Raw genomic sequence first — 52,468 nt, forward strand, 5'->3', positions numbered from 1 at the left:
ACACTTTCTGCATGTATTGTGAGATTAATACTTGATTTAGATTTTCTTTATTACACGAGAATACATCCTTACATTTTATTATTTTTTCTAAAAATATATAGAGCAAGCTTCTTTAAATCTACTGAATCATTTATGCATCCTTGGTAAATAATTCAGTCACTTATCACATATTAAATGATCATAACTAAGTGAGAAAAAATAAATCTTTTAAATAAATAATACTGATGTGTAAAATGTACAAAAACACTGATTCATACATGCTATTTCATACATTGATTCATACATACTAGTTGTCCCCATGTCTCTCTTTAATTGTTAGCCCTTGATTTTATGGAATTTATGGTGAAATTAAATATTTATTTTTAACCAGCCATGGGTCAGATCCAGAACCAGTGTCCAATTTTGGTAATAGCCATGTTTCTTTTTAAAGAAATAAAAAGGTGTTGCTCACTCTTCCCTTCTTACATGATGTAGATATGTTGTTTTGCCACAGAATGTACAGTATGTTAACCATAACATGAATTTAAGAGGAAGCACCTGTGATGCATAAATCTGTAACAAACTCCAAGACTAGTACGTTACATTTCTAATAAGCGTCACCGAACAGGGAGGGGGGTAAGTGAAAAAGAATGGCTACTGTACGGGTCTGTAATAAGAGCCAGCTGTGGCTGGTCATGTGTGCTTTGGGCTGGGAGCATGTTGCTAGAAGATTTGTGCCAGGGAGAAGTTGGCAGGCGCATCATTAATCCGGCCTGTTTGGTATGGTTGCATTTTTGGAGAGGCTCAAAACACGCAAATTGTCTTTTAATTAGTAAGACATCCCCTGAGCATTTAGCTTATAATCAGACAAATGCATTTCCCTTTAAGTCCACGAGAATGGAAAACTTGACTTACCTTAAGGCTAGTTTGGTATAACACATGTGTAACACATGATAAACACACATGCATTGTAAGATAATACATAGAAACACACCATTGAAATATTGAATTAAGTTTAATCAAAGTCTTAGCCGTGTTGTATTGATGTTCTAGTTCAACAAATTGCTGGATGTGCTTTAAAGAGCAACAGGATATAATTTAAGCTCGGTTATAATTCTGGGAGGTAGGGTGGCATATCACTGTGCTGAATTTCCCTAAAAAGAATATGACCATGTCCTCTGTTTATATAAATAAAGCAAAGAGGGTCAAAAGTAAAACATGCCATCCCAAATTTTCTTTTTTACTCTGAGCACCACATGCAAAGATGTGAAACTGTACGCAGGTATGAAAAAGAGACGTAAAAAAGAAACATTCCTGTCCGAGCAATCACTGTAAGCACTACATCATGTTTATTAACAGTACTAAATCACAGTCAGTGCCGCGGAGGGCAGCTACAGTGCTCCTTAGGGGCCTCCAGAGTGACTGCGCCTGGATGAGCACAACATTGCACGATGTCATGATGTCTGTTAATTTGGTCCTTTCAACACATTTTTCAAAGTTTGAACACTGGGCAATGGTTTGCAAAAAAAAAATTATAATAAGACATTCTTCAATTTAGAAGGTTGTGAATGATGCAGCTGATGGTCCACTATGATCAGATGAATTGTTGTACGAATTGTGAAGCATGCTCTGGCTTTACAATGGATCCATGGGGGGGGGGGGGGGGGTGAAAGGTGCAGGGGACATGGGGTGAGTCAAGGGGCTGCTTGTAAGGCCTCCAGGCCGAGGGATGCTGAGCACTCTTCACCCGGGCAAAGGTTCACTTCGATCATCTGGGCCAATCTGTTCCAGACGTGGTAAATGACACATTATTGGATCCAGACCTGACAAGGGCTTTGTGTATATTACTTTACCAGACACCCAGGCTCACTTAAGCTTCATTACCTACATCCCTCCTCCCGACCAAGACAGAGAAAAAGGCGAGTGAGAGGGGAAGAGAAAGGGCAAGGTATAGATCTCACCCCGAGCCATGCACAGAAGGGGCTTTTTTTTTTTTTTTCTGCAGGTCAGGCCGACAGTCTGCAGTCAGCTCGCCATCAACACAGCTTTCTTTTTCCTCTCTTTTCTCTCTCTCTCTGCGCTGGGAACCTGTTAAATATAACAACACCCTGGAACCCAAGACGATCCTGCCCACAGGGACTTTTGGTGAGATATTAGAAACACACAAGAGGGGTCACTCCACCCTGCTCTCTTCCCACACTGATGAAACTAATGACATGAGATAATTTAAGAATTAAAAAGAAGTTAGTATGTGGAGGATGTTTTGAGTCGGGCTTGTTGGTGATATTAAGTCAAGGCATTCTCTTTAGTAGGACACCTAAAATGAATTACTTATTTGAACAAGGCATGTTCATGACTGGTCTTTGGACAAAACCCCTAAATCCAGTTGCTTCAGTTTCCATTGTTGGCTTTTAAACTTGGACAGGTGTGTGACCTTAGAAAAAAAGGATGGGCATCTTTAGGAGTGTGTGTATAAGGCACAGCTCAGGTATACATTGCACGGTGCAGTCTGCAGGCTCGGATTTCATTTTGAAGACACAGACATCGGGCTGCTATCTAAACATGTAAACCTAAGGTAGCTTAAGGCCACACCCACTGCCTAAGTACTGATACATACATCAAAAAAGATTACCCATGATCATTCACAGACCATAGAATACCTCTCAGTAACACACAAACCACCACACCCTCTTGACCTCCGCCCGCAGTAACCATAATCACATAACAAATGGATCTATTTCCCCAACAGCAGGAATTTAAATGACAATCACCTTCCACGCTTTCTCGGTTGCATCACCTGCCAGGGTTCCAAGGACAGAGGACACTGCAACAGGAGTCAGACTAAAGATATATTGTATGTGACTCCAGGAATGATAACTGAAATGTGCACTCACAGGCGTCAGTGTAGATATATGTGCCACAAGGATTACGGTTACAGTAAGAGGCCCACAGCTGAAGCTTCCCCAGTAGCCAGCGAGAGGTCGAGAAACCACATTATATACGCTTGCCATGTGTAACATGAAATAATAACAGCTGCACCATGTAGGACCTTAAAACGAATGATGTTTTTATTATTTTTGGTGCTAACACCACTTTGGTTCACTTGTTTTTTTATGTGATAACTGGGTGGTACGCAGAACATATATAGGGCAAAGAATAGATTCCAGTCAAAGGAGACATTTATTTCTCGCCCACATATATATAAAGATGTCGTACATGCATTTTTTTGAGCATGGTATTCTTTCAGCACTGAAAAATACTTGGGAGTGCATTTATCAACATCAATTTTGTCAGTCGTCACTTTCTACGTGACCTAACGTCTTTCTGTTTCCCTCCTTTGCTCATTCATCGCCGCACTTTTTGTTTGTTTAAACTTTGTTCATTACGACCCACCGGCTTCAGGAGGCACTTTGATGAAGGAAAACATGAATGCAGAACAGTAAGTTTGAAATTTTCGTTTACATTATTGCAGAAAGATACTTGGCCGACTATTTTCTCTATACTTGAACAATGAACGGTTTTATTTCACAGAATATTTATTTTTCATTACTTCACTGTGTGATAATGTTGCTAAATAGGATACAAGTTTTATATTCATTTTTTTATTTTAATACATTTATATATATATTTTTTGTACCTCAAAAACATTATCAATGACCATGTTTTCATGTCAAAGCAGAGCGGCACTACGAGTAAAAAGTGTGTTTTACTGCACTTCACACGATGGTCCATGTCTGAGATTCTATCTGTGCTTGTGTGTGTGTGTGTGGTTTGTGTGTCTGTGTGCGAGGTTAGATGGTCATGGAAGGCAGCTCGGCTACATGGTTCCAGCTCATTAGACGTGATTAATCGGCATGCAAGCTTTCCCATGGTCCCCTTCGACTGGGGGAGACAGAGCTCACCTTGGAGGGCACGGGGAGTCCAGGCTGCTCCAGCACTGTTGTTAACACTGCCACATGTAAGGATGACTTGTATACATTCAGCTGCACTTGTCTCAGATATGTTTTTACATTTGCTTACATATTCACTGCTTCTGTTGACATGGAAGAATTTCTAAACTTTAGATATTTTATTTTTAAATTGATTATTGATAATCCATGCTCATCCATACCCGTGAAAAAAAAAATATATATGTATATATATATATATATACATATATATATATACATATATATATATATATATATATATGAAAGTGTACCTGAGGATTTTTTTTCTAAAAATTTGACCCCACAAATCATCTCCTCTGACAAAACAGATGAGCTCCAGGTTTGTTCACACACAAATATACATCCATGTAGGTCTCCTCAATTAAGACATAATAAATTCAGTCAAGCCTTTGTTTTTTTCACTTATTGAGGAAATATGCTTTGTAATCCTCTGATATAAGAACCATCTGTGTAAATCCATGCCCACATCGCTGGCTGTGGTTCACTGTATCTGTGCACAGAGTCTGTGATGGACTCACAGTTGATTGGCTCTGGACTTTCAAAGAAGGATCAGTCTCATCTGCCTCTTACACTACTCCCTAAAATAAACAAGTCTTGTTGCTATTGGATCCCTCACCCCACACACACACACACACACACACACTCACACCAACGTAACCTGGTTTATTATCACATGTGTAAGACAGGGAGTCAGATATTTTTTTCTGGTTGTCTAAATATACCAGTATAACGCACTTAATCTATAACCTATCACACTCGTGATCGTTAGCTAATCAGGCTTTCATTAAACCAGACATTATGTGCACTGTGATATTAAAATAAGTTGTATTACCCCTGAGAATAAATCTAAATATATACTAAAAGTCGTAAAAATGTAAAATCTTTTAGAAGCTCAAAAACATTTTTTTTATATCATAAACTTTAAGAAATGGACATCTCTTCCAAATAAGATCTGCACTTAATCTGAAACTTGTTAGTGAGCACACTTGCCTGGAATGAGCACATGCTGAACCTTGTTTCACTTTTGTTTAAATCCGCTGTTCCAAGATAATTCAGACACAAATATGCTTAAAGCTGCAGAGGTTTCTTAATTTCCTGTGTGGGCCACACACAACTGCACAGATCTCTTGGCTGCTGACTGCACTGTGAAACTAAGACGCGTAATCCGCTGTCATTATTTGTACTGTAAAAATAGATTTCAGTGAAGGGCTTTGTCTCCCACTTATGAAAAGTTAACAAAATAATTAACGGATTGATTTAATACTTGTTCCTCTGAGCACAGCAATTTTCTGATGGATGTAATTTTTCCCACAATCCCGGAGCAGGGGAACGCCAAAAGTAAATTTCTACACATGGATATACAAATATATAACACCTTATTAATATCGTAAGAGATTAGACATATAGTTAAAAGACACAATATTATAAGAATGAGCTAATTAAAATCCAATAAATGACTAATGTCAAATTAATCATTTTGCTCTATTGCAGTATTAACCTGTTTAAGAATATCTGATGACAAATCCCCCTCACCATAATTTCCCTTTGTTTTTATTCTATGGATGAATGAGTGACCAGTTCACTCTTTCTAAACGCCTGGCCATGTGTCAGAGGCCACAAAACTTCTGATCCCGGCCAATCAGTCAATCAATCCGTCCCCACAGTCGGCCTGCTGAAACCCATCCGGGCCCGCTGAGACCCTCTTGCCCAATACATGCAAAGAAGGTGCTGAGAAGAGAAAAGCAGAGCAGACGCAGAGAGGCCAAGAAGCTGGAGTTAAGCTGAACAGCCTGATCTGCAGCAGCAGAATCACAGCAGCCAAACAGAGCGCTCATTGTCTGCAGCAGACATCAAGAGTTGTGCTCTCTGTCGCCCCCCTCAATATTCACGTACACTTACTATTACTACTGCAGGGGCCAAGGAAGGGTAGGAGAGCTTATTTCTGTTATGATAAGGGTTAAAAAAAACAAATGAAACTAAATGTTTACTTTTTGAGAATTAAGGACACCTTTAACAAACTCAATCAATGTCTTTAAAATCACAAGTTAGGTCCATGTGAGCTTAAAAGTTAAAATAAAACACATACAAAGTTTAAAGACTTACCTCAACTGTGCCAGTACAAAGAACAGACTTCTTCTTTTAATTCACTCAGACAATTAGATGAACACACACTAGATGAAGACACAGTGACACTTATCTAAAAAGCACACACACACAAGCGCACACACACACAAACATTCATAAACACAAATATAAAGGGGGTCGGGAATCAGCAGGCAGCAGCAGTGACTGCTGAATAATTTGCAAGTGGAAATGCATGATTGATGTGGGACGTTTCATTTCCACACCTTTAAAAGGTCTCTTTTAGCCCCGGCACCAAACAGGCCAAGTGGTCTCTGCAGTTCAAAGCCTGGCATGGATCTGGCCTTCCTAGTCGGGCTCTCGGGGACAAAAGCGGCTTTATTCTGCGGTGGGGGCACTAGTGATGGTGGCTGGGATTCCACACCTGTGTTTGCTCCTTACCCAATAATTGAGCTCTGCGAGCTATTTTGAGCTCAGAGCACAAAGTGTCTCACTCATGAGAAACTTGTGCAGCAGAATCTTGGCTCCCAGTTTGATGTGGCTGGAAAAGCTGCAGATCAACCCAGCAGGGTGCGAGATACTTTCAAAACTATATGACTTAAAAGACAGAAATATTTAACATTGAACATCTACAAAGAGCTCAATTGTAACTTGTGTATCATTCTACCAGTCACATTTTGTACAAGTTATTTACAAATTTGATGGTATATTCCTTAACTTAGTCATTGTTTTGTTATGTAGTCAAAGTGTAAACAGTTCAAATTGAAGCTATAGGTCTGTATTATCACTTTTTTTACATTCAAGAAACACGGTTCAAGTTGTTGTTTACAACTAAGAATGAACTAAAAGAAAGTACAGAATTATAAGCTTTGAGAAAATAAAGTTCAAAATGCAAATTGAATCTAAATGTTTTTTTCAAAAATGAATTCTACATGCTTTGATTATTATAACTGTTTTATCTTTTTCTGAACTTTTACAACATCTATGCCTCAGAGAAATGCAAGATGGGTACTCCAACATTTTAGTTTATCATCTTAAAAAAAGGTGTCCAAGACATATTGGGTAAAAAAAAAAAAAAAAGGTTCAAATCAGTACTGCAAAGGATAAGATATCTTGAATTGGGCCCCAAATACAAGCAGCTTGTTTATATACCGGTGTGATTTTGATCAGTCTTTTTTTGTTAAATCGGTTAATGTCACCTCTGAGGCTGTCACAAATGGAATTTACACAGATTTTTTGGTATAAAATATGCACTTGGTTAATTCCTGTAGCGTTCAATCAAGTGTCATAATTTTTTCTATGAACTTCAGGTTTTTATTTAAAATCTAGTAGTAGTTATTAATAACTACAGCTGTCACAGTCACATCAATGTAGTGGAGGAAATACATCATAGTAACACATGTTGTTAACATTTGTATTTGAGTAACTTGAGTAGACGTTCATAATTGCCATTCATTCTGTCATTAAATAAGAACATTAGAGTGATAGCCCGTGTCTTCCCAACTTAATAAAGCAGAGGAGTCTGAATATTCACCGACAGGCTGAAGGAGCTGACTAAGTACAGATAGACAAAATGAAAATGAGCGAAAAGAGCAGCAAGAGTGAGCCAGCCCACTGTTAGTGAGCAAAGTCAGTATAGTGCGAGGGTCAGTCCAAGTGCAGAGAGACGTCCAAGTCAAAACAAACACTCACTTTGGCTTCTGACGGGACGGGTAGCTCACTTTTTCCCACAATCCTCCAGAACAGCTTAATTCATAGTAACACAAACTAGGTGGTCATGAAACTCATCACAACACAATGTTCCAGTAATGTAATTTAATTTTCACAAAAATCTGTCCACTTTTCCTGCCATATCCGTGATGCATGTTGTATGTTTTCACAGAGTGACAATGATAGATTCAGAGTTGTGTTTTGTGTTTCTTGACAGCTTCGCACCGCCAGGTCATAATGATATTAATCGGGAGGGTCGAACACGTCATAACATTCCTCAGTTGTCAAGCAACCTTGCCCTAGTTAAACCGTAAAGTAATGACAGAGATGTTGTTACCCACCAACAGAATCCAAATGGGACCAATTTTGATTTAAAACGTTAACTGGCTGTGTAATTTATTACCAAGAGACAGGGATTCTGACAAATCATGCAGCTCAGCAAACCTGACTGTGGCAAAGTTCAGCAATTAGGCTCCAATATAAAGAAGGTTGACTCCTCTCCATCGGGTGTGCTGGATTTATGTGCACTCGTGAGCTAGCAGGCGGGTTCAAAGCCCTGCGTAGGGGAGCTGGAGGTTGACACATGGGAAATTTCAGAAATATGGAGGAACACACACATTTTGCAGTAAATCTGACCAGAGACAAGTGGTCTTCGAGGGGGGGAAGAGGAGGCGGTCAGTGAGGGGAGAGAGGTGGAGTGTTGAGTGAAGGCAAAGCTAAATAATCAACCCAAGATAGGGGTCACATGTTTGCAAGTCATCTGTGATATTAAAGAGGCAGAAGAAAGGAAGAGGGAGAGAGAGAGAGAGCAGGATGATTTTGAGTTTTTACAGCCTGAATGCAAAATAATAGAATTTGCAAAACAGCTTGTTAAGTCTTGAAAAGTGCCTTTAAAAATCTAAACTCCAAATGTAGCTCACATGTTACACTTTGACTTCCAGTCAGCCAAGCCTGAACCCTCTGTCAATATTTAGCTTTCTTTTAATGGGCTGGTTTTAAGCTACTGTCCGACCAGGATGGCCAATGAGTAGTAAGTCTGTCTCAAAGGAGAGTACCTGAGAATAGCTGTATGTAAAACATTACACTCTGCTAGTTCACAGAGTGACAGAGATTCAGGACTCATTAAGATTATATAGATATATTAGAGAAAGATTTGAAAAAAACACACTCAAATGTTAAGTTTAAGTATAAGCAAAAATTGTTAGAAAATAATAAACTCTTATCAGGTTTCATATAGAATATTTTTGTGTTAATATTATAACAAAGAGTAAGGGCTAGACATTCTCTTTTTATCAAGTGTCTTTGTTATGAATTTGCGCTATAATTAAAGATTGATTGATTGTTCGATATTTACTGACATAAATCCTTAAAAATATAAACTAAAGAGAGTCTTCATTCCTCTTATATTGGGTGTTTAAATGTATGAAGAAAGAATAAGATGCCCTGTGATTCTTTTGCTGATTACGATGGAAGTCAAAAGGTTAAAGATTCATTCATATTTTTGCAACGCAATAGTTCTCTGGTGAATGTAATGATTCAAAGGAACAAAATAATGTCAGGGCTCAGCTCTTCTAAATATGATTTTAAGGTGCAATAAGGAATGTTTTTTAAATTGCACTGCAGAAGAAATGATCACAGCACACGGTACCTGCCGATGTTTTATAGAGTTGGGGAATCAACACAGTGAGCCATCGAGCACTTAGCCAGGTGATGATTAACTTTTCCAGCACCTGCTCAAATGTCAACTCTATGTTTCCTGATGAAGAGCAGAGCTGTTTGAACATCTGCAGGAATCGATCCGATATTTATGTCTTTTCTACTCCGTAAACAGCAGAGACATCAAATGAATGATATGTATTAACTAATGATCATTGACAGTTCTGAACATGGGTGTTTGTATCATTTCCTTTACCATTTCAGAGAGTTCTTAAGTGCAACAAGTCTTTGGATTTAAAGAGCCACATGGGAGATCTCCCTTTGTTTTTTTAATGGCTAAGTAGCAGGTAAAAAGCAGATAACAAGCGTTAAAGCCTATCAGATGATCTGTTTATTCCACCTATCCAGTACGAAGAGGTGATGGGTAGTTGACAGTAATCATTGTCCCCCTGCTGTTAAAGAATTTCATCTGTCAGCTCAATTAAAGTGGAGATGATGCCATTAGTCTCTGAAAAATGAAAGTTAAAGATAAAGGAAAGCATGAGCATCTGTAATCTTAAATAATAACACGACAACATGAATAGACTTAGAAATGGACTAACCTGAACATTTAATGCAAAAATATTAGCCTTCAATATGAAAGTGTTGCTCCATAGTGAGAGAAGCAGCACATCTTAGACTCTAAATCTGAGTTCAATTTAGAAACACTTGATCCTACTTTCAACTCTTGCACTGTCTCCAGCCCTGCCTGAAAGTCTTTAATAGTTTTCTAGTTTATGTAAAAGCTTCTGGTTGTACATGAGTGAATAACAGAATCGGTTTTGGTCTTACTCTCGAACTGTTTGAGCTGCCTTATGTTGCAGCATGTTTGTGTTCCAGTGTTTGTGTGTGTGGGAAGCCGCTTTCCCCCTGAAGTCAACTTCAGAGAGCAGCATCTTTTAAATTCAGTCATACTCAATTCAAGTTGTTCTCTTTGATAAATTATGTCTATCAACAGTGTGTCGGTTCCAGAAACTGGGATTTTGTGTATGTCTGGTGCTCGGGGTCTGGTGCGACCCATAACGCATATCGGCACTTCTTGCAAATACTCTGAGCGATAATCAAAATTCAGATAGGATGGCATCCAGATGCCATGTGCAAAAAAGAGTTCATGGGAACCTTGATGAAAAGGGAGATATTACTGGCAAATCTACTCATTATTTACATCTTTTTAAAAGAAATGCACACCCATGCAGTCTCACACACACAAATCATAACCCGGTAAGTGCTGTAATCTGTTGCTACAGAATGATGTCACATGTGTTTGTCCTGGTACTTTATCCCCTGCAGGACATGAACACAGGGGTCACTGCTACAGGACACACACACACTCATGTCTGCTTCAACTTTGAAGCCAAAGTGCAAATCATGGGAGTCGACGTCAGCCATCATTTAGTTGTCAGGGGTGGAAACAAAATAGATGAGAAATGAAGTGCTGGGACTGGCCTGACCTTGTGGATGATTGCAGCCTAAATAGCTGGAACTGAAATTGGGCATTTTACACCCTGGCAGCTGCCCAAGATGCAATTTGTCCCCGTTTTACAGGACAACATGGCCAGAGAAGCATTCCACATCAAATACCAGTTTGCTGGGAACTCTTATATCCTGACCTCTTATAGAGCTGTGAGTAGAAAAATGCAGCGTTCATAGGAAAATTGCATTTGATGAACAGTACTTAATCCATGTGGCCTATACAATCATGCTATATTATTGACATTAAAAGGTAAAGTAATCGGACACAAAAACACTAATATTTGAACTAAACATGTGAAGCACATAAAAGACAATGAATAATGTACAGTCAATGTAATGCAGAATATTTTGTCCATACTGTTTTTTTTAATAACCAAATTAACTCAAATATTAAGTATAATCCATTTGAAACCCTGTACTCCTTCCAGAAGTATGAATGATGTTATTATGTTTAACAAGGCAGCACTCATGAGTGCATGCTGTTACACAGTACAGCTTATGGTGGCACAATAATAACAGCCTACAGTAAAGAAGTCTTAATATCCCTTACAGTAAATGGTTCTGGCAAAGATGGATCGGTACAAAGGATGAAGTTAAGTGGGTGAGGTGCAGCTTTCCTCTCTGCAGCCAGTGTAGGTAACATGTCTTTATACCAGCTCATTCGTTGTGTCATAACTCTGACAACACATGACGACGGTGCACGGAAACTGGCAGAAAAAAAGTTTGTCTGGTAGCACTGCAAAAAAAAAAAAAAAAGAAGCTTTTTGAGAAGTAGTAAAAATCATGCTCATTAATTTTCTTGTCGTGACTATTTGGAGGTGAGATAGTATGCTGGGGCTGGCTCAAAAACCATAAAGCTAGCAAGAGCAGCAAGTTAGCTTAGCTGAGCATAAAGACTGGAATAAAATAACTGTTAGCTTAAAACCTACTAGCACCTCTTGAGGCTCATAGTTTTACATATTGGACAGTTTATTTCATCCAGAAACCAGAGGTAGAGCTGCATTTTAGTAGCATTAATTAATTTCTCTGTGACATGGTGATTCCACAATGAAGGCAAGACTCCAGGAAGTTATCCTTGGACTTAATAACAAACAGGAGCTCTTAAGATTCATTATCAAGGATCTCAATTTGGCAAGTTGAATTCGAGAAGTAATAGAATCTGTGAGCTGGGCCACTCGCTGCTGAGATGTCAAAGAAACATCAGAGCTATTTTCCAAATTCAGTTTTTTGGTCTTGTCACTTTTTCTCATGAAAGAATATCTAAATGTATTAAAGTGATACAGTAGCTGTTGTTAAAGGGAAAGTTAGATTGAGTGTAGTTCAATATTGGTGTCAAATGCATTCTGGGATACATGGAGGAAGTGTTTTTAATCTCTTCATCTGACTTTTAGAAAGGAAGTGACTTTACTACAGTATATTCCCACCAATCTGTTGAACTATTCCTTTACAGTATAGCTTGTAGGAGAGAAATACATCTCCTGTATGTATTCTTCACGACAGTATTTTTCTCATGTTGCCTGGTTCCAACATTCTGTATCCTTCCAGAAACGGTATCAGCCTCAGGTATTTGTGGCTGCTACTGTAAAGCATACTGTATGTGGCCCTTACCTCAGTTATTTTGTTAGTTTAGGAGCCTAATCCAGAGGTACACCTCAGCAGCATCTGCCTGGGACTGCAGGGCTTAAGTCTCTGAGCAGGGATCACTTATAATGGAATCCAATCCCTAGCTGTCTGTTTGAGAGGGCTGGAACTAATCGATTAGAGGAGAGCATCTGTGAAAGAGATGTTCAGAGACGCAGCGCTGGAGCCAGAAGGGCTACTGTCTGATGCCCTTGTTCTGGCATTACAGCGCAGCATTACAACTCGATACGCTGGTCAAGCACAGCTTTGATGCAAAATATGGTGTGATGTGAAATGATGAAGCTGGCAAAGTTCTCCCCTGACTTCTAATTTTTGTCATCGCTGCTGCCTTTGGAGTTAAGATTTATTTCTCCGCCATCTTTAATCCGCTGTCAATGTCTCTGCTTTTCGCTTTCTTTGCATATTTTTATATCAGTTTCTGTGTTAAGTCCTTCCCCTCTGAACTCAATCCCCACGTCTGGCCCTCTGCTTGAGCCCCTCAGCTGCTGGTCTGCTCTCACACTAACCCCCTTGTTTATATCGGGGACGCAATTAAGTCCAAGCCAAGAAGAGGAGTCCCAGAGAGAGCAACAAGAGTGCAAGCTCGTGAGTCAAATTTCAACTTCTGCGCTCACACACTCCTCCCTCCGCCCTGATTTCACTCATTTTCTCTCTCCGTCCATCCCGTCTCACTCTATCTACTCGCTTTACCTTCCTTCCCTTTTATAAAGCCATCTTTTCCTTGTAAAAAAAAAAAAAAAAGGAATACATGTTTTTTAATCATAAAGTGGTTGGGTCTATTTGGTGTTTCCGGTTCCCTCAAAGAGAAATATGCGGCTTCAGATAGCTGCATATATGATGTGGACTGAAAACGGCTAACGCAAGACATTACCTCACCCGTGTGTGATGTAATTTAAGTAAAAAAAATCTTCTGGGTTTTATGTGCACCAAAATATTCATTTTTCAATCGTTTATCCATATTTGTGGTTCAAAACATTTGATTTAAGCGCTTGTTTAAGTTGAATACTTAACTTGAATACTTTTTTTTTTTTTTTCCTTTTTTTTGTCTTGAAGGAACTGGTTGGACTGCTGAGTTCACGTTCTCCACATGTGTGGTCTGCCGGCCCAGGGGACCTATCCCAGAATCCCAGACACACGTGTGCAGGCAGAAGCAGTAGTGCAATGCAGAGTAGATAAACAGTGCTCTTACAGGCCACTGGGCACACTCCATGTCTAAACAATGCCGAGGTAACTACTTTGGAGAAGTATATGGCAAAAAGAAATACGCAAACACAAGGTTGTTTATAGAGAAAATCAAAAGAAAACTTTTTTTTTGCGCTCATCCAGAATATTTAAAATGAGGAATTATTTAATTTTTTAGGTGAGTCATAAATTGCAGCATACAAAGTTTCACCTGTGGTTTTGAAATATGTTTCAAAGCATCAATACTTCCTCTTGAATTTAGTGTCCAGCCTCTTGATTCAACATTCCAGCGCAGCAGTGCAAGTTTGCCTCACTTTCTCGGGGGAGACGCAGGAGAAAACTCTAGGGATGTGTGCAGTGTTGACGGACAGGGGGATAAACAGAGGGATTGTCCCTGACCTCCCAACTACGGTCTGCAGGAAGACGAATAGCCCCCCGATGGGCCCTGAGCAGATAAAATACACCCAACCGTCTTCAACACCAGGTGTGACAGCCATCAGGGGTGGCCTATCAGCAGGAGGCACCGAGGAGGGGGAGGTAAGGGTAAGGGGGCACATTAGGAACATATCAGCAATTACTCTCTGCGTTTATTTTTCTTCCTGCTTTAACGCCTGGATACCGAGTTACATTCATCCTGGGTGTTGATTGTATCTTCAGGTCTAAGTGAGAACACTTTGCAGAGTCATTTGTCGATTATCTGATAATACACTCCAGCATGTTAATGTGTGTTATAGCAACAGTTTAAAAGCCCTGCAGTTTGTTTATTTGTCCGAGTTTTTGGGTCTGTGAATTTTGTGGCCTTGGTTTTATCTAGAAGGCTTGGTTCCATCTTTGCCGTGAGTTGCAAATCAACTTCTTTATGTAATGGAATTCACAGGGTCGAGGACATGTTTACCTCTTTTTCCAGGACCATTAGGCACCAAGCGGCTATATCATATCTGACACAAGAGAACAGCCTCAATCTGTTTAAGCCATGATCTCTGACTGCACGAGCTCCACATCTTCAGCCCGGCCTCTGCACACAGAGATATGAAGAGCGATGATAGTCATTTATATGTCCTGAACTTATGACATTAAACTCATTATGGGTGCAGACATCCCACAGTCCAGACAAATAAATAGGCTCTGCTGTGTGTAGTTTGAGCTGTGGAGCAGGACAAAGGTTTTGCAGACGCTCACATGACCACAAAGAAAATAGCTGGAAAATAAGTCCACAGAGGTGAAATTGTAGTACATAAAATGACTTATTTTCTCCCCCCATGAGACTGTATATGCTAATTATGTCAAGCTGGTCTTTGTGCATTGTAAATTGTCAAACTGATGTGCAAAAATTAAAAGAAAGAGGCTGTGTGCAAGAGGAGCTCGTGTGAAAAAGGGAAGCCCAGACCTCTAATTTCCTGTGTGAGCATTTGCCGTCCAACGGGAAGGCAGGAGCGCTCTGTGGCTATCAGAAATCAGCCCAATAGTCCCTCGAGCCACCCCTGCCCTCACGATACCCTCTCCCCCCCCCTTTTCCTCTCAGCCCCCGGCCCCAGGGCCACTGTGAGTTAACCTCGCTCAGCCGTGACCAGAAAACAGAGTGATATCTTACTCATCTAATCCCCCTCTCAGTCATCATGCAATAAAGTATGACTCGCAACCCTTGACCTCACAAGTCAGAGAAACCCCCTTCACCCCCCACCCACCCATCATCCTCCAAAAGCACCATAACACTAACCCCCCCAATAAAGGACCCACGAAGAAGAGAAAAGTCATATAACACAATTAACAGTTGCAAAAGCATTGTCATTGCCAAGGTAACATCAAGTTAAATCTCAGGCTTAATGTAGGTATAACTCAGGCTTGATACTTATTAGTTTACAAGGTTTTTTTTACAACATGAAAATTACAACTTATGAACAATATAAGTAAAAATATCTTTAACCTAAACCCTAGACTTTTAATTATTTTTTGCTTATAGTTTCAGGGTTGTGTTTTTCTTTTGGTAGGCAGTTTGGTTTTGCTCTCTAAATCAACCAATGTTGTTTTGTAGGAGATACTATTCAAAATCAAAAGATCAAAGCTGTATACAACTATAAATAATTCTGTCATCCCCTTTGGAACAAATCAGCAGTCATGTCCTTGATGACTTCTTGCAAAATCCACTATAGATCCTATAAATCCTATAAAACTGTACTGAATTTCATTAGTGAATATATGAATTAAAACACAAATGATTCCCTCAAGAGTTACACAAAGGAATGGTAAGCTCAGTGACTTGATGTCTTTGCCTTGTTATCAAAGAAACATGTGGTTGCTCATCATTTGAACTGATGGTTCAAACAGGAGACCGTCATGCTCAGCTTTGGAAATGCTTCAACAGTGCTGACACGAGGAGTACAGAGGGCATGATGGGCCAGATATTAACATATCACAATTACAATAAAGACACAGACACATGTGGAGACATTTGTTGCACTTTGTCTGTGTGTAGCTGGCAACTGGTTACCTTGTGTGTGCAGATGTAGATACAAAGTCCATGTAGAAAGAGAGAGAGAGAGAGAGAGAGTCTGCTCAGAGGGGTTAGGGGCTCTCTCGCTCCGGCACATCTGGGCTTTATATCAGGCCTTTAATTAATCCTGAGTGAAGGCCAGGCAGTGACAGGCTGACTGGGCAGGCTCCAGTCCAGGACAGGGCCTGATTTATTACAAGTGAGCTCCAACCAGCATTGATTTATTTCAGACTCAGGAAAGGGGAGACCAGAGGAGGTGTGTTTAAGGGGATCGGGGAGGGCTTGGACACAGAAACAGCACTGTTACACCGGGAAGACAGACACAAGGTGAGCAACAGACTGAAAGACAACTGAGGTGTTGCCTTTGTGATGCTTTATTTTGAGGGCAGGGTTCTTCACATGGCTGGGGGCTTTTAGAGTTTGTTAGCAGTGGATGGTGGAGAAAGAGAGCAATGCATGATGGATGTGACGCAGGAAGAGGGAGAGATTCTGAAAGTTGGAAACTCTGCTCCATCAGGTGGGTTATGTTCCCTCCCAGGCATGTGCTGTCAGTCAGAGTAACTCCTCTCGCCTTATCTCCCCACAAAGGGGGGCTGTAAATCCTCCCCTGCTCATTTGACTTAATCATGACAGTCATCTGAACTCAGTCTAACACAGGAAAACATATACGACTCAGCCCGCCCCCTCCCTTACCTCCCCCAGGCCTCCTCACTGCATGGCAGGAGGAGGAGAATGTAAAGAGGATGTTGTTTTTATTATCTAACACATGCATCAAGTAGCCACAAATGGCCCAGAGAGTTGTAGAGGGTGAGAGGCTCGCATGTGTTTGTCTCTGTGTTTGTGTGAGTAAGGTTGCATTGCTGACTCAGGCAGAGTTTTTATGATCTACGGTTGCTGTGTGTCCTCAACATGCTCCGATAATGAATTTATGACAGTTAACTTTAACACAGACATAAACAGCTGACACGTTCAAGATCTCATTTAAAAGGAATATGATTTTTTACTCCCACACCTAAAGTGTACAAAACACGAATACAAAGTGGTTGTACTCATCTCTGGAAAGGAAAGGTTTAGGTTTAAAAATGTATGATTTGTGCTCTTGTGTACTGTTTCGGTGGAAGACTTTGTGTAACAATTCAGTTAAAAAGTTATTTACTAGATGATCTGGGAATAGATAAATTAAATTGCTAAATTTATGTTTGCTGATGAATGGCTGTCATACCGTTTATAGAAAAAAAAAGTCTCACTTTTTGTATCTTGTAGTTTGGATATAAAAAAATCTATTTAGTTGTGGAATCTAAAAAGTTTCCATTTTCATTTCAAAGTATAACGTTCTTGATTCACTGCGTCTCCTCATTTCCATCCACCCAGCAGTCTGCTGTGATTAATGGGCCTTTTAGTACAACTGTCTAGACGACAAATCCCAAAATACCTCAGGGCACAGGGACACCCAATTGTTGTTAAAGACCCCCCCCCCCCCACCCCCCACCCGTGTTCTTTTAAACATTTGTCTTTATAATGACTCAATAGTCTCATAAACAATATTTGTTATTGAGTTATTGATGGCTCTTTTAGCTTATTATGGTGAGCTGGTGCCTTGTTAAATCTGCATCTTAAAGAGCTGAAAATGAAAAGTGAAAGTGAAAATCTTGGATTACTAGCCTTTCCCAAAGTGCACTCACATACGAGTCAGTAATTAACAGTAGTAGTAGTAGTAGTAGGAGAAGGAGACTAATACTGTGGTCTTCTTGGGAGGAAAAAAAAACTTGCCTAACTACTACACCCAAGTTTTTTTTTTATTCTTTACAATTCATACTGTACTTATTAGATAAACCTGTTATATATGGCTCAACCAGCACTGATTCAGGGACTGCTGAATATACAGTCTGGAGAAAGTCATGAATTGATACAATACAGTCTACAGTACACAGGGTAAATAAATAGGAAATATGTATGATGTTTTTTTTTTATTTAAAACATGTTATAATCAGTGTTCATTTCCAATATAAAGTGCTTTTGAACTGTCTTGAAATGGGCAGTAGACATTATTAGAACATGCATGGAAACATCTTCAAAACACAATCTTCAAAATGAACTGACAGAATTAAGTGAATCAGTCGGGACTACATCTTCCCCATAGACAACTAACACCTATAAGCAGACTTCTTTTTCAAGGTGATGGTCTCCCTTTGTGAATGTTAAGCAGTTTAGGTGTGAAAGTTACTGGATGTCTTAAATCAGCAGCTCAGAAACTGGTTGGAGAATGAACTAAGAATTTCTGAGAAACAGGAATTAACAGAAGAGACTATAACTGCTAACATCTTTTGGTTTCTTCAGCACGATAAAGTTATTATACCTGACTAGTTAAAGATGGCCATCAGTGTCAGAATCTGGTGGGATCGATAATGAAAGAAGAAACCACCACACAGTGGATGCAACCTGAATTGCTGTGTTTAAAATTGGGTCTAGAAGCCTGCAGGGTTCATGTTGTCCCAAATCTTCCCTCCAGCACTTCACACTTGCCAAAGGGGGAAACAGAGCAACAGATTTTTAGCTCTTGCCAAAAGTGGAATGAGCACGGGCTGTTTGTGAGGTCGGGTCTGGGGCTTTTCAGTACCGCAGACTCATATCTCCCTCCCTATCCCCTTCCCTCACACTGGCCCGAGACGGCCACTTTCAGTGCACCCAAGGGAAATGGGGAATTCAGCCTGCCACCCCTGAAGAACATATTTTTAAGCAAGACTTCTTTTCATAGACATATAACAGCTAATATTGAAAGGAATGTGCTTTTATAAATAGAAATTGCCTAAAAAGAGGCAGAGTATTATTTTGCAGTTTAGTCTTTTTACTCAGATGTCCCTGTTTAGATTGTGTGGGTTTGTGACATTTAAGACTGAAGCAACACTGCAGGCCAGCAAAACTGAAACTTAAAATATCCTTTGGGGAAGTTTTAGGGATCCAATTCAAGGATTATACATACAATATACCATGACACATTGGCAGTTTTGGAGAAAACATTGAGAGTTTTAGATATTGCCTTGTTTTACTTCCCGTTCTAAAGTGATAGAACAGAATAGTATCCCTTTTTTAATGTCTGTTAGAAACAAAAATACAGACGGCGCTTTAACAGTGCAACTGTTAAACTACGGTTTTCAGCTAACTAGCTCACTCCCTTGCCTCTCAAGCCAAGTGTAACTTCTTCTAACACTTTCATACTTCATTATCTTTTAGCGCTACAGAGTAGCATAAAAGAAACACATTATTACCTTCATGTCCAATGAAGATATCTTTATGCACTAGCAGACCAGCAAAAGTCAAGCAGGATAGCTTAACATTTGCTAGTTAGTCCTTGTCTCATCTCGCAATGTATTGAAGCATAAATCCAACCTCTTGCTTGTTCAAGAATCCTTTAAAAAAAAAAGAATCGAATCATCCATGGGTTGCATGAAAAGATTTAAAATATGGATTTCTTTTTTGTTATATCAGATAATAGGCTAGACTTAACAGTTTAACCCTGCACCCGTGGACTGTGTTGATTTAGTTTGCCTACATGCCTTCTGAAATGACAAGCAAGATAAAGACTTATTCCCATGCCTCATGGGACATGTAGATTTAGCTACAATCTTTGAGCGTTGTACTTGTATTTTGCAACCATCATGGGACTCATGTTTTGTTAAACTGGAAAGATAGCTAGATTGTTTTTCATAAAGAGTCATTGCATTGGCATTAGCGTCGCCTATGCTGGCTAGCTTAGCTAATCAAATGAGATTAGAGAAAACATATTTTCTGCAGACAAGATCAACAGCTTGTAAATAATTAAATGTATGCTTTTACATTTGGGTCATGAAATCTAAGACTTATTTATAATAGACTGACTTTCAAGGAGAAAATGGGCTATTTTTGTTGTCAACTTTAAATAAGTGGTCCAATGATGTTTTTAACTAGAGGGCAAATATATTTTATATCCTACACAGATCATTTAATAAATTATCATTGCAACCACAATCATCATCAGATTCATCATCAACGCATAATCATAATCATGGGCCAGTCATCATCAAACATCATCCCTAACATCTTTATTATTATCCACAGTATCATCGCCTTTGCCATAAGCACGCTCGTAGAGTCTGCTGTTCATTTCTAACACACTACAAAAATAGTAGGTCTGTTCCATTTAAAATGACTGAGATCATATTTCTGTTTAGGTCATTTTTACATGGTCCAGGAATTGTGTAAATCACATTTAAAAGACATATACACCTCATTATACCACTGCAAGTCTAATTCAGCAAAGTGCACTGGAGAATATTCAGACCTCATTTGTGGTGTAAACATGTCTTTACTTATCCAGATTAACTCTGCAGATCAGATTACGTTTTCTTCCCCAGTGTCCCTCTACAGCACCGTTAAGGAAAACCACCGCAGTATCCCAAAGCAAGTGGTGCCCCTTCCATATTTTCTCTTAATAAGATGTATTTTAAGGCATTACAATCTGTGCTCACGTTACAGCAGTTAAGCAATTTCTTGTGTATGTTACCGTGAAGTGCGCTCAGCCTGCTTGCTGGATGTATAATGAAGCTCAAGGCCACAAGCAGTGAGACCCGTCCATCAGTGGTGGTTATTAGGGGAGACCACCGCTGAACCAGGGCCATTTGGTGGGCTTAATAACAGCATGAATGGGAGAGCTGAGGGACAGGAAGCGCAGCCAGACAGGCCGGTACTGAGCAAAGCACTTTTCGGGGAGGGAGGCCTCCATGGAAAAAACAATGACAAGGCCTATTTCAGCCTGAAACACTCTCATGGCTTACTTCCAGATGACAACCCAGTGCTTTCACTTCTTGAACAATAAATTTGGAGGGAAAAAGCCTAGAAAACAATCCTATCAAATTTTACAATGCTCACCAGAAGCAAGCATGAAAACAATTGCTATTAAAGAACTTAAGGATTCGTTTCTGTCCTGTAATCCAGGTTGCTGGGTTAGATCCATAACTACTTTGACAGTAAAGATTTGGGACCCCACGTGTTTAACTACCCATCAACATGGGAGGCTTTCACTTTATAGCCTGGGGTTTATTGTGCGACAGCTTAAACGTAGCTCAGGTTTCTCACAGGGACTATTTCACTGTTTAGCTTCTCCCCGCTCCTGACTGGAGGATAAATGGGTAAAAGAGGCAACTTGGCTCAGGGAACCAGAATTAATTTAGTGTGAAGACCACATTTAACCAAGAGTTGACCTTTAGGATGCGAAAAAAAGATGACTTCAGTGGTGAAGAAGCCAGAAGAGATGTACAACTTGGGGATCTGATTAGAAAAAGTACTGCACTACCCTACAGTAAGCCTATATGTTACTATTACAGAGCCAGATGAATGTGATTGGGGGAGCTATGTTGGAGGGTGGGGGCTGGATTGTTTGAAGCTAGGGATAAACAAAATTGTCAAAACAAATAATACAGAAAATATAACTTATAATCATATAAGTGTAAAGCACGTTGCTAAATGTGCAATGCAAGCACTATTTGGTCTGTAAAATACTATTGAACAAAAAAATGATCAAAACGTTTCAAACAACCTCAGCAATCATGATCCAAATTAGTCACCCCAAAAAGCAGGAGTGGATTCAAAAAGTAAATCAGCTGTTTGCAGTAAAACATGGTAGAAGCAGATTCATACTCTTCCATGGGAACAGCAACACACAACTCCTGCTAGCTAGTAGCAGCCTGCTACCTGTACCTCCAGCAATGGTTGGATTAGCAGTCCCATTAGCCACTATCTCTTTGTTTCTTATCGATAACGAAAAGGAACATGGTATAACATACATAACCAGCTGATTAGCAGATGCTTATTGTTTTTTTGTCAGTTGATGAAACTCCTACATTAGGATCTGTTGGTTTAACATATATGTCGTCCCACTTATGCAATAGCACTCGCAGCCTTACAAACATACTGGCAAAAGTGTAAAATCATCAAAACGTATGCATGTAGGAATGTCAGTGAAACGCAGAATGTGGCATATGGAATCACATGTGTATTGTGTTTTTTTTCTTTTTTGTATTTAAAAAAAAAAAAAAACATACAAAAATGTATTCCAGAGAAAATTAATTCTCATATGTGGAGACATATGAATTTTAGGGGTTTTGCACCTTGCACAAACTTAAGAATCTAAGCATTGAAAATACAATATTTTTCAGTCCATACCAGCCCATAAGGTACTTGGCAGGCTCAGATAACGCTTCATTTTCTGTGATTTGTCTGTGTTAAACCAGTGAGAGCCAGCAAAGTCATTAGTGGCTCTGACATCAGACTTGTGAGGCCTGGAATAACTCCTTATCTGGTTAAATGGACCAAAGGCTGAGACAGATTTACTGCTCAGTATGAGGGCAGCCCTGAAACAAGAGACATTAAACCTCGTGTTTTTCAATCACTTTGAGCACTGTAATTGCACACACAGGAACGAGCTCAGCAAAATGATACTTTAAACAACTGAGGGAGTCACACTTGAGGAACTCCAAATCTGTCATTGTGAACAAAGGTACATTCATCTCTTGTATATGTGAGACTGCAGTAAACTGTGCATTTATTGATTGTAAATATCAAATATAAGAGTGGTATTTCTATTACAGAGATTAATAAAACAAATCTGCTTGGTCAGCTTTGTGCACGCAGTAAGAAACGGGTCTGGTTTGTTATATCTGGGGAGCTCATTGGGTTGACGTGAAGCCTGATATGAGAGACTGAGGAAAGATGAAATGAAATGATGCTTGGCCAGACGAAGATCCAAACCAGCAGCATAATGCTGACCACTACAACCATCCACTATGACAGCAGACACAGGTTTTTTATTTACCATGAAACCTATGAGACAGAGACACTAAAACTAACAAAACAAAGAAGAAGAATTCCCCATATTAGTCACTGAAAAAAAAAGAGTCTTGTGCTTTAGGACCATAGTTTCTAAGCCAGGAGCAGACAACTTTACACTCAGCTATATACTGAGCTATTCATTTTTTATGGTTAATGGTTGATTTTGGCCAAACATCCATACTTGCATATTGAATTTAGTCAACATCTGTTCACACTGTAATACTTTATAAAGAACAACACAGGCAATATTCTATAGTTTTAATAATCAATCAAAAACTGATTAATCAAATCCCATCAATTTACAGTAACAAATATATGCTCTAGTCTATTTCTCTTTGTCAATACATATAAGGGGGCCCAGCCCAAAGCCAATGTGTTAATACTTAAGATTTAGATTTTAAAAACATTCCTGAATTCATATTCAAATTTTCCTTTTCATCATTTTAATCAGCAGTAGTTTGGTCTGTAGAGATTTTGGTTGGGAACCGGTTCAAGTCCTGTTGCAGATCAAATTTGAAAATCAGGCTGGCAACTGGAGAGGTACTGATTCACTTCCTGACCATGGAGCCGAACCCCAAACTGCTCGGTGCTCTTCTGTGTGCAGCCCCTCACTCTGACATCTCTCCATTAGTGCACCATCGAGTTATTACAGCAGATGGATAATGTATGTGTTATCAATTGAAGATGAAATTCATTGGCCATCTTCATCCTTGTAAAGAAACACCTCAACCATGTAGATGTTTTAATGTCATTTCTAAACATCAACATGAGGTCGATTGCAGAGATGAAAAAGTTACAGTGTATTAATTTGGCTACCTATCATTGTGTTGCCTACTTTGTCATGGGATTTGTTGACCTAATAAAATAAAGAATACCACCAGACTTTTTTATCCAAGATGATTGAGTTAAGATTAAAAAGAAAGAAATATCCATTGTTTTTTGTTGTTTTTTGTTCTTCCTGCTCCTGTTTGCTCATGGACAGTGTATTAGTATTATGAGAAAATATTTCATGTTGTGTGTTATTGTGTTGGAAGCATACACTGAAATGAGCAAATAAATCAAATATGAAATGAAATATCCATTTGAAGATTTTGCGTTCTTTATATATCACACAGCCAACCATTAATCAACACAGAAAGTAGATTTATTCCTGTCCACACTCTGTGATGTCAACCCTCCATTTTTTTCATACCATTTTTTTATGTTTCGGTGCGGCATTGCTATCTGGAACAAAAGTATGGAACAAAAGTCGGTGTTTTTGGCCCTGTTGAATTCTGGGAATTCTGAAGTTGTTGTCTGAGGGTCTCAGCAGCTCTGAACTCCCTCTTGGCAGAACTTCATAAGCGGACTCATGCAGCTCAAATATTTCAGCTTCAAATGAGCTAGAAAAACACGTTCCCACTGGGTGGTTAAAAGTGGGCGTGTGCTGTGTGCACTTGTGAAGGATGGGAGTGTGTGTCTGTGTGTGTGTATTTATGAGCTGTTCTGACTTTATTTGTCGATCACTTGTGACAGTTACTAAATGCGCTTCAGATCCAGCCGATTTCTGATACTCTTCCAAGCGACTTATCTGTGGTACTGTGATTATTTTCTTGATTAAAAGAACCCAAACAAACTTTTTCTCAGCAGACGGAAATTAAAATATTTTAGAAGGAATGAAATCATACACATTGAGATTAAAACAAGATCAAACATGAGAGAAAGTCCAGAAGCCTCATCATAAAAGTCAAATCTAAGCTTTCTTACTTTTATGATGATCACCCAGCACATTTGTATGAGGTCAGTATCAGACTGTGGGCTTCTAGCCAAAGAAAATCTGATAGAATATAAGTTTATCAACCAAAAATCTACAAAGTTAAACAAGTGTCTTTGTGAGGTGGGTGCTGGTTGCTGAGTAAATCATATCCCATATTGCTGCAGGCCTGTAAGACCACCCTGGCTCTCAAGCTCCTAAAGCCTACCCACAGGCCAGAAAACAACCACGCCGCCCGACCACTGAACTACACTATTTCTGACTGGAACAAAAATCCAAAAAGCAAAGTCCACGGTAGCCTCTAACCAGAAAAACAAGCAGGCTGATCTGCACACTCAGGTCGCTGAAACCAAGAGAGGCGTTTTACCAACAAATGTGGAGGACGAGAATCTTAAGGGAGGAGGCGACTGTGTCTGAGTTTTATGCATGAGCAATACTAGATCTATCTTTAGTCTTTTTTTAAATTATTATTTCTTTCTCTTCTCAAATATTTAACATATTTTGTACAGGGACAAGATGAAATGGACCAAACAGTTGGTTGACATATATTTGAAAAATACATTAATAAAAAATAAAATGTATATTTTCTAAACATGATTTATTAAAAATAATAAATTGTTGATATTACATCCCCCCCAAAAAAGAGGTGTGACATTATCTCTTTTGTACTTCCAAAAGGTATTATGCTGGTAAAGATTTTCTTTATCATTTCTTATTTCAGTTAGATTAGAAATACCATTGTTGTCTTCTTCACTTACTGTGTTCTGAATTTCATTTCACAAGATCAGAGCTGGAAATGTAATCAGTTGTGATAATTGAGAGGTTTTTTTTTTTTTATAATACCAAGAGTATGATAATTGTTGTATTTATGAATTGCTTATGAAACTCAGACTTTTGAATACTCACATATTATCATTAAAGTCAATGATATATGTTTAAAGCACATTTAGTATATTTAGTCTAGATGTATGTTATCTATATAATGTTTAATGTATTAAAGGGGCTAATATAGCAAATGTTTTTTTATATATTTGGCTACTTGATTCTCACACTGAAAAGGAAAAATCCTTCCCACTGCTCTTGTTAGGCATCACCAATGTATTATAAAAAATCTCAACTTTTCAGTCCCTCTTAACCTTTGTAAGGTGTTTTCTCCTCTTTCTCTTTCTTTTCAATGTGACAGTTTAATGTCCTACGCACCTACATGTACTTCATGAGATACTTTCAAACGCTACTTGATTCTCAGAAATAGATTGTTGTCTTGTTACTTGACAAAGTAAGTAAGTAAGTCAAAGCACTTGCACATTAAAATATATTTAATATTTGTCTAATGGAATAGAGACGAGTAAGTGTTTCCATACTTGTTGAAATAAAAATAACACTTCAGCTCAGAGGTTTGCCACTAAACACAAATGCTAAAATCAAGAGAAGTACTAAACGTATAATTGGTCTTAGCCTGTAGAATTATCAACATGAAAGAAAAAAGTCAAATATCATTTGCTGCTTCTACACACCCAAATCCAAAACTGAATTCAAAGTAGTCAAACAGTAGACGAACTGTAATGTTCTTTGATTTCAATCTCATTCAAACAATTGTTTTACCTCCCACAATGCCAAAACATATGTATGTACACAATACACTTATTTAAAATTATTCTTACAAGAATTTAATATGGACGAGTAATAAAAGGTTTTATGCAGAATACAACTTGAGCAATGTGTTTCAATTACAAACATACTCTTTAAATGTGCATGTTATAGGTCATTGCCAGATTCATAGACAAATGTTATAATAATTTGAATGGACAAGCAGAAATGTTGATTTTGTACCTATTCACTGAATGCAAAAAATAAGAAAACCTGTTTTTCTCCAATCCCCCCTTATATGCAACACATTTTTAGTTCCTATGGCAACCAGGTGTTGTAATAAAAATACAGGTGTATGGACCTTTGAGAGCTCATAAAAGTCCTCTGAGGTGTCCTTTAATTGGATTTAATGTCTGGAGCCGTGATTGCATGTGCTATAGCCCCCCACTGACCACCTCCCCTGGGGAAAACTTTGTAAAAGGCCCTGAGAGAAAACTGAGAGGATGAAGTCATTTCCTGCTCATGTGGAATATGAAGTCTGGTAACTGTGTGGCATTGTACCTCCTCAGCATTTTAGAGACAATGATGTCATAGCTGTTAACTCAGCCTTACAAGCTAAGTGCCGTAAAGTACCAGTGAGGCCACGAGCAGGTGACTGTCAGCATCAACTGGCCTGTAATAATATCCTGACTCTACATAAATATTTCCCCACTGGACTTTTATTTCTTAGATTGAGAAAATTATGTGCTTGGAGAAGTTAGTCTGTAAATCCTCTTGCAATGAAACATTCTGTTCAGGAAATACATTGCTCACCACATTGAAACGGAAAAACTATCTTCTTCCTGTTTTAGGTTGATTCTGGTTAAAAGTTAAAATCAACACTATACCTGATATTATGTGTGTGGATTGAAGATTGACCTGAACAGATTGACAGTGATGTACTCTTCTTGATCTTAAGGTAAAAACTACACTGTGATTCCTCGGTGTCTTGTAGTTTCAGCCTCAGTTTGATCAGAAGGGAGGGCCACTCGACAAGCCCCTCTGGGTTTATTTGGCTCCACCAGCACATTTATTTCAAAATGTTTATTTTGTTAATTAACACATTTTTAATTAACCATTTTTTTGTTTTGCTTTTTAAGTGCAATAAAATAAAAATAAAAATAAAAAAAATAAATAAATAAAATAAAGTACTCACCAACAATTAGTTAGCTTATACATGTGTTATCAGTTAAATAAATAGCTGTTATCGGTTGGTTTTTAGAGCATACATATGGGGTATTTGGGCCATACTCATGGTCTTATAATTATCACAGAAAAAAACAAGAAGGAAATCAGTTGAAGTAGTATAAAAGATAAGACAATCTAGTTTGGGTGGGTGGTAAACAGAACACAGAATCTTCACCTAGGAGAACCAGGTGTGTTAAATATGAGAGACCAAGAAATAGTTGAAATATTTTAACTGATGTTTACTTGATGTAAGATCAGTGTCTTCATTTAACTAACATGCTATGTCACAATTGAGAATTAAAAAAGATAATTAATAAAGATTTAAAGACTAAAGGCTAACGAAGAAATGCATTTTATGGTTTCCTTGAAGAGTCGTATTTAACCAAACAACATAGAGTTGGTGCTGAAACCTAACTGTGAATATTTAATAATGATGACCACATGTGAATGTTACCATGACAACACACGTGCAGTAATACTCCTTTATGCTTACTTGATAATTGATTGAAAAGAAACGCAAATTAAGTTTTCCCATTCCTAAGCTTTCTACTTGTTGTGATAACTAACCTATTAATGGCCTGTAAATATCTGATGCACATAAAAATAAAAAATAAAAAGAGAGGTTAACAGTAAAGTCATTTTACAACCATTCAAAATTAATTTACCAATTTCTTGTTAAATTTTAAGCACTCACCTTGTTTTGTATGCAGATGAGTCAGTGCAATACATAGCCATATTTTAGACTCCACATATAATGATGTTTATCAAAGCAAGCAAAAAAAAAATCTCATCATAAAATGAATCCTAAATGTCCCTGGAATAAAAATCCTTCCTTTACAGCAACCAAATGTTTAAAAATACCCCAGCTAAAAATGTCATCCCCTGGTCACCTGAGAGTTTCATATATTTGACAAACTGCATGTCTAAGTTTTGAGTTTAGAAATCTTCTCCTGTGCAACGCATGCACAGACGTGACTCTCAAAATCCGGCCATAAGTTGAGTTATCAGGCTGAACTGATTCCTGCTGGTCTGCTTTTGTCATTATTTACAGTGGCTCCACTCTGCTTGAAGGGTGCAAAGTGCTTCTAATAAACGGTTTAAGGTTTCCTCATCTGCTCGTTGCCTGCCAGACGCTTTACAAAAGACCATCAGAGTACTGACAGCAAACGGGGGGGAGTCAGACCCTTCACAGAATACAAGCGTCGCATTGGGTGAACGTTGGGGGCATAGAACAGCCCTATGAAATGTATGCATAAATATAAAGAGAGACAGACAGAGTATAAATAACAGACAAGCCACAGCATCCATGAGTGAAACAAGAGAACTATTAGGCCGTGTTGAAAGAGCACTTGCAGTAGAGACAAGCCAGGCGATAATATTTCACAGGTAAAGAGATGTCCACATGATGATAGCACCCACTATCACAGAGGATGAGTGGGAGATGAGTGAGAGGTCCCAGGCCCGAGATGGACCCCCCCCCCCCCCCCCCCCCCCCACCCCAACACTCACGGCTGAGAGGAGATACCACAGGAGCAGGGAGGCTGTTATTCTCATGGCTGCCGCGGTCATCAGCAGATTCTTATCATGCCTACAGACTACACCTTAAATCCAGTTCAGTGATACACACCCAAAAAATCCTTTAATGCTCAAACTGTGAGCAGAAATGTCACCCCAGGTCGGCTTTAATCAGTAAGGTTCTCATGGAGATGAGAGAGGTTTTGAGAAATTGTATCTCCTACATGCTCTTCACTATACAATGTACTCTTGAACATCTCGTATTGCCTTGGCCATGCATTGCCGTTATTTAGTTCATTTAGCCAACAAAGGATATGAAACCTGAGAGTCCCCTTGGTTTTATCTCCTTAAATCATCACGCAGCCCTGGATTCAGAGGTTTAATATTTGATAGGGCTGGTGTCATCTCCTTTCATGGGAACTGTGAGCTGTTGGCATTTTATTTTTTTCACAGAGCATGCCAAGAATTTGTTTTAATTTCAATCATTTCTAGCTCTCTTTGCCACTGCCCTGGCAGGCCTTTACCTGTAGCCTACCTCTTTTAGTAACGCTGTTTAAATCAAAATTTTAACTGCTCATAGAAAAAAAGAGCGAAGGTAATCTTTACAGGACAAGCTCAACAACTCAGTTGTGATATTCTCTTTTGTTCCAAGAGATAGAAAAGCTCAAACATCAAAAGATGATTGCGCTTTGCATAAAGTCATGTTGCTGGGGGAAACAGCTAGCCTGCCTGTGTTGTTCAAAGGCAACAGAAGACCACAGAGACTCGACCTAATGTAAGAAACAAAATGTGTTTGTTTAGATAAAAATAAAAATAAATAATGTGTTAATTTGTGAACTTTCTATGGCTGAAGGCAGATTGTGTTTCCTTTTGGCATGGCTACAGAAGTGCTTCCAGTCTTGAAGTTAAATATATAATATATAGAAGTTTTACACGAAATATCTAAATTAATTAATAATTTACTAAACCTATGTTAAATATTTTCTCAAGATGACTTACAATACCTCAAATATTTCCAACAGTTGTCAAAGCCTTAGAAATCCTTAATTTTATAGTTGTAATGGGATGTGTTCAAATGGCTGACAGAGCCGCCATGACAGACACCATGGCAACACAGGGTGTTTCGTCAAAGACGTCTCCATAAGGAAGTGGTTAATACTACTGAAAGCTGCCATACTATTGCTGTATGTGCTGCTGTGATAAGAAAATGTCATGTAAGTTATACTTGGATACATTAGCTCGTCTGTAAACATATTCTCCTCCGGTCTGTTTTGCACGTTGTTTGTCTTGACTACAGTTAACTCGGGGTTTGTTTACATCAGGGCTGGGGGTGGAGTAGCAGAGAGAGAATCAATCCCATGAATCCCCACCAGTTTCGACATCATCTTTTGTTATCGTTTTGATTGAGAGCCCCCTGGTGGTTGAATTAACATACTGTGCGTTGAAGCTAAGACAGTTTGCTGCTAGCAATAGCCAGATATTTATTGTAGAACAAGCAGTCTCAATTTTCTCATACAATGTCAAACTCTTCCCAACTAAAAATCTTTATCTTCTCAAGCCCTCTGCTTCTTGATATTTTACTTCACATATTTTCAGTTTCAAAGTCGCAGCTAAAGGATCAGACAGGAATTTATTTCTCACTGCTGCATTGACGCTAATGATCCTTTGACTCATAATTCTTTCAAATCTAATGCAACCTGAAACACAATACAAGAGACCATGCATGTTTTATCTTTGAGTCCTAGCACAGATAAATAGTCTAGAGATGGGGCGGCAATGTGTGGGCTGGAGGTTCACTTAAATTGAGTGAGGATGAGATGTCCATCCTTCCTCCCTCCTGTCCTCAGAGAAATGGATTGGAGCAGCGACGCCTATCTGACTCTGAATTAATCAGCCGCATCTCCCTGGTCAGTGAACTCTATGGTTCATTAGACTAGTGGGAGGTAAAGCACAAGAGCACACACACAGAGGGAAAGAGAGACAGAGCCAGAGAGATTTAGTTCATACATAGTGTATCTTGTATAATATCAGTCTTCATACTCTTGCGCAAACAAATAGACAAACTGAATCCCCAGCATTCTGTTTAAATGCTTGAGACACAATCGGTAACACTTTACAATAAGGGTACATTAATTTTTTTTAATTTTTTTTTACCGTTTATTTGAATCAGGGACAGTGTACAAAAAAAATATTAGTCTCAGAAGAGAAGAGATGCTTTGTACCAGATTTAGCTAGCTAGCTAATTTCCATCTGTTGTCCCTGGGCAGATGATGGCAACAGCAAAATACAAATCAACCAGTCAGTCTCATACACACACACACACACACACACACACACACACACACATTCATAAGAGAGAAGAAAGACATAGAACAATTTACAGATATTAAAACATTATGTATATATATGTTGTATATGTGTATGTTTATAATTAACATTAGTTAAGGCATTATTAAGTCTTAACTAATGGTTACTAACAGTTGACTAATGTGTCTAGTAATCATTTATTAAGGGTGTTCATGTTAACTACCGGATTAATTAATACATTATTTAATCCTTATTAAGGATGCTATTAACATTAGTTAATGCAGTAATAAGCCTCAATTAACAGTAAATTCATACAATAATGAACATTAAGAAACCTTAACAGATGTGTCTTGTTAACATTAATTAAGGGTTTACATGTTAATTAAGCCTATTAACTAATATGACTGAATGCTTGATAAAGTTGTTCATTTATGCATGTCTTGAGGTTCACAGCTGAGTCATGTCATTAAGACAAAAGTGTTTGTTTTTATTCATGTTTATTTAAGGTTAATGACTGTTCACTTACTTGTCCATCCTCCAACTGGTGACTTATTTTTGGTAAAGGTTGAGATCAGTGGACCACACCATGGTCTTCATGTAGACGTTAGATTGTTCCTTTATCTTCATGTAGACGTTCTTACTGTAACTTACCAATCATTATTGTTGATGTTATATAAGCATTACTAAACCATAATTAACCAGTTATTAATGCTCGTTGTGACCCTTATTGTAAAGTCTCAAACATATATCCCTTAAGTAACACTTTATAAATGCTTAAAAGTGCTGAATAAGCATTACTTAACCATAATTAACCATTTAATAATGCATTGTGTGACCCTTATTGTAAAGTCTCAAACATATATCCCTTAAGTAACACTTTATAAATGCGAGGAGAGGAGAGGAGAGGAGAGGAGAGGAGAGGAGAGGAGAGGAGAACTTAAGCTGCTCCTTTTCATAAACCAAGCTATAAAACTGTGTCAGAAAAATGCTGCCCTCTCGTTCTTCTTCTCTCCCCTCCCTTTATGCTTTATGACTCTGTAACCGCATTTGTTACTCGTTTGATGGGCTGGGGGAGCCGTCCGGGGCCCTGGAGTACAAGATATTATTCTTCACTCGCCCCCTCGCCCCCTCGGCCTTCCCAAAATAACAGCCTCCAGCCTACTGTTTAAAGTCTCTCAGCAGAGGGAGTGGGTGGGAGGATGGGGGAGGGCAAGAGGGGCTGAAAGATGTCTCCATAGCTCTCCTTGGGAGCAGATCAAAGTGGACCATTCCTTCAACCCCATGGCACCATAATGGTTTGGTGGAGTCCAAGTGAGAGCCCTCGCTGCTCGAGATGTTGTAACATGGATGATTAGTGACAGTGTAATACTTTGAACACGCTCCGTACAAAGGGAGACCCCAGCTGAGTGAGAGGCTTTAAACTTTTCTGGAGGGAGGTGTGGAGGGGTTGGAAATATTAGGGTTCCTCGACCACCGGAGAGCATTTAGGACTGAGATGTAAAAAGATATCACATTCACTTTTGCCCTTTCTATACGCTTGGCGGGAATAAAGGACAACAAATAGAATGTGGGAGGCAGCACACATGCCTGTCATACTTTCCCTTATTAGAAGAGGGAAGACCAGGACGTGTGTTTCAATGATACATATGTACAGGAAACCAGAGGTATTTAGTCCACACTGATACCACTTTAAAGCAACATTTTTCATGCACATTTACATTTTAATGTATGTTTAAAATCATGATTTACCTTTGATGCAAATATGTAAAGTCTTTTTTTAAATAATGAAACAACTTTCAGTGTAGGAATAAATGATCTCCTTAAACTTGTGAACGAAGTTACAGCAGCATTGTACAGAGTTGCATTTTTTAATTATCCATGGCTCATTTTTTTATTTTTATTTAGGTCCTCACTTTTGTAATCTTTACATTATATTTGAAAAATTAAGAAATGAAGCATTAGCAGGGAGGCTAAAGAGAAAATAAATTATAATTATAATATGTAATATCAAACAGTTATTTAGGGCAAATTAGTAGTAGTGATATTGATTATTTATTCAATACATTTTTGTTCAAACTTCCTCATAATAACCCATCCTTTTATCAGGAAAGATTTTAAAACCAGACACATTATTTTTGTTTCTAATAATCAGTTTTGTGTTTTAACAGGAGAAAATGATTTGTTGTAAAGCAGAGATCATTTTGATTTCTACAGAATTGTTTAACAAACATCCTAAAAAAGAAAATCTATGGAAAGGATCTCATGTGTTTCCTAATGTAATGTAATGTATGTTACACATCCATACAAGTTAAATCATTTCAAAAACAAGGTTCTGAAGTGCATTTTACAGACCTCTCAATAATCTGACTGATTCAAAAATGTCTAATGACTAAACTAATAGAATAAATAAGTAGTATGTCCACGCATGTGTCAGTCCAGCTGGGACCTGCTGGGGACTTTGTGCAGAACGTCCAAATTCCCAGGTTGTTACTAAAGAAACATGCCTTTTCAATGATGACTTGCTGGAGAGCCTTTTATAGTAAAAACAACACTTCTCCTATGTATGCAAACACTGCAGGGTTAGTATTGTCCAGTTAGTGAGGTAAATGTTGGAATTTTTGGTTAAGCGTTTACATTTGTTTTAGAAGAGAAAATTGAAAGTTATTGGCTGGAATTTGAAAATCATTTGATGATTATATTTGTTGATTTAACTTTTAAAGTGGAAGCCTTCATTCCCCTGTACTGTCTGTACATGTTTCATTTGACAACGCTTCCTTTCCTTGAGGCATCAGGGGATCACAGCCTAACTGACAGGATGAATCCAACAGTACTTTAAGAAGCCTAAAAAAGAAAAGAAAATGTACACAGATTTTTCCTAACAATTATGTAGTTTCTGATGGCAGTGAAAATGGTTATTCTGGAGAGTGAAAGTTTTTAGGAGGTCACTTACTGTACACTCTCCCAAAACAAACTTCAATAAGTTCCAAAATCTCCCATCTAAGCCTCTCTCTGGCTCTGAAAATGTATACCTCCACTCATTCTCTCCAACTCTCTCAGAAAGACAAGGGCAAGTGCAACAAGTAGGCTACCTGGAGTAATCCTTATAAAGGCCGACATGTTAGCAAACAGTTGCCTGGTAACAGCTTAAGCTGATACAGAGTCAAATTACCATTAACCAGAAGCATTGTTTAATGTGACTGGACATCTTAGTCAGTTTGATGTGTTACCAGGCAACTGCTTTCTAACATGTAGGCCTCAAGGAATAGTGGGAGACTTGTGTCGTTGAGCACAAGCTCCTAATAATCAGACAGAGACTATGGCTCGTGTATTGAGAATCTGGTTCATCTGGAACAACTGGTTCAGGCCTGTTGCTGCCCAAACTCTGTGCCTCTGTAAAGTTTTCAATCTTTTCAAACTCCCACACTTGCTGTAGTTCAATAATTATATCAATGTATAAGTGATCAACATAGTTACCAAAGCACTAAAATAACTTTGACAATGATGATAATATTCACAATAATCCTTGATTAAATTCAAAATAGAAGTCTGTAACATCTGTTGATCATTTGTTGAAATACTCTACTGGATCTTATACATTCATCTCCATGGCTTCACAATTTGACAACAAAAAAATACCTATAGTGCGTCTGTACAGCACACTGATAAGGTCACTGCAGGCTTAAGAAAGAGGCTATGTAATCCACTTATCTTAAGTGGGCTTTGCCTGCCTCACCTGCCCTCCTTTTAAGAAGAACAGGAAATACTGAGGGAAGGAAACGCTCACCTGGCCCCAGGCAGCCATGACAGAATGAGCCACAGCACATGAAGGGCACTCAGAGCTATTATCACATGTTGGATCATTACACAGGTGGAGGTGTTTTGGTGCTCGCTCTATGGTTGCAAAGTGCAAAGCCGGATGTTGTGATATCGTCTTTTTGCATGACACTCAAACAGTTGTAAGGTGTGTGTGTGTATGTGTGTGTGTGTGTGTGTGTGTGTGTGTGTTTAAACATCTGCACCTATTGAATCCCCCCCCCCCCCCCCCCCATTTCAAACCATGGCACTTTTTATGTATAGTCTAAAAATATTCTAAATATTCCTTTCAGAAATAAACAAGTTTAAAAAAGGACAAGAAATAATCCTTTTAAGGCTCAGAATAGATTGCGTCTCTTTCCGCGTGGCTTTCATGTTAGAGGAAGTGCAAAACAATCATATTGTTACATTGTTACATTTCCTCCTCTCGCTGTGAACGGCTCACATTGATCTTTATGAGGTCACAGACAGTCCGCTGGACTCCCTGCAGATTCTGTTAACACCACATTTATAAATATGTACACCTTGTGTGATATAAGAGTCTTTTTTATAATCCAGGAAGATATACAAGTTTATTTATAGCAAGTCAACATCCCCAATATGCTGCTTTTCACACCAAGGTTAAAAGACCAATGAGGAATGAGTTTGCTATCGATGTCAAATATGTCTATAGTGATATACCTTAATACAGATTTGTTATACGTTTGGTACAATTTACATTTTTCTGACACTGAAACTAATATTCCAATTGTTTACAAAACTACACTACAGACCTTTTTAAACATCTCTTTGGCAAAGTACACAAAGTACACAACCAAATATAATACTGTAGAATTTAAAGTATGAGCATTTATCCGTAAACCACCTGTTTATATTTGGCTGTTTCTTTAAACATGTTTAAAGTCTGCAAACTACATATGCTTTTAAATTCATTAGTTCCTACTTTGTTTGGTATGTTTTTTTTTATAAACTTGAATTATTAACAGTTTAAGCAGGACATTTGACAATTAACCTACTGATTAAAGTATTTCTTGGTTAATCATATCAGCCTGCTACTGTGAGAGACTTTTTAAAGAACTTGATGCAGTTTAAATTGTAAAAAATGTAAATGAGAGTTGTCACCTTCAAAAAACAACAATGAAAAATGTCACACTTACAGGGCCAAACCTTCAGCTAATTTGTATGGTTTTACAGCTCTTACCTTACCTACTCTGAAGGTTCAGCCTAAGATAAATTAGCTTTGTGGAGACAGAAGTGGAGCTCAAAAGAGAGTACAACTCGACTAATAACATGTCAGTGTTACACAGCCTGTTGCAATGATCCCAAGTGACAAAAGATTAATGCTGGGACAGTCTAGGGACGCTTGTGGCCATGATTCAAAGAAAGTGTCTTTTAGTTGAAAACAAGATGTGAAGAAAACCACAACAGATCCCAAGAGCCTGAACATATGGGATATTTTGACCAGTGTTTCCATTTTTCTGTTGATGTCAGTCTGCAATGAGCTATAGCGACTAAATCAGGAACCTAAAGACACACACGAGTGACCAAAGAGAACCTGCTTTCCTTTTTTATTGTCTTGTTAAAATCACTGGCCTTTAAACTGCTCTGCAGCAAGACTGTGTAAAACATATCTGAAAAGCAGAGAGTAGTGAGACACAGGCAGAAATCCATTATTCCCCTGACATGTCCACTGTTGAGTCATGTACTTACACTTGGCATGGAGAGGTGAGGTAAGAAGAAAAAAAAAGAAAGAGAAATCCTTTATTATCTCTTTACAGTCACCGGCTCACTCGGACTGTCAGGACCAATCATCCAGGGGGAGAGAAGCTGCCTTCTTCTTCTACAGCTGGAATTAATGGACTGACAGACTGTTAGAAGCAGATGATGGGGTACCAGACGGGCAAACAGAGATGAAGACACAAGAGGAATGTTTGAGGTTTTTCTGTTAGCACAATTAGGGAATACTACACAATACACAAGAAGCAGACCCAATTCCTCTCAGCAGTCTCAACCAATAAAGTATGAGGCTCTATGTAAAATATTGTGATTTCCTTATAGGTCCTCCATGTTCAATCAATAAAGAATTATTTATTCAAATAGTGCCAGTTTACTAACAAGTATCTCTGTAACTTTATATAAAGAGGAAGGTCTACATTGAACATCTACTTTTTAAATACTTTATTAATCCCAGAGGGGAAATTCTGGTCTAAACTCTGTTATGAGAGACATGCTTCTCACACACATAGGCCCGAAATACACACATGCACAAACAGGATCTATGGACATGAGTAAGGGCCTGCACATTAAAGAGTGCCCGAGCAGTTGGGGGTTCGATGCCTTCCTCAAGGGCACATCAGCAGTTCTCAAGGAGTGATGTGGCAGCTCTCCAGCAACCAGACCAATTTCAGATTTAGGTTTGCACTCCAGTTCCCGTTCCAGTTCCCAACCTAAGTCCCTGCAGACTGAACTACTGCCAACTCCAAAATATATATTATATATATTTTTTTTTTTATAGAGAACCAACATTAATCTATATGAGTAAACACTTGGCAAGAATTGGCAAAAGTGGCAAGAAAACAGTTCCACGTCATTTAAGAGGCAGAAAGCTCGAGCAGAACCAGACTCACAGCCCATCTGAGGCCACGGATCGGGACAGGGAGAGGTGCATAGAGCGAGAGACAGAAAGAGAGGGATAGATACAAACAGAAAACAGGGAGACAGACAGGTAGAATCAGGGAGAAAATCAGGGGGAGAGGGATAAAGACATTGCAGAGGGACAAGAAGGAAAACTGATGGAAACACACAGGGAGGCAGGCAGTGAAACAGAGAGAGAGACAGGACTGACTGGATGTCCAAAAAAAAAAGAGACACACAACAAAGTGAGGCAGAAAGACAGGGAAACTGGCGATGAGACAGGGAGATGTACACAACAACAATTACAACTGATGGAAGAGAATTCCAGCAACAATACCAAAGATAATAGAAATGTTACTTATAATAGTGATACAATTAGTAACATTAGTGATTATACTCTCAGATTCTTTTCCTACCCCTGTGGTGGGAGTATCCAGCTGTTGCTGCTGTCGGCCCATTTGGTGGTAATCAGGTAGCGCCAGAAGGCCCACATCCTCTCTCTGATTAACACTTCTCAAATTCTAACACAGCCCTCGACTCCTCCTCTTCTTGAATATTCGACCAAAGCCCAAATTTGCTCACCTTGGAGAGAAATAGCTTTGGTGTCGACATGGAAAAGAGTGACACCATTTTTGTCTTTTTTTTTGCCTTTGAAGAGATAAAAAGCTCCAAGCTTCAGCTTCTTTTCAAACTGATGAGTGTCATGCCACATTTGTTTATTTGACTGAGCCGATGGTGGGAGTGTTCGCCTTCTTGTAATCAGCTGAGTCTCTGAAAGGTTCCTGGCCTCAGGTTTTCTACCTGTAGAGGAGTATGGATCATTCATATGCTTCATTAGCTGAGCTGCCAGGCCTGACTAACTAAATGTACAACACACAGATTCATCCATGACTGCCCTTACAGGACGTTTTGGCCTGTAACACACATTTCAAGTCAGAACAATTGAAAAGTCTGAAGAAAGAAGGAGAAAACGCAGTCCAATTATGTTTTCCCTTCATTATTCCCTTCATGAGGAGCAACGTGTTGATGAGCGTTATGATCTTCGTGCTCTGAGCCAAACATGTTCACAGCCAGAGTTTCAGTTTGTGGTTTGTTGATTTTTCACTGACTGACAGTTTGTGGTGGTGGACTGTGCGCATCACATACGTACGTGCCAGCTGATGTAAACGAAGAAGTAAACAATGCAAATTTGAAAATATTTTGTGGCTTGGGAACACAACTTTCGGGCCTCAGGGCACAAACTCTGATTTTGAAAACAACTCTGAATTCAGTGTTTTTGTACGAGGAAACATTTGGAGGAAATCATGTCAAGTACTGATGAGTGTTTGCATATTTTGGAATTGTAGTAAGTTGAGAAAAAAATCTGCCAGACACCCAAAAATCTCTTTTCACGCTACCCTGAAGCAGTAAACGGTCAGACACCAGTGAAAAAAAATAAACTGACAGAGTGCAAAGGAAACAGACCTCACAAATAAGTCATGACATACAAAATGCTAAGACTTCAAAAATCTTTAGACTCGTCCCCGCTGGGGGAAAAAAAAGATGGATGAATCAGACATTTTTAAAGTGGAAACCACAATGTTTTTCACCTGTCATGGTCTGACGGGCTCTCTGACTGCGTCATCTCTGAAATGACTTCACAATTAGAAGCCATTTATTTCCACAATGTTTGCATAACATAATTTTGTAGAACGACGACCACATTATTATGCTTTTCTTTTGCCATTTTTCTGGAAATTGGTTTCTGTATAAATCTGTGCCACATTAAATATTAAGATTTAAAAAATAAAAACTTTGCTGCAAAGCCATTTGCAGTAGTGACAGAGTACTGACATTAGCATATGGAGACAAAAAGTACTAAAACAAAAGTGTTAAAACATGTTAAACACAATTGTCAATGTAGTCAGTAGAAATTAATCTCTGTATGTAAACTGAAAGTTTATCATGGTTATTCTAAAATGGAAGTAAAAATTGCAATGTCATCATAATTTTTTATCATGTAAGAAATAACCATAGACTATATAACCTTACATAAATAACCCAACATTTTTTTTAATAACCACAGATTTAACATTCTCTGCTTTTTTTTTAATCACAAGCAGCTACAATGATTAAACCTTGATTGACAATGATAAGTACTTTTTACATTGCAATTTTCAAAAAAAAGAAATTGGTGGAAATTTCATAATGTTAAAATAGATGTCACTTTTAAGGTTTTTTTGTCCACTTTTAGGTCAATTCCCACCTTGTAATACTGCAGATATTTAATAGATAATTGACTTAATTTAAGGAATAAATATGACTTTTAAAAAGTTTGAATCTTTAAAAATGTTCATCTTTTCTGTTTTAGTTAATTCTTCATTATACACATTGCTCTTATACATTCAACTTTTTTTTAATTACTCAACTAAAAGTTAATGTTTTGTGTTAACTAAGTTTAAGATGTTTACTCAACGGTCATATGTAAGGTTTTTAAATTTACTATCACTACTGAGATCAACTCATATACTTTTATACTTTATAAAAAAGTTTAAACTATTACATTTGATCAGCTGTAAGTGTGTTATTATAGGCTGAAAACGTATATCAGTACTTGAGGATTTTTTAGAAAACATGACTATTAATGTGGAATATTTCTTCAACTCAAAAAGGATTTGCAACTCGTTGCTTTACTTGTTCACCTTTCCATATAACTTTACTTCGTTTACAGTGTTCCTTTAAGATATTTATATGTTAAATAGATGGTCGAGTCATTAAAGGAATCTTCAAAACAGAAATCCAGCATGGAGGGCCATTTTTTAAAACTCATATAGTTGAGTTAAACGTGACTCCGTTATGTTGTCTTCATGTATGAGTGTGTGTTTGTGTGATTATGTTATTAGCATGCAGCCCTCTACAGAAACTGTCGAAGGCTTTGTGGTTAAATAATCAGAGACTGTGGGGGTAACTTCCCTCCTCAGATCAGGCTGTGAAGTTTACAACCTCTCCATCCTCCTTTTATTTATCAGTCAGATTCCTTTGATACATCCAACATGCCTGACCACGTTTCCCTCCGGTGACATGCCTCTTTTCATTCAATCCCAAACAAGGTATTTTGTGGCGAGGCACCCCGCTGACAAATCTACTTAGAAGTTTCTTTGAAGCTTTTTCCAGTCTGTCTTTGCTTTATTAACCCTTGACTCTGGGCGACAATATTTTTAACTTCATAGTAGTCTCACCAACCCACAATGCTACTGACTAGCTCACATTTTTAGAGACAATACAACTCTTTCTTCCATATTTGTCCTGGCCCCTGGCTTAAAAATGAATCACCTTTTCTTAAATCCAATCAGCCATATTTGATTACAGAAGGGATTGTTTGGCCATCTTGTTATTTCTAGTTTGGCATGGCACGGAAATAAAAACATCTAAATTCATCACAGGCTGATTGCCAGTGTCTGCTTCAACACCTTTCATCATAAACAGACTGAAAGCCATGAGTCCGTTTCTGTTATCTATGAGCTGCGAAATGTTTCATATAAACTGTTTTTCTCTTCCTGCAAATGCATTCATTCAGTTTGAGAAAAGGGAATATGCACACATTTGATTAATATGTGGGGGGGAAAGGTTTATTTGGAACAATTTATACAGACCTCTAATAAAATGGATTTCTTAGGGAAGTTGTAGTTTTTGTTTCTGCATGTTGCCTGGGTTACTGATGTCTGTATTTCTTCAAGACAGCACCACCCGTTGGACGCCAGGGGAGGTGCCGTAATCGTAACCTCATCGTAACTTCACATACAGGTGACAGCATGTGGTAGAGGTTAGTTACCAACTCCAAAAGTGTGACCACCTGGCACAAATGAGCTCCCCTGAGAAGATTTACAAACCCCTCGTCTGAAACCTCAGCCCCTAAACCCCCCCCCCCCCCCCCCCCCCTCGCTGCCTCTCTACCAACCTCCAAGCCAATTTTAGCTCTTAAATCTTCTTTCTACTGCAACAAAAAACTGATTGTTGCGCAGCAATACACATGTCTTTGCATACACACAAATGCACACAAACTCCTCCTGCAACCCTTGGAACTTAATGCCATACAGTAAAAGTGACAAACTGCATGTGCAAGATGAGCTTCACACTCATTTATCTAGAGGTGGTAGGGGATGAAGTCTTGCAAAGCTGCTAGAGTTTTCTGTTCCTCTTCATCATATTTGTCCTCAACATTTTTGCTGAAGGACGGGATTGTAAAGAAAATCATCATTTCCACCAGTGGCAAAAGGTCAGAGATGTAGCCGTACTGATTTTGCATGAGAGTGATAATCGTGTATTATCTTGTTAAAAAGGACTCATTTTAAATGCTGCAGATTAGGAGTCACCTTTTCTGCTTTTTTTTTTTTTCTTACTGAAGAAAGCAAGAATAATTCAAATATTTATACAATAAGTGCTTGGATGTTTTAAAAGAACAAACTGCCCTTCAGCTTCAGCTTCAGCTCCAGGTTCAGCTTCCTGTATTTTTACCCATTGATAGATTTGTTTTGATAGTGACATCCCTTATGACACACAATTACCAAACAGATAACATGAAACAACAAAGTAGAGAGAAACGTGGGGAAAAAAAATCCTTAAACAATAATAAAAAGGATAAAAGTGCTCAAGGTTCCGCCAATCAGTGCACACAAGAGAAAGAAATATCAACCAATAAAGTCAATTTAAAAAATCACTAACATGTAATCTCTTGAATAAAGCCGTAAAAGCAAATTCAGGGCCTATATAAAAAAATAAATGTAATCTTGTTTCTTATTTCAATATATTAAGTTTGCATATGAATATTAATTTGTTTCAAACTTCTAGCATTTCTTGCCCCTAGAGGAATAAATGAGAGTAATTAGAAGTGAACTGAAACAAGGAGTCCTTCTTTGTGTGAAGTGAGCCACAGAGAGGGAGAGAGAGGGAGAGAGAGAGAGAAAGGAGAGACTGATTTTTTACACTTTCTGCACAATTTCCTCTCTATTTCCTCCCTGAAGACCCCTGTCTGCAGAATGTGCAGAGTATGCTTTCCATGGACAGGAGACCATGGAACCTGCCAGAACAAAAAAGTATGAAAAAAGAGGAGTGAAATTTTCCTCGTCTCTCTTGCACTGCAATAGAGGAAGATGGAGTTATAACCCATTAAAACCTCACTGCCATTTAAAAAAAAAAAAAAAACGTTTTATCCAAGAGTTCCCGGAACACTGAGCTACTATTACGACCAGAATACTTGGACCGCACATCCGTTACCCGCTTTGACGTTAAGAGAGAGAGAGAGAAAAAACTAAAGCACCATATAGCAAAGTGCATCAAGCCTTTACTTCTGTCTTGCATCACACCTGATTGAGGTTCCTGGCTGTCATGTGAGACAGTCAGTTGAACACAGGGAATATTAGAATAGTGGGATAAAATGCTCTGACTGCCTCCTCTGAACAGACTCAGATATTTATCTTTATTTCAGGTTTAGTGAGGAGTTAGCAATTCAACTATAACTGTATAAATATGCATCTATATCGAAGCTATATATTTTTGTTTTCTAAAAAACTGAGCTTGAAGTTGAGAAAAGAAAATGTTTTTGGTCTTTATCTACAGTGCATTGCTTGACATATAGGCCTTATAGGTTTTTAAATATTTAAGGAGTTCATTTGCAAACACAGATAATCATACACCATTCTGGAAAAAAAAGTGCCCTGAGAGTTTTGATTAGCACTTTAAATAGAGCTGTTACCCAATACAGCCTATGGGGAACCGGGGAAAAGCAATAAAAAAATAAATATAAATGTTAATGATTTTTTTTTAGATGTAGTTATTTGCTTTTGCTAAAGAGCTCTTCACTTAAAATATTTTATTTTGGCGGGGCCCCTGTCTTGTTTACATTTTAACAACGGGCTGCACCTTCAAAATGACATGTTATCCGATCTTTCAAAAGAAAAATGTTGAAAAGTTGATCAATCATTTTCATGCCTAACTGTTAAATGCCTAAAACAAATATTCTTTACAAATGTGTATGGGGGGGGGGGGGGGGGTTCTTTCTGGTGTTGCCAACCAAATAATTACAAAAATAAAACAACCACATTTCCTAACTTTGTACGTATTGCCTTATTTGCTGCTAAAACTTGATACTTGCGAATAAAATAGATGATACATGTCCTCCCACACACAGAGTTGTTCTTGGAATCTAGTGAATTCCTGGTACAGAACACTCACCCGTTTTACAATCAGTGAAATAATATTAGTGTGCACAAAAATAGCCATGCAGGCCTTGACCATTTATTTTTGCCCATTTGGAAGAGTAAAAGTGTAAACATCAACAAACCACCCAACAAGGACACAAATGACTGATGAGTAGATTTGAAATGTGTCCTTTAAAGCCATGGTCAAAGACACCTCTCACCCAGACGCTTTCACCCTCACAGCTCCATGTGTCATAACAGGTGGTGAGAACGTCTGCAGTTGGCGGCCATTTGTCCTGACGAAATTAAAGCTGAAGTCCGATGGCCACTTGAAGCACTGGAAGAACCTGTGAAGCAATGCTGTGCACAATGGGTGTTACAAAGCAGAGGAAGCTGGAGTCAAAGAAGGAAGGATGCCCTCTTAAAAACCAGGAAATGAGACTCCAGGATGCCAACTGCTTACCACCGAGGATCGGGTTTAGATGGTGAGATATACTTCACTCTATTTAACCTTTAGTAGAGGCAACCCCATCTTCATTACACATAACAAACCAAAGAAAACCAGGCCCTAAAATATTTTTTCAAATAGATGCTCGTCATGTTGTGCTACAGGTTATAACAGGTGTGTTTTTATTTGTATCATATTGTTTCTCAGACAACATGACGTCTCCTTTGTGAGTCATAAACTGCTGCTGTGAAGCAACACTTCACTGCAAAATCAACTACAACACACACACTCACGGAGTGACAAAAATCTGCTCTGGGGGCATCAGAGGGTTCGAACCTGGCCTGGGTTCGAATCCGAGATGTGGCTCCTTTAAAGCATGTCATTCCCACTCTCTGTCTCTTTCTGATTTCTGATTTCTGACTCTACCCATTGTCCTATCTGTCCAATAAAGGCACAAATAAGCCCAAAAATAAATCTTGAAAAAAAATGAAAAATTGGCTCTGGAGATTTGTAACAAGGGAGGATGCAAGAGCAAGGCCGAGGGCTGTGGAGAGGGAGAGGAAGGAGGGGGGAGATGGGGAGATAGATGGAGTCATTAAGATAGCCTGGGTGTCAGTGTAATTCATCAGGCATGATAAGGCCGTGGCCTGCTGCCAAAGAGCAAGGTGTGTCCTTTTCCCTCACCAATCAACATCAGTGGAAGATCACAGACAGTTTCCTCTTCATGCTCTCAATATTTATATCCTTGAATACTGATGTAAATAATCCAATATGATGTCTGTTTGTACAAAGTGCATGACAGTTGTTCTCTTCATACTTAAATGACCAACATATTAAATCACATTTGAAGAGAGAATTAGTTATCACACATTATATCAAATTGAACCCCCTAGAGGCCAGATTGGGTTTTTTTTCCTGAATGTCAATTTGCATTTCTCTTAGTTTTGCATCTTTGAAACTGTCCTGATCCAACAGGAGTGCTATCCTCTGTCTCAGCACAAATACGCTCACATTCTGAATGATAAATTCATCAACATGCAATTTAAGTACAAAGTTGTTTGGAAGCCACAAATATAAAAAAAAAAAGAGACCCAGAAAATTACACACGTTTGTGATTATCGACAGTTCAAGTATTTGAAAAATTTAATTCACTATTTTATACACTCAATTCAAAATGTTAGGAATAAAACTGTAAAACACTATTTTACAGGTATCCAACTATTTTCTTTATATAAAGTCTTTATAAATCTATGAGAATATTACTTATTCAATTATAAATGTATAATTTATGATCTATAGATCAATTGATGATACACTATGTTAAAGTGCACGTCAGCACTTTCAGATGATTTCTTTTAAGTTTGTCTCTTCATAAAATGTAGAAACAAATATTAAGCTATAAATAAAAACTGCTGTATGAATTTACAAATGGATAGATTGATTATTATAGGGAGCTGACAGTGACTTGTACAAATATTTCATGTTAACATTTAGTATTTTTTTCTTTTTACTTTCTCAATCTCTTAGATAATGATACACAACTGTGCCTTATTCATGATAACCAGCAGGATACCATTTATAGGAAGCTAAGGTTTTGTAGCACAATCTGTTCGGTATAGGCTACATAGAGACACACACACACACACACACACACACACACACACACACACACACAACACACACACTGAAACAACACAGCTAAACTGAGGGAGGACTTTTATCTGTTTTCCCTCTTTAAATTACCCAGAAAATTACGAGTACCATAGTCGTGAGCACTGTCTCTCGGAGGATGATGAATGGATTCATCAGCCGTTTTGTCCCCCGATTAAGTGTCTCTATCCAAACAAAACCTCCAATTTGCCAGCTTGACTCAGTAGCAAACCACTGCTGATTGATCACTTTCTTTTCCATTTTTCTCTCCATTCCACCTGGGCATCTTCAAACATCACATGACCTGGCACTTATTTAGCTCTGTACAGTCAGAAACCACACAAATGGTCATTCATATAAATCACTAAACACTATCAAACAGACTCACTGTTCTTTATAGCATTGCGGCACACACACAGTCCTGTGCAGGAATGAAAAGTTGCCTTTGAGCCAAATTGAAAGTGCTACACTTGCTTTTTTTTTCCTCAATATTGTGGGATTGAAACTTGGGAATGTTTCCAATTCTCAACACCTTTTCGGATAAAAGTTAGCAAAATATTTCACACAGTTTGAGATGATCGATGAAAGAGAGCTTTATGCTGACCTTCAGGGGTGCAGGAGGTTCTGAAAAATTAAGTGGCGGAGAAAGCTACAGCCTCCTGCTGCATTAAGGAGGTGTGAAAGGCCCATCCAGGCTCCAGTGTTCAGCATCTGTCCCCAGAGCAACAGGAGAGGCTGTGTAGGGACAGGCTCACCTCGCCCCGCACAAAGGATGTTCTGTGTGTTCCAAGCACACACGGAAACGCATGACCCTTGAAGCTTTTCTCTTTGTCAGGAGGCGCACGTTTTCTGAGCCCAAGCTTTACCAATACTTGTTTGCTGACAGCCTGCTGGTTCTGTGAGCCTTGCAGCAGAAGAGTGAAGAGCTTTAACCCTCATGTCTGTCCCTCAGGCTGATAAAGTGCTCTGATAAGCTACGAGGTGCTGGTGAAAAGTGGCTGGCCCTCAGCCCCCACGGCTACGATATGAAAGAGTGGCTTGTATGGAGCAAAAGAAGAGATGGTGAGGCCAGAAAAAAAACATGGAAAACTGTAACAAAAAGAAAGTAAAGATGAAATAAAACTGGATTAATGATGAATCAGTGTGTGTGTATGTTACTTTCGCCACCAGCTGTGGGCAGTGAGGGGGGGTGGGGGGGGGGAGGCAGAGCGTGTAAAAGTGGGGGAGCCCTGCCATGTGTTTATGTTGACTAATGAGCTAATTACCCAAGCCCTAATCTAGCTCAGCTTGTGTCATTTCACAGGAATGCTGCAGCAGTCAAACGCTTGCAGATTATGGGTCATTTCCTGACTGTTAAAGGCAAACTACTGCAGCAGTAATTCCTCCACACACCAGGCGTTAAACCACAAGGATTGCAGCTTCTCCATTTGCTGCTTCACAAATGTATTGTCCTCAAATGAGACTACAGGATCCAGTTTAATTTATAGACTTAAAACAGCTGGCAGTTAATTTATTTGATGTTTCTGGGTCTTGATTCGTTATTCCCACATTTAACTGCTTTTATGTACAACAGATTTTTTTGATAAAGCTGGAAGATTACGTGTCCTTTTATGGTCTCAGAAAACAAGTCTTTTCCTTTAGCCAAATAAAACCTTAAACAACCCTTGGATGACAGAAACACCAGAAGTTTTTTTGTAACTTAAAAACAAATTGAATTAGTGGAGTGTGAACTTGTAGAAGTGTTAGCTTACTTGAACCTCTATAGCTGCTTCTCATCTCTGTTTGAGGCTAGCAATTTGTGGCTACGTTAGCCGCTACTAGCTTAACACACTTGAAGCTCCATCCAAAATGTCGAGTTGCTACATGTTCAGGTTTTAACAAGGAAGAAGACTATGTCTTATATAAGAGGCGATATCTTTGGTTCTGCTTTAAAACTTCTTCCTTTTTTTTAATTCACCATCATGAAAGTAATATAGAGCCCTTATGATGACGTCCTCTTTTTACCTAAATAAGACATCATCAGTGCGCAGTACAGGCAGTAGATTTCATGTCAAGCTTTGTATAACATCCTTGAATAACTGCCAATGGCATGTTTTGAGAACATTAAAATGCTACTGGAAAGAAAGACAAAGTGAAAAAGTCCTTGGATTGCTTTCAAATAGGTCACTGAGTGTTGACTGATCAGCTCAGATTATTTTGCTTTCATCTTTGAGGTATTTGGGGAAAAAAAACTTTACTGAAACAGCTACTGTTGTACACTAAATGAATGTCAGAGGTGGAGTAACTCATTCTAACTTCTTAACAAACCTCCTTAGAGATCATATTTTTCATATGGAACAATGAAGATGAAAGTCAAAGATTTGAGGGAAAACAGGCAAAAGTTGAAAGTACTTTAAGGGATTGAATCAATCAAATCTCTCCGTCAGACAGCATGGGAGGTCTCCATCCTCTCCACCCTCTCCACCCTCCCACAGCCAGAGGTGTGAGTGGGGATTTAGTGAACTCTCCCCTAACCCCCTTCCCTCCCTCCCTCCCTCCCTCCCTCCCTCCCTCCTCTGTTCATCATCCCCCTCCCCTAGGGTGTAGCTGCTCCACTCCCCCTCAACAAGCTCCCATCCATCACTCCTAAGATTTCACTTTAATAGGTGGTCCTCTTCCTCCTCTCACACAGCATTATGGGGAAATTTAAGGATGTAGAACAAGACAGTGGAGGATGAAAACAATACGTTTGTGTATCACCGTGAGAGAATTTGCATTTTTAGTACTTACACTAAAACATAATTTATCTGTTAAAAATAAGAATGTTTGAAATGTGATGGTGTAACATGAAGTATTGATTTGTGATCACTCCTAGAATGAGAATCAGCATGGCACTTTACTATTCATCACACTTCATCACCTTTATGACAACAACTCTTTCTTGTCACTCATCATATGTCACCAAAACTAACCAATCAGGCGCTAGGATGACTAAACTAAAAATGCAAAGTGATCTGCGGAGGTGGAGTGAACATGTTTCAGTCACAACAGATGCTGCAGAAAATGTATTAAAACAAGTAATACATGAACAAATAATAACTGTTGCAAACTTCAATATTTAAATACTTCTCTGTGATGTTGTAAACTTACAAGTTAACTCAAGAAGAAGCTCACAATGGAAATTATTACATTTTTTTCAAAGGAATTTTGACATTTTTGGTATTTGTTTTCTTCATATCATTTCCGTCTCTATTGTTTACACTTGTTTTTTTCTATAGCACAGGAGGAACGCAGTTCTTCTCACCTGTTTACAGAGTACTGTAAACAAACTCAGCGTTGTACAATACTTTTCAAGGAATATAAGGATATTTTCAGGAGGATTTATTCTTACCACAAAGTATATTTTCTTCAGGACAACAGTTTACAATGTGCATTTTTAAGTTTAAATCAGAAATATCATGTAAAAACTGGTAAAAAGTGAAGTAAAAAATGGTTAAAATCTTTGACAACTTTCAGCACTTCCACGTTTTTGATACTCAGTGTCAAAAGTTCCTTTCATTTTTCTGATTGTAGCTTAAACTACAATAAAAAGTAGTATACATTCTGTAGAAATGACACCCGCCATGCTTTGTTTTTCTGTTGTTCCCCAGTTTGGTCCACTTCCGTGGTTCAAATGACTGAGAATTTGAAAGTCTAGCATGCTGTACGGGCCCGCCAGAGTTGTGCCATAACTACCCCCTCCTCAGTCAAACAGAAGGCAGGTTGGTTGATATTTAAATGGCTCTGTTTGTTATCCTTCATGTCCCGTGTGTGCATGTGAGCCCAGTATAAAGGCCTATGTCCTTTTGAAGGGGATCGCACCAGGAAAGTGAGGGGGAAGGAAACCTTTGCTTTGGTGTTTTATATATCGACAGGAATGACTTCCCTCAAATAAAGACGTGCTCATTTCTGCTGCCCGGGCTGGAACAAGCTACTTGTTTCCTGTCCTGAAAACTTGCGGCGTGTTCGAACAATGCACCCGGGCCAGAGTACAGCAGATGTCACGTCTTGAAGATCTGGTGTGTTTTTCTTTTATTTAGTCTGACCACAGGTTCAGACTGAAACGCATGTTTACAGTATTTGTGACATTTGAATGAACCGACTCAATTGTGCCATTTGGATTCATATAAATGCTGAAACAATAGATAGCAGCTTTTGAACTGTAATGTTGAACAAAAGGCCGAGATGAAAGTGTTTCCTCTCAGGCTGTAAAAAAAAAAAAAAAAACCCATAGACCCCCTTTTTCAGCCATAAACCGTCACCACGCAATAAATCAGACCATGTGGACAAAGAAACATCCAATTAATGAATCCTGGTAGAGTGAATCTTCCCTCTAAATGTCTACATTTCTGCAGACTGCAGTGTCCGTGCTACAAAGGCTTCTCTTCTTCTGCCTCTCTCCACTGGGAGCTTGCCATGCAGAGTTTCTCACTCGCCGCTGCCCCCTCATCAAATTACAGCCCTGCTCCCTCCTGTCATGTTGGCAAACAAAGGTCTTAAAGCGCACTCCCAGTGTAATTGCCTCTAATCTCAGACATAATGTGCTCTTTCATGTCGACTGGTCGCAGAGAAAAGGGAGCCGTTGTTCTGTCTGCTGTCTTTTTTCACCCACTTTCACTTTGAGGAACACGCTTTAACAGTCTGCTTTCTTTTCCATTTTGAGGAGGAAGAAGACCTTTATTGTGAAGCAGTGTAAACATTTGGACAACATAAAAGTTGCTGGAATTGACCGTGGAAGTAAAGACCTTCGTAGCAGTCCTGCTTCTCAAAATGCCCATAGTGCTGAGATTAAAATAGGCACCATGAAGTTGAGAGAAACGTGCATGGTGGTGCAGTAGTTCTCCTCCACCTTTGGCCTGGTTTCTCTCCGCGGTGAGCATCAGGCAGTCTGCAGCTGGAAGTGTTTCCGTGGTTTGGACAGGTGTCTCTCTGCCCTGCCTGTGACAGAGGCCTCAGCAGGGCCTGGGACTGAAGTGTGGGAGCTATAGGCTGGAGGCTGTCTGCCCCTCCTTAATCTGAAATGTCCCGCAGACCCACCTGACTGGTGGTCAGCTGTAACTGATCCAGTACGCTAGCAGCGCTGGTGGGGGAGCTGAGAAAATGAAGACGTGTGTGAGCGTACAGGGGAGAGACATGGAAAGAGAAAGAGAGAGGGGGGGGGATAATGGAAATGTTGGACAAATTCTCCAACTGTAGATGTCTTTTGGTAAGAAACATAGTCCTTAATATGGTTTCCAGGGGCTTTGGCAAGCAAAGATGAACATATCGAGTAGAAAGCCCAGTATCTGATATCTGCGCTGGGTTGATGGCGAGTAGGGAGAGTGCAGGGTAAGAGGAGATGCAGTGTTTCTAAAACATTCAGCCAGGGCTTTTTTAAGGGACCCAGCTGTGCGCCCTGGAGGTCCTGAAGCTCGAACTAGGGCAAAAGAAAATCAGCACGGCTGGGCTGCAGCCCCACAGCCTGGTTAGCCATGACCTGATGTTCCAGGAGCCTTGGTAAATTGATGGGCCCCAGGGGAGCCGTCATAAAGGGCCTCGAACAATCAGCCATTCATGCCTGAAGCCGCAGCAAGAGGGCAAAGACTGTGCATGATCAGAAATGCTGAAAAAGCTGTTTTAGGGTTGTGATTTGACAATTAGAGGTTTTTTTTTCTATGGATATTTGCACCAACATTTTTCAAAGATATTCAATTATTTCAGATTTGGCACATAAATTTGTCCTCAAGCACCAAAATGATGATTCCAAGCTGAGAAAACATCCCCCTTTTTGTTGTGAAATTTAAACAAGAGCATGTAATAAGTGTAACTCCCCTGTGAATGTGGGCAGAATATTTTGGGATAATGTGGCTGAACTGGCCAGATCCCATCACGCCTCATCTGCCAGGTCTACACTCTGCTGTTGCATAAGACATCTGAGCCCTTCCAGACATCTAGACTAGTCCTTATGTGGACAGAAATGGGTGTGTTCATGGTGTCCCCTCGCCCAAATCCATTTACCATGACTAAATCAACCGACCTTCCTTCAGAGCTGACTCGTCTCGCTCTCAGAGATTACAGGCCCAGAAGTCAGCTTCACATCAGTTACATTTTTCTGTCAGTTACTGGCCACTTATTTTTAGAGCGAGGACAAATATACAATGAAAGGAGGGCAGCGGATTGGTTTGGGGTAGAAGGCAGGTTTAAAGCCAGGGAACATCTGTCCTTTCAAAGGCATCTCCTCCCTGGTATGATCAGAATCCACTGCAGGGCTGACGGAGCTGCACTGCGAGTCAC

General features: G+C 39.0%; 1 long non-coding RNA gene across 1 annotated transcript; it reads left to right on the forward strand.

The window, feature by feature from the left end:
- The first annotated feature begins 3,009 nt into the window (after window positions 1–3,009).
- On the forward strand, window positions 3,010–44,776 carry LOC132978467 (uncharacterized). The gene is made up of 3 exons (XR_009673928.1): window positions 3,010–3,418; window positions 3,775–3,921; window positions 44,323–44,776. It is a non-coding gene; the product is annotated as an uncharacterized LOC132978467 (long non-coding RNA).
- Window positions 44,777–52,468: the final 7,692 nt, after the last annotated feature.

This window comes from Labrus mixtus, chromosome 8, assembly GCF_963584025.1.
Source record: "Labrus mixtus chromosome 8, fLabMix1.1, whole genome shotgun sequence".
In the NCBI taxonomy this organism is placed as follows: Eukaryota; Metazoa; Chordata; class Actinopteri; order Labriformes; family Labridae; genus Labrus; species Labrus mixtus.